This window comes from Crinia signifera, chromosome 4 (assembly GCF_055691185.1).
Source record: "Crinia signifera chromosome 4, ASM5569118v1, whole genome shotgun sequence".
NCBI classification, from domain to species: domain Eukaryota; kingdom Metazoa; phylum Chordata; class Amphibia; order Anura; family Myobatrachidae; genus Crinia; species Crinia signifera.
In genome coordinates this window covers 325524435-325596523 of record NC_139220.1, presented here as the reverse complement: position 1 = coordinate 325596523, position 72089 = coordinate 325524435, and the positions used below count along the sequence as shown (strand labels likewise).

The 72089-nt window shown below is 42.2% G+C and overlaps 4 protein-coding genes across 4 annotated transcripts in view; 2 read left to right on the top strand and 2 right to left on the bottom strand.

Moving 5' to 3' along the window:
* The first annotated feature begins 1099 nt into the window (after positions 1-1099).
* LOC146073434 (olfactory receptor 11L1-like) lies at positions 1100-2011 on the top strand. Its single transcript, XM_083180613.1, has one exon. It carries the CDS (start codon positions 1100-1102, stop codon positions 2009-2011), a length of 912 nt encoding a protein of 303 aa, XP_083036739.1.
* Positions 2012-36924: 34913 nt separating this feature from the next.
* Positions 36925-37836, top strand: LOC146073433 (olfactory receptor 11L1-like). The gene has a single exon (XM_083180612.1). The coding sequence runs from the start codon at positions 36925-36927 to the stop codon at positions 37834-37836; it is 912 nt and encodes a 303-aa protein (XP_083036738.1).
* An 870-nt stretch (positions 37837-38706) lies between these two features.
* On the bottom strand, positions 38707-52823 carry LOC146073432 (olfactory receptor 1468-like). Its single transcript, XM_083180610.1, has 4 exons — positions 52380-52823; positions 48805-49723; positions 40127-40176; positions 38707-38748 (listed from the first exon to the last, which is right to left on the bottom strand). The coding sequence occupies exons 1-4, from the start codon at positions 52821-52823 to the stop codon at positions 38707-38709; spliced, it is 1455 nt and encodes a 484-aa protein (XP_083036736.1).
* An 18331-nt stretch (positions 52824-71154) lies between these two features.
* Positions 71155-72089, bottom strand: part of LOC146073431 (olfactory receptor 10A7-like) — a 6430-nt gene continuing 5495 nt past the window's right edge. Inside the window, exon 2 of the mRNA XM_083180609.1 lies at positions 71155-72087. Coding sequence (XP_083036735.1) covers positions 71155-72087 — 933 coding nt within the window. The remainder of the gene's footprint in view (positions 72088-72089) is intronic.

Below are 72089 nucleotides of genomic sequence, written 5' to 3'. Positions count from 1 at the left end.
AGAGCATCTACTGTGTCTCTTGTTTTTAACCCTTTGAGTGGCAATGTTGCTGTGAGAGATTTGCAAAAAAATCAGCTAAAAATGCCAGGGCCGTAGTCAAGGAATATGAATCGCTTTAGTTAAAAGCCGGCAAATGATCAGAAGTCAATTCAATAAAGTTGAGTTAAATAGTGCAAATACCCCCCTCCCCTCATAGTCAAGGAATATGAATCACTTTAGTTGTTGCCCACTGCTCAGACTTAATGTTAAGGTTTAATGTTTAGTGTCCTTCTCGTACAGCATCAAATTTAGCCATTTTATTCAGAATGGGGCAAAAGGGAGACAAGGTTACATTGGAGTTGAGGCGGCTAAGAGGAGATATGATTAATAGATTCAAATACTGTACATACAGGATCAATATAGCAAACTATTTACCAGAAGGACTGTCTACATGACACGTGGATACCCCCTAAGGCTAGAGGAGATGATGTTTCTCACCCAGGTTTTCTCTATAATAAGGGCAGGTAAGATATGGATTACTCTGCAAGAGAAGGTTGTGATGGCTGATACTATTGATGAACCATGAGTGAGACAAATGTTAAACAGGAAATAGTATCAAGGGTATAATAATTAATTATGATCCTACTATAGTGGACTCATATTGGACAGCTACTTTAGGTCATCAGAGACTCTGGTTTATAATGAATAGATGGTAACCTCACTTGGATCATTTACACCACAGGAGATCAGTTATACAGTAGGTTGACCTTGATGAACTAATGTCTATTTTCACTCTCTCAAACTATGTTACCATGTTACTTTTAAGATACCTCCATCTGCCATGTTAGTTAATCTGAATCATTTGCCGAATTTCACTGGCACTATTCTTATTCACACATGTCATGTAAGATATTTGGTAATATACTGTAGAAACACAGATTACTAAATGGAATCTCATATCAAAATATAACAATGTCTCTTACTTTCAGTGCAATGTCTCTCTAATTTACCGGGCCATCGTGCCCTGTTGCTCCAAACATTAGCTGTTTTTTTCTGAAGATGTGTAAATAAATAATAACTGCATTCTATGTTAAGATTTTGGAGTTTCATTTGACAGAAGATGCAAAATAATATCACCTTCGTTGTTCTCACTGGATTTCAAGGGCTTCATCATTTCAAGATGTTGCTGTTCTTATTTTTGCTTATTATTTATTGTGTGACCATCTGTGGAAATGTGCTAATCATTACATTAGTTTTATTAAGCAGAAACCTTCATTCTCCTATGTACATCTTCATCACACAAGTGTCTTTAGCTGACATCTTAATGACTACAGATATTCTTCCTAACATGCTCTCTATTGTTCTACACAACGGGAGCACAATGTCTTTGAATAGTTGCATTGCCCAATTTTTCTTCTTCGCCAATGTAGAAGTCTGGGAATGTCTTCTTCTGACAGTAATGTCCTATGATCGGTACCTGGCCATCTGCAAACCATTTCAATATAATGTAACAGTCAATTACTTGTTTTGTATTAAAGCTATTATGTCCACTTGGCTCTTGAGTTGTTTCATGATTTTGCTCAATGCCATCGCAACTTGTAAATTAACATTCTGTGGTGCAAACATTATTGACCATTTCTTCTGCGATCTTTCTCCTCTACTCCAGCTTGCTTGTTCAGATGTTTCCATAGTCTACATACAGACTATCTTTATTACTTTTTTGGCAATAATTTGCCCATTTCTAATAATTGTTGTATCATATGTCTCTATTGTATTAGCCATCTTACGGATCCAATCCATCACCAAGAGGAAGAAAGCTTTCTCAACCTGTAGCTCTCACCTGACCGTGGTGGCCATATTGTATGGGACACTTATGTCTGTTTACATTGTTCCACCTAGAGGACAGTTACTAACTGTGAACAAGATCCTTTCTTTTTTTTACACTGTTTTAACACCAATGCTTAACCCAATAATATACACATTCCGGAACAAAGACTTCAAGGAAGCTTTAAGAAAATGGTTATACAACTAAAATATCAACATTTAATTACTATATATATATATATATATATATATATATCACATACTCTGTAATTACCAGATATACAGTATTATAGCCAGATTAATCAAATTAAGATTTAAAGTTAATTTTTACTTACCGTAAGTTCGTAGTCCAAGAATTCATATTTATTTTGTACATAATACCAATTAACTATTCATACGGGGTATAACTGTTTTTTTTAACAGGTATTGCAGTTTTAAGCATTATTTCTTTGTTACATTGTCTGTTGCATTAGTTGTCAAGGTCTATGTTGTTGACTATGACAGTAGGAAGTAAAAAAATTGCTTTTATGAAATAGTACAGTACATGAGGGATATGGTCTGTAGATCACACTGTGTTTAAATCTGGTAAATAGATTTCAAACACTGTAAAGATAAAAATTATATATGGTCATTATACAAGAAATGAGAATATTAATACTATAGATGATATAAAGAAATAAAAAATAGATGATATAGAAAAAAAATAGGAACGTCACTTAAAGTCAATTTAAAAAGTAAAAAAAGAAACGTTTAATTAAAATTCACAATAAAGACCCCTGGGAACTAGAGTGCCCAAATGTTGACTCCACCTCATTTCAGTTAGAGATGATCTCCTCTATATATCGCAGGTCCGCCACTTTGGAAAAATCTTTTCTACTCCCCAAAAATTAGTGAGGAAGCATTCTGTAGCCTCATGCACTACTCGAAAATGCTCAGAAACCGTGTTTGTCATTAGGTTTTTTTTGAATGTCATAAACATGTTCTGCCATGTGGACCTGGTCAACTGTCTAGATATGTCCCCAACAAAAGGTAGTCTGCATAAGCATTGCAACACATAAATAACATTCTTAGCAGTGGCGAAACAATAGCTCCATAGAACCCACAGATGCAGGGAGATGCTGAGTAAGTGTGGGCGCCGGAGGTTTGTGGGGCTAATGCAGGGTTGGGGGAGGGGGAACTGATTTTACTGGGGGGGGTGGCAGCATTTCTGAAACTTCTGGCAGGAGTGCACAAATTTTATAGTTATGCCAATGATTCTAAGAATGTTATGTTAGAAATTGCTTTATGGGAAAGTTTTTATTATGCAAATTCAACACATTTTCTTCCCATCATTTTGACTTTTTGCACATAAGACAGGATCCACAGTGGTATAACCCTTTTGTCCCAAAACTCTGTATTACTCCATACCAATTGATCCCTAAGTGAAGGTACTTCCCCTCTCTCTCTCTATATGTATGTATATTTATATATATATATATATATATATATATATATATATATATATATATATATATATATATATATATATATATATATATATATATATATATATATATATATATAAATTGGTTTGGCGGCCTGGCACTCACCCAACGGGGTACAGCTGCCTGGGTGCCTTCCGGGTACAGTGAATAATAGAAAAAACTCACAACAGCGGCACTCAGCAGGAACTTTTCAGCGTGTATATTCAAAACCAATATCCAACGTTTCGGGGACCGTAGTGCCCCTTTGTCAAGGTGTGGGTAACAATAAAATACAAAACAAGTCTTACCTATATAGCAGGTGAAAAGTGGGTGAACAAGGATCAGCTGCACGATGGCGCCGCGTCCAGCGCCGGTGGAAGTGGTCATAGCCGGAAATGCTATGGACAGGAAAACGGAGTGGAACGCAACCATCCGGGTTGCTTGGTACGCAAGCTGCCGGGGTTGCCATGGTGAGGGGACGGCTGTGAAGACGCGGCGCGCTCGTGTCACTGAAAAATCAACAAAGTGGGGACATGTCAGTTTACACAACAGTGACGGGGTAAAATACACAATTGTGAGACATTTTCAATAAATGCTCTGGTGTAATGGGAGACCGGTCTGGCCGGAGCGATACGTGAGGTGTGCAAACATGGATAGTGTCCACATTTAAGAAAATAGTAAAGGAATATTAAAATATTAGCCTAGCCCTCCTCCACAGCGGGTCCAGTGGTATTCTGCCTATGAGATGCAAATACTGGGTACCTGGTGTGGTGAATCTATTTCTAGAGATGATTACGGGTATCCCCACTCTGTTCCAAATTGGAGACCTGCAGGGAGCATTGTATGGTTAATCTGGACAGAAGGCATGGAAAGCACCTCTGAAGCTGTAATGAGAGATCATTGGTGATCGGAGAGAGGAAGAACAAGGTTCCTCTATCAGTTGTGCCCATAATGAGAGGATTTACAGGAGAATGGGGATAGGGTGGTCTCAAGTCAGTGGGTATAATAAATGTGTCAATGACAACTGACCGCTGAGGACAAATGATGCAGGCCCCTGTGTACGATGTCAGTCACATATTAATAACAAGGAAAAATTTAAAGGGATAGCAAGAATATAAGCAGAGAGAAGAAAAAGCACACAATGGAGGACTGTAATCCCCAGTATCACTGGGTGAAGTGTCAAGTCCCCATGTTAGGGGCATATACACCATTTGCTGCCTCAGTGGTGCTACACATTATTTACACTGGAAAATACATGAAAGGGATAGAAAGATGAAGCGGAGAAGAAGAAAAAGCACACATAATAGCCATTATTAAAGCTGCATTTTTAGATATAGCATGTAGGCCCCTGTGTTCGAAATCAGTCACGTATTGATAGCAAGGAAAACTTCAAAGGGATAGCAAGAATCTAAGCAGAGAGAAGAAAAAGCACACAATGGAGGACTATGTTCCCTAGTATCACTGGGTAGAGTGTCAAGTCCCTATGTTGGGGGCATATACACCATTTGCTGCCTCAGTGGTGCTACACGTTATTTACACTGGAAAATACATGAAAGGGATAGAAAAATGAAGCGGAGAAGAAGAAAAAGCACACATAATAGCCACTATTAAAGCTGCATTTTTTAGATATGGCATAATCATAACTATTGGAAAAATAAAAAGGGATAGCGAGAGTATGAGTGGAGGGAAGAAAAAGCACACAAAAGTACGGTTTCAGAATCATCTGTAGACGGATATGGTGTCAAGTCCCTTCTCAGGGCATATACACCACTATTCAGTCTCAGGTGTGATCCCACCGATGCCAATGGTGGACCTAGAGAAACAAATTCAGAGAAAGTTTTTCATTAAGTCCATGTGGGCTCATGGAGTTCAACCGATGGATCCACAAGACTTTGCGTTTCAATAGTTTGCCATCTCTATCGCCTCCTCTCAAACTCTCGGGTATGTGATCAATGATCATGTGCCTTAAGCTAGCCAACGAGTGACCTTTTTCGGCGAAGTGTCTGGCCACCGGTTGGTCATTGTCCTTGTTCTTACCCAGAAGGGCTTTGGAGATGGCAGATCTGTGGAGGGCCATTCTGACCCTTAATGTACGAATAATTTTACCTACATATAGAAGCTGGCAAGGGCACTGTATCACATAGATAACATGTGTGACTGTACAGGTCAGTACGTGCTTGATGGGGAATTTCAAATTGTTGCCTGGATGTTGGAATATAGTGCCAGTGATCATGTGCTGGCACGTAGTGCACTTAATGCACTTGTAGCATCCGTTCGGTCTCCCTAAGAACCCTTTAGACTTATGTACTGTAGAGGAGAACCCCGTGATGTCGTTGTGGACGATGTGGTCTCTTATATTGCGGCCTCTTGTGTGGCAAATCAACGGGGTCTTGTTTGTGAAGCATGGCAGACTCTTATCTGACTTCACAATCGGCCACAATGCCCTTGAAGCCCTGGGTAGTACATTGCTGGAAATGTTGAATTTGGTGACAAAAGGTAGTGAGTTGGCTTTCTTGGGGTCACCCCGAATATCCTTGGGTTTCAACAGTGTTTCTCTGGGTATCCTCAGGACTTCCTCCTTTTGCTTCAGTAGAAGATCTCTTTTGTAGCCCATTTGAAGGAATTTCTCCATCATACTGTCCAGGACCACAGGGAGGGCAGAGGGTTCAATCACAATTCTCGCCGCTCTGGTCATTTGGGACTTTGGGAGAGCTTTCTTGAGAGAAATGGGATGAAAACTGTTGGCTTTAAGCACCTTGTTTTTGTCGGTCGGCTTGGTATAAAGCTGGGTGCTGATTTTACCATATTCCAATTTCACCTGGACATCCAGGTAGCTGATACTTTGAGTTGAGGTCTGGAAAGTAAACTGTATGGGCCCGTCTTCATGATTGATGTGCAGCATGGTCTCCTCAAATTCTTCCGCAGAGCCTTTCCAGATCACAAACAAATCATCTATATAGCGTGTGAACACTCTGATGTTCTTCTTGATGTTGGGGTTGTCAAAGAACATCCTTTTTTCCTCTTTAAACATATAGATGTTGGCAAAGGAAGGGGAGACATTGCTGCCCATCGAACAACCGGACAGTTGTCTATAAAATTTTCCATTAAAAAGGAAGTAATTTTTGGTTAGAGTCAGCCGCAGTAAATCGATGAAGAGGTCTATATCAAGGGACATTGATTTGTTAATTTCCAGAAAATCTCTCATGGCTGTGAGGCCACCCTCGTGAGGGATGGAGGTGTAAAGGCTTTTTACGTCCATTACACACAGTAGGGAGTTTTGGGGGAGAGTCTCCACTTGTGCCAGGATGTTCAAGAAGTCTGTTGTGTCCTTGATATAGGTCGGCTGTATTTTTATCAGTGGTTGTAGGATGCCATCAAGAAATTGGGAGATGGGTTGATATAGCGAGTTTTGGGCGGCAATGATGGGGCGTCCAGGCGGGTGCGTTTGATCTTTGTGGATCTTAGGTAGCGTGAAAAATATGGGGACCACAGGGTTTTCCTGGGTCAATGCTAGCCGTAGATTCTCCGAAATCTGTCCCTTGTTCCGTGCGATCAGGAGTATGTTGCTTAACTCCTTCTTGTAGGTCCCAGTCGGGTCCTTCAGTAATAATTCATACACGGCGGGGTCAGACAGCTGGCGGTCACATTCCATGGTATAGTCTGCAAGATTTTGTATGACCAGCCCGCCGCCTTTATCGGCTGCCCTAAAAATGACGTCCCGGTACTTGCTAAGTTTTGCAAGTGCATTCTGTTGACTCAGTGTTAAGTTCTGATGATTGGGATGGGGTGCTCCCATATACCTATTCACTGATGAATCCAATAGCCGGGAATAGGTGGAGATCAAGGCATTAAGTGAAGGGGGATCAAATGTGGATTTCTTTTTGCTTTTAATGAATAGATGATGTGGTTCCTCCACAGGTAGGCTACTTGGGCGATGCTGGAAGTGTTCCTTGAGCCTAAGGTTTCTGTTGTGTCTGTGGAGGTCGATTTTCCAAGACAACTCGTCGTAGACCTGCAGGTCTCCAATTTGGAACAGAGTGGGGATACCCGTAATCATCTCTATAAATAGATTCACCACACCAGGTACCCAGTATTTGCATCTCATAGGCAGAATACCACTGGACCCGATGTGGAGGAGGGCTAGGCCAATATTTTAATATTCTATTTTCTTAAATGTGGACACTATCCATGTTTGCACACCTCACGTATCGCTCCGGCCAGACCGGTCTCCCATTACACCAGAGCATTTATTGAAAATGTTGTCTCACAATTGTGTATTTTACCCTGTCACTGTTGTGTAAACTGACATGTCCCCACTTTGTTGATTTTTCAGTGTCACCATGGCAACCCCGGCAGCTTGCGTACCAAGCAACCCGGATGGTTGCGTTCCACTCCGTTTTCCGGTCCATAGCATTTCCGGCTATGACCACTTCCACCGGCGCTGGACGCGGCGCCATCGTGCAGCTGATCCTTGTTCACCCACTTTTCACCTGCTATATAGGTAAGACTTGTTTTGTATTTTATTGTTACCCACACCTTGACAAAGGGGCACTACGGTCCCCGAAACGTTGGATATTGGTTTTGAATATACACGCTGAAAAGTTCCTGCTGAGTGCCGCTGTTGTGATTTTTTTCTATTATATATATATATATATATATATATATATATATATATATATATATATATAGAGGACCAGGGGGGGGAAAGCAGCACTCCAGGCGTCTTAGTAATAAAACACACTTTTAGGCCATCCTTACGGACAACGTTTCATTGCTTTTTAATAAGCAATTTCTTCAGGTCATGGCATCAACAATATATATATATATATAGAGCAGAAATGCCCGGCACTCCACTTGGTTGTCCAACTTCTGCGGTGCTCTGTTTCCCATACAGGATATGCAGACGAATATTCAGATACAGGCACTCACAACTTGCAGCGAATTGCAATATGAAATAAATGCTCCCACACGGGCATGCTTTAGCCAAAAAATAAGAAAGAAGGGGTTATCGGAGAGCGCTGGACTTGGTACCACTCAGTCCTTAGGGAGATTGTAACCACATGATGTCCCGATCACACGTCATATAGCAGTTCTCTGTCATTTTTTCTGAAATAAAATGTAGGCTTCATTGAATAAAAAGTTAATTATTGAAACCCAACGTGTTTTGTCAGAACGACTTCTTCAGGGGTTAGACAAAGACTTTATAATTAAATCTGCTCAGCAAATGGTATTCCTTAAGGAAAGGTAAAATCTAAGTAGGTAGGTTTTTAAGGAAACCTGATATGGCCTATTCGGCCTGCTTTTTTGGAACGGATTCTTAGATCCCTGAATTATATAGGTCATATAAAACCACTTAATTGTATGCACCTTTTTAAAATATTCGGTAAGGTGTTTTCCCGGCAGTGAAAGTTTTCTCCCAAATGAAAAAAAAAACAATCTCCACAGTGTAGCAAAACGAATGGTTCCTTCACTGGCAGATAGTTCCTTCACTGGACTATCTGCCAGTGAAGGAACCATTCATTTTGCTACACTGTGGAGATTGTTCTTTTGGGGTGGCGCTACAGGAGATCCCATTGCACAGCCATTCAATTGTATATAGAAGGAACCATTGAACATAAAATAATTATGTTTTAGTGTGAATTCAAGTAACATCAAAAATAATGAAACATCTGGCCCTCTGTATAGAGCATTCCCCACTATGAGACATTTGACCAGGGGGCCTCTGTGTGTCCTTATGAAGTTTAGGTATTGTATAAAAAACTGGCACAATTGGGTACTCTGCAAACAATTTACTAGACGAATCTTGTGAAATGACACCATCCGTAACAGCCTGTTCTGGGATCCTGTGTATATATAATATATATATATATATATATATATATATATAAGAAGAGGGCACTCACCATTTGTTGAATAAACGTATAGAAAAGTTTTAATGTTGCTCACATGACACGGCTAATGTTTCGGACTTATCAAAGACCTTTGTCAAAGCCAAGCAGTACAGAGAAGAGGTCCTTCCACCATGAACTCTCAATTCACACTGGCCCCTGGAGGGGTATAAGTACCTGTCCCACATCACGTGGTATACCAATAGACCAAATCGCAGTCATAAGTGGCAAAAATCACATATACATACATCAAACATATTTAACTATACAGAATTATACACAGATACACGGCAATAAGGATAACTTGTGTACTGACAAAATATTGTAAGGCTCAGAAAGCATAAACAACCTTTTGCGGCCGCTCAATCCGGAAGAACTGGAAGTGCCGTGCGTTCCACACTGCTGGAACGCACGCCAGATACCAGAAGTATTGTTACTTCCTAGACACTTAGGTTGCTGTCGGCTCTCCTCATGAGAGCTCAAGACGGACCTCAAAGCGCTCAATTGCGTCATAAATGTGCGGCGCCCCGGAGCACCATAATAACTCTGATAGCAAAAACATGCGCAAAAGACTCATATCGTCTAAATGTTAATACTAAGAGCCACCAATGTCATGTATATCGTCACATATAATTATATTTCCACCAATAAACAGTAGTTACTAACCTGATATCTCTATTGCTGATGAGAAGATGGCAATCACTCCTACCTCTCAAGCTCGCTGCCTAGGTGTTCAATCTGTCTCAAAATCATGCCACATGCACCTTAAAAAACATATTTAAAATTCACCCTTACCTTACACAAGACACTGCAAAAACTAATCCATGCTCTCTTCATCTCACGCATTGATTATTGCAAAAGTCTCCTTATTGGCCTTCCCCAATACAGACTCTCACCACTACAGTCCATTATGAATGCAGCTGCAAGGCTAATCTTCCTAGCCAGACATTCATTATCTGCAAAGCTACTCTGTAAGTCACTTCATTGGTTACCTGTATTCTACCGTATTCAATACAAACTTATTTTACTTACTCACAAAGCCACAAACCAAACTACACCAACATACATATCTTCTCTTATCTCAAAATATCATCAAACACGACCTCTACGCTCCTCCCAAGATCTGCGTCTCTCATCCACACTCATTACCCGCTCCCATTCCCGACTGCAGGACTTTCTACGGGCTGCACCCACTCTGTGGAATGCCCTCCCAAGCACAATAAGACTCTCCTCCAGTCTCCAAACCTATAAGCGTTCCCTAAAAACTCATCTCTTCAGGCAAGTTTATCAAATTCCAGAACCATAGTCATAGAACCTTGCATTCTGGTGGAATCGATGCAATAAAGAATACAGTATCTATCCTTATGTATCAATGCCTATTTCCCTATAGATTGTAAGCTTGCGAGCAGGGCCCTCCTACATTTTGACTGTCTGTAAATAAAGCGCAACGGAATATGCTGCGCTATATAAGAAACTGTTAATAAATAATAAATAAATATAACGAGCATCAGTAATCCAGGCAATCATATTAATAAAGAAAAATTGTACTCCCTATAAAGAATAAAATATCAAAGATATACTAACGGTATCAATCATTATGGTACCTATAATGAGAGCCTGCATCACAACAGCCTCATTGCAGTGTCTCTATGTTACTCTTATTTGAATGTACAGAGGTGTATGAATCGTATTATCTATAGTACTTTGTAACCCACTCACAGGTGGACCAGCAGATCCTCAGTGGTAATATAGTGTGAATATAATGTGAAAACATACCAATATTACATACAGAACAAGACATACTGTACAACAAATACATATAGTTTAAAAAAATGTTTTGGGGTTCGAAGAGGTGGGGACGGAATTACATAGTTACATAGTTACATAGTAGGTAAGGCTGAAAAAAGACTTGCGTCCATCTAGTTCAACCTGGTATAGATTATCCATTACTGTTTTGGTATCCATTGCTGATTTGGTTCAGTAGGTTCTGATATTTTACAGACAGATTATATTTCTTATTTGTACCAATGGACGTTTTTATCCAGTAAATGTCCAACTTAGCATTGAATGCATTTAATGAGCCAGCCGTTACCACCTCTCTGGGAAGAGAGTTCCAGAGTTTGACTGTTCTGACCGTAAAGAAATTCTTTCTACTAGCTGAATGAAATATTTTTTCTTCTAATCTATACCCATGCCTTCATGTCCTAGATTCCTTTCTAGTAGAAAAGAGGGTGCGTGACAGTTCCTTATATTGGCCCTTGATATACTTGTACATGTTGAGCATGTCCCCCCTTAAACGTCCCTTTTCCAATGTAAATAGTCCCAAATTAGCAAAGGTCCACCTTGAAATTACAGAGTTCAACAAGCTACACCTAGGGCATGTTAATTATCATACAGGATTATCTAATTTAGTGATATCCATTATTATATTTAATACACAATGAATTGCTGCTTTGTCATATGGTTAATCTTTAAGCGCTATCTTCATTGTACACTTTCTTTATATCTGGTTCTGTGTATGGGTATTTTGGAAGTTATACTCTGTGTACTCTGTAAACAGCTGCATGAAGTTTTAATTGTGCAATTCTATACAAATAATTGCCCACTGCATATCCTACCTCTACATCTATTTGGGTTCAATTGCTGCAACCATGTTTTCCTTTAGAAACACTAGAATCGAACTTATTAAGAATACTTTCTCACCTCAAGAAGATGGTATTGATATAGCAGATGAAGATCCGGGTAATCTTTTTCTAAATAGTATTACAGTATATAGAGCCCACACTCTAAAAATTCTTTAGTAAATTGTCTTTCCACAAATCATACGAAAGTAAATTTAAAACATTTATTAAAACACAAAATAATAAAAACATGTTTATCACAATGATTCCTTGGAATTGGAGTATTTTCTTTCAGTTCATATTGGAGAACATGTACCCAACGTGTTTTGTCTCGCAGGGAGATTTCATCAGGTGTGTTGGTTTTTATACATAAAAATCTCACAGATCCTTAATTGAAATCTCACTAATCATAAAATGGGATGCAGTTGATTTGCCGGCGGTCGGGATCCCGGCGGTCGGAATCCCGACACTGGAATCCCGACCGCCGAAATCCCGAAACTTTCTCCCTCCGTGGGTGTCCACGACACCCATAGAGGGAGAATAAAATAGCGTGCAAGCGTAGCGAGGCACCGGGCCCGCTGCGTGGTGAGCGCAGCGAGCCCGCAAGGGGGGGCGATCCATGTCCCCCCCTTGTCGGGATTTCGGCGGTCGTGATTCCAGTGTCGGGATTCCGACCGCCGGGATCCCGACCGCCGGGAAATCGTATCGGATCCCATAAAATGAGTGGAGCCTCAAAGGCTATGCGTAATATTTCATATAATAGAAATTATCTGGATAAATTGAAGGTTTCTCAGGTGTTATCAAAAATTTCCCCTCCACCTAGGGTTAGTTCGATTTTTTCGGTATGCAGGTACTAATTATGTACCTATTTTTTGGAGGATCTATACTAATAGTAATATTTTTAACCACAGAGCTTCTACAGGTGAAATGCACTTTTATGGTAGGCCAATTACCTCAAAATGGTGGGTCTCCCAATTTCCTGGGTGAAATTTATACAGCAAAATAGGTAACCATTCCTGGCTATAAGTGCATGAGTGCTCCTCTGTGTCCAAACTGCAAGAAAAAGCACTGTTAAAGGAAAATAGAATTTGGTAGGAGTATAACATCACCACTATAAGTATCCCTAAAGGTTTGAAAATGTCTAAAATACCCTCCTTTAAATCTTCAGTTGAGGTTTTTAAGTGTGAGTGGAATAACTTTCTAGACAATTGCTCATTCAGATTAATGGTAATCTGATAATTAAGGAGGGCACCAATACTCTAGGGCAGGTATTCCCAACCACGGCCCGCAAGGCACACCAACCGTGCAGGTTTTAGTGATATCCAGGCTTGAGCACAGGTGACTTAATTAGTACCTGAGTGATTCTGATTAAACCATCTGTGCTGAAGCCTGGATATCACTAAAACCTGCACTGTTGGTGTGCCTTGAGGACCGTGGTTGGGAAAGCCTGCTCTAGGGGAATTATATAAGGAAATGAGATGCCTTCAAACGATTACTAAACATTGAAAGACAGGATGATTTTTTGAAAAATGAAAAATCTTTATTGCAAAAAAAATCACCAAAAATACTAGAACTTAGAGCTAAAAAATATAAAATATATCTAAAGGACACCTCAAATGATTAAGGCTGATGAGGTTGAGTAAGGAATTAATTCCACTCCAAGCCTTGTCACCATACAGAAACTACGTTCTGAAAAAACCGCCATTCTACATTAGCGGATAAAGGGGATGTACTGACCCGATATACCGCACCACTGAATAGATCCAGCATTTCTCATCACCATTAGTTACCATGTCAGCTGGTAAGCTCTGCAGCAAGTGATTTCCCTTTGGCTGCCACAGTGACACTTGGCTGCAGTGTTTGTGTGCAAATGGCGCAACCTGAGTAACGCTCCCTGCCTGGTGTGCAGCATCTGTGTGAATAAGGCACAGCCCAACTGGCGGTCTCTGCCTGACAGTCTGTTATGGAGGCGGCATTGGGATTGCTACCCTAGCCACAAAGGGAGGAAGAAAAATGGACCCCAGGCGGCTGCTCAGATTGTGGGTGCGATCTAAGCCACAAATAAGCCCAAATTACATGTCATATCTCTGATCATACAGAGAGTATGCAGTGATAACTCTATGCTACCAATGCTTACACATATCTGGATATACAATTATACCTGGATGCCTTCCATCTGGATCCACTGATTGGTTAATCATTTCATAGCCGGATATAAATGATATGGTTCAAGACATTTACTATCCATTTATTTTACCAACATACGGATCCACTGCTTCTCCTCTGGAGGAAGGATGTTAGCAGTTTTTGGTATCTAAGGATTTTGGTGACTGATCAATTATAATACATTTAAAAGTGTGCATAGATTCAGGTCACAAGGATCATTTTATTATATGCTAAATAGCAGGTGACATCAGAGGTTGTTACTTATTAAGATGCTTCTTATCTTATGTATTACTGTTATTAAAAGTATTTTGTACATTTTTATCAAAGCGCTCTCTTTGCTTAATTAAATTGTCTTCTCTCCAGGCAGCAGGTCTGTGTGGTCACAGCTTCTGGGGAGCCGCGTGCCTCTGCTCTCCTGCCATCCTCTGTCAATCACTGCCATGGCAGCTTCAGAGATCTCACTCCAGCTGTGTTGTGTACGTTCACTCTCGCCAGTGCCATCAGTGGCTTAACAGGTCAGTTGCACCCCGGATCTCTCACCCTGCTCTGGGCTGCCTCCTCATGCCGCACCAGCCTCCATCCTCCTTGCTTCACCCCTTCACTCAGTACTCCTCTTCCACACCCTCAGGTCAACCCCTTCTCCTCTTTGCACCCACTGACCACCAATTTCTGGGCACCCTTTTATTCCTGCTTTTCAGAGATCCTTTAAATGCCAGCAAACGCAACACTGTGGTCGGGTTCCCAAAATCACTACAAATGTTAGAATCCTAACAGCTAGCATCCCAGTTAGTATACCTCAGGCATTTAGGTGATTAGGTTTATACACTGGGGTATTAGGGTAATGGGGGAGCATTATGATTTATTATGCATGCGAGAGGTTAAAAATCCAAGTAAAAATGTGGGTGATTTGCTCAGAACATTCTTTGATAACCTTCCCCTTCATCCCATTTGGACACGGTTTGGCATTGGAAAAATGTCTACTGACAGACAATTTGTCCAACACCAAAACCCTTACATTCTCAGAGATTTCAACCCAAGTTAACAGGGAATCATTCCTGTCTAAATTGTAGTAAAATGTAACTATGTTTCACCAAAGGAACTCTCTACTCTGCTCAAAAGATTACTTTATGTCATTAGTATCCTGGATACCTCTCCACATACTTCTCACATCTCATTTACTATTAAACTTATATGGTGTGCCCAAATGAAAAGGAGAAATGCGCATGGGCAAACAATGACCATTGGGGCTGGGGCGGAATACAGATCACACTGAGTGTTTTTGAATCAGCCCATAAATGTGGATCCCTACAATAATATTCTTTGATTGCCTTTCTGATGAAACAGCTTTGAGTAAATACAAGGACACTTTTAAAAAAGACAAGTGGACAAGTTGCCCAAAATAAGCCACCAGATTCTATCATTTTTCTAACACATTGTATAAATTGAGAACTTCGTTGAATATAATGGACAATGCCTACAGGGAGCCTCTTTAGAAAGTTTTATAAATATCCTCAGAAAGTTATTGTGGCATAAACTCAGCAATTGAATATCAACTTGATCATACCTGGTGATTTCTTGGAAACCATTTCTATAGAACAAAATTGCTAGAGAACACATTTTTGTGGACAGTTTTCCATAAAGCTTTCTTGATGTCCTTATTCCTCAGACTATATATAATGGGATTTAACAAAGGGGTCAGCACAGTATAAATGAACGATAAGATTTTACTTAGGCCAAGTGATTGTCCCTTTGTTGGTAGAGTGTAAACCCCAAACAAGGTCCAATAAAATATGGACACCACGGTCAGATGAGAGCTACAAGTGGAGAAGGCTTTCTGTCTGACAGTATTAGATGGAGTTGTTAAGACAGTATAAAGGATATTACTATAAGATACTATAATGATTATGATTGGGATTAGAAGCAGAGGTGCACTTAATAAAGAGACTTCTAATTGTACAATTTTAGTGTCTGAACATCTATAGTAGAGGAACAAGATCACAGAAGAAATGATCAATAATGTTCGGTCCACAAAACTGTAGCATTGCTGTTGTAATAGTGTTGATCAAAATAACAGAAAAACTCAACGTCCAAGTCAAGATGGCCAACTTCATGCAGTGTGCACTGTTCATTATAGAAATATAATGGAGGGTTTTGCAAATAGCCAAATATCTGTCATAAGCCATCACTGTGAGAATCAAACAATCAGATGTTTCTGTGGAACTGAAGAAATATAATCGTGTGATGTAACCAACAAAACTAATGTTTCCCTGGCCAGGGAACAACGTCTGTGGTTATGATAAGATCACTTATAGACAGCTGTGTGAAGAAGAAGTACATGGGAGAATGGAGGTTCTTATCATAGGACACCAATGTGATGATTAGTAAGTTCCCAAATATGGTCATACATTAAATCACAAGGAAGAGTATAAACATTAAAATCCTTATGACAATAGAACTGTGAAATCCAAGGAGGATGAATGTGGTGAACGTACTTTGGTTGCCCCCTGTGAATAAATCTGAATGTTCTTTATGAAGATATAAAAATGTTTTATATGTACATACAGTATACACGTCTCTTCAAAAATTAAAATGGACTCTGAATCCACTTCTTTAGCAAAGCCTCCAAGATCGCATCCGAACCATTGCTCCTTCCATCCCTTTATCCTGTAAGCTGTCATGGTCTGAGCCTTCTTCCCTCATGTGCTTTTGCTTCCCTCCAACTACAGTATATAAACTTCTTCTTGCCAAGGTCTACAAAAGCACTTAACCATTTAATGACCAACCAACAGTTAAGATTGAACCATACCTCTTATTAGGAATGTATTGGTAGGCAATTGTTATCAGCACATTTCAGCACATTTCAATATTTAAAAAACTTTGAACTATATTATCTATTTATATAATACACTACAAGTGGATCACAGTGCTGACATACAGTATGGCACACATTAGAACAATTCAGGGTACACACACAAGTTACTATTAAAGTAACTGAAAAACTAGGAGGCAACAGGGCCCTGATCCAAGGTGCTTACAATATACAGGTTAGAGGGAGACAGAGTGTACAAATTACTAGAAGGACTGTTTAATGCACAATGAGGCTAAATTTATGTGGACACATCTGTATGTGCACTGACACAGCCATGGTGGGAGATGTGGTGTTTTTTTTAAGGGAGTGCTCCCCCCAAAAAAACTTGCTCAGTGGGGAGCACTCCCTAAGAAAAACCCCACCAATTAAGGAGTTAAAAATCAACATTTGTCGATGGGAAGAAACGGTACTTGTGAGTTATCCGGGCTGCCGATTTTGTCCTTAAGTTTAGTTAACTTAAGGACACCCGACCGACGCGATGCCCGCGATTTAGCCCCAAATCGGGGGCATCGCGTCGGTCGTGGCCGTTATAAGGAACCGCGACGCGATGCCCGCGATTTCCCATAGACAGTAATGTTAAAAGACACGATGGACCCGATTTCCGACCCGATTTCCCATAGACAGTAATGTTAAAAGACGCGATGGACCCGATTTCCCATAGACAGCAATGTTAAAATAAAATGACAATGTGAAATTGGCCAATATGGCCATTTCACATTGGATATGTTTTAAAAAAAAATGTTTCATGGCCCCCCACCACCGTTAACGCCACCCCGCTATTGACGCCAACCCGAAGCGTGGCGAGCGCAGCGAGCCCGCGAGGGGCGGCGGTACGCGTCCTCCGACCTTTTCATACCCCTACTATCCACTAGGGCATGGAGTGAGAATAGAATAGTGTGGCGAGCGCAGCGAGCCACCGAGCCCGAAGCATGGCGAGCGCAGCGAGCCCCGCGAGGGGACGCGGATACCTTCACAGGTATCCGCGTGCCCTTGCGGGCTTCACAGGTGTCCGCGTCCCCTCGCGGGGCTCGCTGCGCTCGCCACGCTTCGGGCTCGGTGGCTCGCTTCGCTCGCCACACTATTCTATTCTCACTCCACGCCCTAGTGGATAGTAGGGGTATGAAAAGGTCGGAGGACGCGTACCGCCGCCCCTCGCGGGCTCGCTGCGCTCGCCACGCTTCGGGTTGGCGTCAATAGCGGGGTGGCGTTAACGGTGGTGGGGGGCCATGAAACATTTTTTTTTAAAACATATCCAATGTGAAATGCCCATATTGGCCAATTTCCCATTGTCATTTTATTTTAACATTGTTGTCTATGGGAAATCGGGTCCATCGCGTCTTTTAACATTACTGTCTATGGGAAATCGGGTCGGAAATCGGGTCCATCATGTCTTTTAACATTACTGTCTATGGGAAATCGCGGGCATCGCGTCGCGGCCCCTTATAACGGCCACGACCGACGCGATGCCCACGATTTCGGGCGCGATGAAAAAATCGGCAGCCCGGATAACTCACAAGTACCGGAGAAACTTTACTTTAAACGAGATATCCTAGACCTAATACACCTGATCCATATTTTAGATGGAAGGAAGGAAAATATATTATGTAATGGATGACTACAATCCTGAACAATGCTGTTTCCTCTTTCAATAACAGTTCCTAATAAAATTGTCCTCAATTGATGACAAATCACTGCCAATAATACCAGCAGCGGTGTGTACCACATGCTCCAATTTCTTAAAAACTCCCTTGGTACTATTCACAAACGAGACAATAATGCAATATGATAAGATGCTTTCTATGACACATTATTAAACCTACTCAAGTTCTCCTGAGAGAATTTTGCTGCATCACCCTCCAAATCTCTAAAATGTGCATTATGTATTGCACACATTGTTTGCAACGAAATTCCAACCATGACCGCTTCATCTCACAAAACTTTAACCATCTTACTATAGCACACAGGTTATCAAACTCAGTCCTCAGAACCCCACACATTGAATGTTTTCACTATTGAAAGTCGAAAATCTGAACATATCTCAATGAAGTTGATCAAACTCCATTTTGACTTAGATGTCAACCTCTCTAAATTTACAAGCCACCTATAAAACTAATAATGACTTCTTTGCACTTAATAATAGCAAAAAATGGGGATGGTTGTAAAACAACACAAAGGATCCTTTGATAAAGCTACTCTTATGTAGCGAAACATGTCAGGAGTTACTACACCAGCCTACCACCTGCCATCTACTGCCTACCTACCAATTTGGACCCAGACCAGCCGCCACCGGAGTACTATTTCAAACTACTATTATCCGCTTGTTTGGAAATCTTGGGGAATCCCCCCTCACCAAGTGATGGACTTTGCAGAACGCAATCCTGAAAGGAATAATACCTCATTTGGACGAACATTGCGGTAAATATATCCAACACTACTCTATAAAGAGACATAGGGCCTTATTCTGGTTGGTGCGTATATTTCCGAATACTTTCTGATGGCGTTTTTTAGCCATCTGCGCATGCGTGGGGAACGCTATGTGCATGTGCCACGCATGGTCTACGTACTTGTTCTCAATAATCCCGTACAGAAATGTGCACCGCAATCACTCGGGAAATATGGGCGTATTATGGGCGTCATTCGGAACTACACAGGGGCGTACTTTCAAAGTGGGCTAAACTGGGCGGAAACATGGGCGGACACGGGGGAGTGCACTTATTTTGGTAGGCGTGCATTCGGATAGCACACCGAATGCACGCGAACAAAAAGGCTAGAAATATGCAGTGTCCATAAGCAAGTATTGCTTTGCAGACACCACTCGTTCATGAGCTAGGCAATCGGAACGCCTAATCACTACAATCAATGTCAGCTGAACACAATACAATCCACTCCTTTACTCATTACTCATTAATTACACGCTTCTCACTGCTTCAATTGGAACCATTGCAGCTTAAATGGACCATTACTAAACACACACATATATGCTGCACTTTTCACACACTTTTACACTGCAAATAATGGACACAACTTAATATTAATAATAGAAATACACATGTCACTTCTACATGTATCAATTAAACCACACATTTGAGGGCAATAAAAAACATTTATTACCAGAACTTATAAAATAAAATGGAAACCGTAACAAATTAAAAGGTACCATGCCAGGAATAACATTTAAAAAAATATAATAAAGACATGATTTTTTGACATACATAGCCACAGCAGAATCATTAGGAACACATCAGGTGGCTTCACAACAAAAGTATAGCACCAACACTTCAAGTACAGCACACAGTAATGGTAGCCGAAAGAGGCCAACAGGGGAACCAAAAATGACATTCGAAACGAGGGCAAATGTGGGTACCCTCTGCACGGAATTGGACACAGGAAGCTGACACACACAGCTCAATGAAAGATTTGGGAAGACATAAGGGTGGAGATTAATGCGGACACAAGTTCATCTGCGGGCACGTTTGCCCTTGGCAGGCTCCTTGCCAAGTGCAGCAGCTCTTCGGCCACGGCCACGTTCAGATGATGGCCCAGGTGGAGCAGATGCTGGTGAGGGGGGGGATGGTGTTCCCCCTCTGCCAGCAGGGAGTGCTGATGGTGGGAATGCACCAGAAACAGATGACAATAGGACCCTATTGCTGGCAACTAGCTCCACCATAAGCTCATTATGGTGGAGGAGGAGGTCATTTTGCCGCAGGGCTTGATCAGCCAGCACCTGCAGGCTAGCAGCAATTGATTGCTGGGTGGCAGCCATAGCCTGCAGGCTCCCAGCGATAGTGTGCTGGCTGCTGACCAAACCCTGCAAGACCTCCTCGGTCCTACGCACCTGCTCTGATGCCGACTCTCCCTGCTGCTGAATATGGGAAAGCACCTGCACCCACCTGTCCAATTCAGCCTCGGTCAGTGGCTGCTGCTGCTGCACGGGCCTGGTACTGGTGGCAGGTGGCACAGACTCCTCAACCTCAAGAGATTCTGGCCCAAGCGGTGGGGATGCTGGTGAAAGAGAACATTACAATTACAACACATTCCATGCAAAATTAGGACCAGCTACTTATGGCATGGCAAATAATTACCTTCAAGCAAAAAAGCCATGACTTCCGCTGGGGCCTCGCTGTCGACGTTGCTCACCCCCGGACCTCCTCTACTGCAATGCAGCACTGTGCCATCTCCTCCAGGGGGGTGAGCTTCAGCTTTGATGGCATGGGGCCAGCCCCAGAGGTGTGGCTGTGTTCCCACCGCTGGGTCAATTTCTTCTTGAGGTTGGTTTTGAAGTCGTGCCACCTGCAATCAAAGTGTACATATTACTACATGTCACTCCTCATGTTTGCTGTAGCACATATTGCGATCTGCAACAGATGACAACATGTGCTTCATTACACACAACTTACATTCAATGAAAATATAAAAACAACCCTTAGAAGATACATTCACACTCACCCTACAATAACTATCGATTAAATGACATGGCAATCATGTTTGTGGCTCCAAGCAACGTGACCGGCCATTTACCAACTCCATCTAATATCTAATGAAAACATTAGTGGTCTTGTACTGCTCAAATGTAACACACATGAACTTTCCTCTTCTTAACGTGCTCCGTCTCACGAACTTGTGGAGCCACCGCATTAATCTCCGCCGTTATGTCCTCCCAGATCTTCCATCTCCTTGTGTGTGTCAACCTGTCCTGTGGACACTCGATCCAATCCCGTGCGCGGGGCACCAGGATAGCAAGCTCCTGCGCTTCGAATGCCATGTTTCTGCTGCTTGGTTCCTCTGTTGCCCTATTTCGGCCACGCCCACGGCCACTGGCACGGCCACCTGTCGCTGTACTCGAAGTGCTGGAATGGCTACTCTGTTGGGAAGCCACCTGTTGTGTTCCCAATGATTCTGCTGAGGCTGAAGATGGGCCAGCTGCCGATTGGCCTGATGTGGATGGCCCATCTGGCTGCTCTTTTCCCACTGGCTGGTCTGTGTTAAGGGGGACATAGGAGGTGCTGGAGTCCATGTGGGAAAACAGGTCCTGCAACACCTGGTCTTCCTCAGATTCTGAGCCAGCCATGTTTGCAACAACATTGCAGTTTTCAAACACACCTTTATATCCTATTTCTGTAATTGGCGTACATCAGCGACACCCTGCGTTCCGTACGGCTGCGTTCCGTACGGCAGCGTAGACCGTGCGGCGCATAGGCCACGCCCATACCTGCAAAAAAAAAAAAAAAAAACCTTGCAAAGTTAGTAAGTCTGATTTAGTAGCTAATTGCAGATTGGTACTGCAATGACCAACTTAAAATGTGTTCAGCCATGACATGTATATGTGAATGTACATCTGTACTGAGCACTTGTTTGGTATGTAGTACAAATGACACTAACCATTCCATATGTAAATCCAGTCCACCACTTAGGCAATAGTAATCAGTGCTAGCATCCAAATCACATGTGAAAGGTGTCCAAATTCTGGCTTGATGCTAGCTACATTGCATTCCACATCTCTAGTGTGGGCCAGTAGAAGGTAAGTGTACACATGGCACCATGGCCTAATTTTTGGAAAAGGTCTGGCACTATTTGCTATGTTTCTGCTGTATATCTTTCACTATAATAAAGCTGTTTAGTACCTTGTAGAGTTAGGTGTAACTGGCTAGTGATGCAGACTATTTCACCTGTTGCTTTAACCCATGTTTGGTGAATGTAATAGATTATATATAATGGGTTCCCAACTTATTTGACACGGTCTAATTAGGAGATAGTAAGTAATGGCATGGTCTGCTCAACTATGCAAAGGTACAGCAAGTGTGGGTTTGCGATGCAATGGGTTAGCCGTCTGTTGTGGCGCATACACGCTGTTACTGTCAAAATGAACAATAAAGTTAATACCAAATATCACTCTGATCAACCAATGACAGGACATGATTGCTTAAATTGTGCCATTGCTAAGATGGCGGCCTATGGGAGAGCAGCCCCATTCTCTCCAGCGGAGCTGAGGACACTGGTCTCCGTTATGGAGTCCAGGCTGGGGCGGGCGGGCCCATTTATTACCAACCGCCAGAAGCGGAATGCTTATGCGGTGGCCCCCCGCCGCATATTCGCACGCACACAGGTGCGGAGGACCATCGCACAGCTGGAGCGGCGATGGTCAGACCTGAGGCGTCGGCAGCCGGATTTGCTCCAGCAAATCAGGGCCAGGATTGTGCGATGTGAGTGTTTACACATTAAATGGCCATTTGTACATGATTGCTTACATAACCTTATTTAAGGCAATAAGGTAACCAGCCTGATCATGAGTTAAACATGGCATACACTATATGTGTGCTACTTCCTGTTTGACACCCTGTAATGGTGATAAAATATGTAATTGTGTAGGATTATTGTTTGTGATGCTTACAATGGCCCAAATGTCACATCATAACTGCCATGTTACAGGCTGTGTTTTATAAAAGCCAGTAAGGAGCTGATTGGCTGTACATGTATCTCTACTTATAACCTTTGGATTTATAGCTTGTTAAGGCTTAATACATCTGTCCAAATGACCCCTAATTGGCACTTTTTTTTCTCAAACACAGCACGGGATCGAGCAAGACAGGCCCGGGAGGAGGCAGAGGCGGCCCAGGAGGAGGTCGCAGAAGCGAGGGACGAGGAGGTGGTGTTGGAGGAAGGGATGGCGGAGGAAGTGGAGGCGGAGGAGGTGGCAGAGGAAAGGGAGGAAGTGGAGGAGGAGGTGTGGGCAGTGGAGGTGGAGGTGGTGCCAGTGGAGGAGGAAGTGCCAGCTGAGGAGGCCCCAGAAGAAGAGGCGAATGAGGAGGCCTGTGAGGTGGTGCAGGCGCCCGAAATTGGTATGTACAGTATATATAAGGAATAATTATTCCTTTTCTCATCTACTATTTGCCATGTAGCACTGGTGATTCAATTGTGTTTTTAAAAACTATAAATTCATATAACAAACAGGGTAGCAACAGACACACTTAGATAGGGTGGCCAAACCATCCCTTTCATCCTGGACACATATTAATGACACAGGTTGTGAGGATGGCTTTCAGTTCGATTTTAAGTGCCACTGAACCTGTGTAGTTAATCTGTATCCTGGAAGAAAGGGATGACTTGCTCATGTAAGGGTTACATGTCCCTGCTGCAAGCATACAATTTGTAGCCTCATATAGGTGAGTAGAGTTTACTGGTGATTGATCTTTCTAAACTAGATTAAGTATGGCATAAATGGAGTATGGACAGGCGTGGCTTAGAATGGAGTAACAAGTGGTCAGTGCCCCTGTGCCCTCCTCTAGCTAACCCCCACCCTGCGGTCTGCATGTATTGTTGGCACCATAATTGTGTGTTGATTTGGTCTTAGTAATGATTTTGTGCATGGGAGTGGGTTAGTGCTGCAGCTTCACCTAACTGGCATTATGACAATGATTTATGGAGCAGACCATCAGCAGGCAAGCCATGCTTGATTGCACAAATGTACTGTGCATTCCTGAGAGTTGACTAAGTCCCATGCCACGCTCCATCATATAACAGACACTGAGCGCTTTTTGATGAGTTGGTATTGGTGCAGCTCATGACATGCTTCTCAGAGCTTAGTCATGGGCGGGTTTGGATTCAGAAGGAGCACTATGACTGTGAGGTGTTCTACAGAGTAAAGGGTAGAGGGAAAAAAACAGGCTTTCCATCTAGGATGTATGCATGTATGTATAGCTGTATGTGTCATATATGTCTCTCTCTCTCTCTCTATATATATATATATATATATATATACACACACACACACACACACACACACACACCTGTCACCTTGCATTTATAAAATTTAAGTATGACTATGTTAAATGTATGCATGAATATCATTAGTAATTTGACCCTTTTTAATATGTCCACAGATGAGCCAGCCCAAGCAGAAGAGGGTCTACGTGGGGCCCTCTTGAGAATGAGGGAGCACATGCGGCTGGTCATGGCCGAGTTGGATCAGCTGATCGACGTTACTTTATAATTATTATTTTTTTCATTACAAATTTGTTAATTTAATAAATAGTTTATTACAGTTCGAAGTTGTCTGTGTGTTTTGTTTACATGAAACAGTATATGTGTAACTTGTTTATACTCTTTTAAATTAGCAAAATGTACATACTGTATATAGATGTATGTTATGTTCACATGATGTAAGGGTTAATGTCTATAATGAATGTAGTAGTAATGTGTTTTAGTATGTATTAGGATTTAATTGATTCCAATAGAAAACAAACACTTTTTAATGAGGTTGCCTAATTGCATAAGTGGGTCATGTGATCGATTTCTGTGTTCAGATAAATAGTGTTGAATTGTGCGTAAATACTCCGCATCGGTGCGTACGGCCAGGTTCCCGTCCGTTCTGACGCGGTAAGACCGTGCAAACGCTGTAAGACCGTGCAGAATCTGTGCGTGTCCACCGCACACGCAAGGTTTATATGTCGTCCGTACACACGCCCTGTTAAAGAGTGAGTCCGTCCGAATGCGGAGGCTCGGTGGGCGTTTCTACGGACGATGTCCACACAGCGTGGCGTGCGGACCGCTCCGTAAGAATTCGGGAATGTACGCATCGATCAGAATAAGGGCCTTTGTTTGCCCTCTCTGGATAGAATTTGGCGGCATACTAGGAATGGATCCAATATAAGCATTTTACTTATTGCAGATGCTGGTGCTCATGCTGATTATTAATACTACTGTTGACCATTATAATTGTCCTATTGTGTACCTTTTTATTGTCATTACATTTTTTATATTTTAATTGCTAGCGCTACTATTTTGTATATCACTTAATAATAGCTGCTGGTTTTATCGTACTGCACCGGACACTGCCTATGAAACATTTTTCCAAACGCTCATCTCTGCTCAAGCTTCTGACCCCAAGAGACATTTTCATAAATTGAAATCACTTCTTAACCCTCCCTCACCAAACCCACCATTTACTATGAGTGCACAAGCTCTAACTTCCTTTTTCAAGGACAAGGCTATAATATCCTAAAATAAAATATATGCTCTTCCAAATATATCCATTATCCCTCTATTTACTGGTATCTTTCAATGACTGTTCAAGCATGATTACTCTCCTTCTTAAACAAAAAAATTCCATAGGCTCATTTCTTATTCTTCTAGATCTATCTGCTGCTTTTGACACCGTTGACCACTATCTTCTCATACAAACACTACAATTACCAGGACTTCAGGACACAGTCATTTCTTGGTTCCCATTCTACCTATCTAATTTGTGTTTAGTGTTTGTTTCTCTGTTTTCCCTCCTCTTCTCTGCCTTCTCTACCTAGTTTGAGTTCCAAAAGGCTCAGTCTAGAAACTCTATTTTTCTTAACCCTTTGAGTGCCAACATCCGTGTGAACGATGTGCAAAATGTCCGCTAAAAATGCCAGCATCGCTCTAATATAAAATGTTGTGTAATAAATTGTATGTGTATGGGTTTCACCAAACTGTAGATTTTTTAACCAAATCCAAGCCTCCACATGACTTGTGTTGCTTGGAAATTCACCAGCCAATCAGGGAGCACTAGACTAGCCCTCCAAACTCCACTGTACCACATATATATGAACAATAGCTATTTTCTATTTATGGATGGGGTTTTTGGCTGGGCTGAGTTGTTGTTGCCCCATGCCCCCGAACTAGTGAATAGATGTAACAATGCTAGCACCTTTTCTCCCAACATTGGAACTATGCTGAATCAGGACAGATGTGAGGTAGTTGTGTGTTTGTTTATGTTTAGTTGTTTGAGTGTGTGTATGTGTTTATATGTTATTACTTGCAATTACAAACAAAAAAATGAATTGAAATTAAAAAAAAAATATTTAAATAATTTAATTGAAGAACAAAGTTTCTCCATATGGAAAGAAGACGACACAAAATACTTAGTAATAAATAGCAGGTATACCATATATTGTAGGTAAGCCATAACCGGTATTAATTAAACTGTAAAACATAATTATACATTTTGTGTAATATAGGTTGAGTATCCCATATCCGAATATCCGTTATCTGAATGATTCCGAATACCATACATTCCAGAAAGTGAAAAAAAAAAGTATTTTTTGCTAAAAACTCACTGGGGACATTTGTAACATCACTACTGAGGACATGATATGTAACTGGCACTACTGAGGACATGATATGTAACTGGCACTACTGAGGACATGATATGTAACTGGCACTACTGAGGACATGATATGTAACAGCACTACTGAGGACATGATATGTAACTGCACTACTGAGGACATGATATGTAACTGGCACTACTGAGGACATGATATGTAACTGGCTTTACTGAGGACATGATATGTAACTGGCACTACTGAGGACATGATATGTAACTGGCACTACTGAGGACATGATATGTAACTGGCACTACTGAGGACATGATATGTAACTGGCACTACTGAGGACATGATATGTAACTGCACTACTGAGGACATGATATGTAACAGCACTACTGAGGACATGATATGTAACTGCACTACTGAGGACATGATATGTAACTGGCACTACTGAGGACATGATATGTAACTGGCACTACTGGGGACATGATATGTAACTGGCACTACTGGGGACATTTGTAACAGCACTACTGAGGACATGATATGTAACTGGCACTACTGAGGACATGATATGTAACTGGCACTACTGAGGACATGATATGTAACTGGCACTACTGAGGACATGATATGTAACTGGCACTACTGAGGACATGATATGTAACAGCACAACTGAGGACATGATATGTAACTGCACTACTGAGGACATGATATGTAATTGGCACTACTGAGGACATGATATGTAACTGGCACTACTGAGGACATGATATGTAACTGGCACTACTGAGGACATGATATGTAACTGGCACTACTGAGGACATGATATGTAACAGCACTACTGAGGACATGATATGTAACTGCACTACTGAGGACATGATATGTAACTGGCACTACTGGGGACATGATATGTAACTGGCACTACTGAGGGACATGATATGTAACAGCACTACTGAGGACATGATATGTAACAGCACTACTGAGGACATGATATGTAACTGGCACTACTGAGGACATGATATGTAACTGGCACTACTGAGGACATTTGTAACAGCACTACTGAGGACATGATATGTAACAGCACTACTGAGGACATGATATGTAACAGCACTACTGAGGACATGATATGTAACAGCACTACTAAGGACATGATATGTAACAGCACTACTGAGGACATGATATGTAACAGCACTACTGAGGACATGATATGTAACTGGCACTATGGGCCTTATTTTGGTTCATTCTTTCTGACAAAATCCTTCTTAGATGGACAAAACCATGTGCACTGCAGGGGGGCAGATGTAACATGTGCAGAGAGAATTAGATTTGGGTGAGTTATTTTGTTTCTGTGCAGGGTAAATACTGACTGCTTTATTTTTACACTGCAATATAGATCTCACTTTGAAGTAAAACCCCACCCAAATCTAATTCTCTCTGCACAAGTAACACCTGCCCCCCTGCAGTGCACATGGTTTTGCCCATCTCAGAAGGATTTTGTCAGAAAGAATGAACCAAAATAAGGCCCTATATATGTACAAGAAAATGGTTGCTTGGCATTTAAATTCATTATCTGAGATAGTAAACAAATTTTGTTTCATATTTTGAAACATTGTTTTTTGAACAAATAAAATATATTTGTGTGTATTGCATGTGTTTGATGTGTTTATACAGCATAAATGCAAGATACTTCCAAATATATCATTGAAATATTAAAATATTCTGAAATACGGAATAATCTGTTATCCAAAATTCTCCTGGTCCCGAGCATTTTGGATACGGGATACTCAACCTGTACTGTTTTTCCTACTACATTAAATATATACTATAACTAGGGCAGCCGAGAGGAATGCCGGGCCCTGGTAAAAATGTTGGGGCGTGGCCTAAGTGTGGGCACCTCCCACACGTAGGCCACGCCCCTAAAATGTTTAGAGGAGGGTGGAAGAAAACTCTTAAAACTGTAATCTCAGCAGCACACACCTACAGCATGTGCTGTGCTGACAGCAGGCTCAGCATGACCTCTCGCGCTGACAGTGAGACTAATGCTGAGCCTGCTGTCAGCACAGCACATGCTGTAGAAGTGTGTGCTGCTGTTGCTACCCGGGAGGGATGGAGGGGAAAGGGAGGGAGGGGTCCGACCAGGGCCCCTGTGGGGCCCCTCCATCAAGCCTGGGCCCAGGTAATTAGTACCCCCCCCCCCCCTCGGCTGCCCTGACTATAAAGAGAGTGTATTCTAGCATATATATATATATATATATATATATATATATATATATATAGCAAAGGAAGAAAGACTAGCACTCGTAGGTCTTTTCTCAGAAAACTGTATTCAGCAAACAGTGGAACAAACCAACGTTTCGGGGCAGCGCCCCTTTGTCAAGGTGTGTGAGAACAAAGTAAAACAAAATAGTGCTTACCTTAAATAAGGGTGAGTGGGTGGGCGGCGGCGCGTCGTGCTGGGCCTGGCGTGCTCCGTTGGAGGGTCGCGGTGACGTTGACATGTCTTCACGCAGGCTACGCGTTATGCTGGAGCCTAGAGCCGCCCACTGGATCTGATTGGAGTTCCTTAGTAACCATGGCTGCCTGTCAGCGTGCGTTCCAACTGCCCCGCTGCGTCACTTCCGGCGCTACCAGAGCCTGAACATCCTATCCCCTTTGATGTGGCTCAGACATCACTTCCGGTGCGACGTCACCGCGACCCTCCAACGGAGCAGGCCAGGCCCAGCACGACGCGCCGCCACCCACCCACTCACCCTTATTTAAGGTAAGCACTATTTTGTTTTACTTTGTTCTCACACACCTTGACAAAGGGGCGCTGCCCCGAAACGTTGGTTTGTTCCACTGTTTGCTGAATACAGTTTTCTGAGAAAAGACCTACGAGTGCTAGTCTTTCTTCCTTTGCTACACTGTCTACTGAGACAGGCACCGGGGCAATCAACCCTTCAGAGGGAGTGCCGGACCGTACTGTAACTATATATATATATATATATATATATATATATACAGTATATATATATATAAATATATATAATAGGTGCCATGTGTTTTGCTTCATATGGGTCCCTCGGCTTAAAGGGACCTATACCACACACCCTGCATCCATGGTGTGTGGTATTGGTTCCAGATGGTCACAGAAAATGTCAAGGTAGACAGTAAATTTGTCAACACCAAAAAGTTGACATTGACCATGAAAAGGTGAACAAGAGATTTTCATGATATTCCTTTTTTGTAGATTTTTTCAGCCATGTGGACTCAGATTGGGAATGTTATAGAGGCCCAAAGCCTGGAGAGTGCAGCAAGCCCTGCTAAGGTACGCCTTACTCAAGTTGGGGGTCCACATGCAGACGTTGACTACAAAAAAGAACCTTAAAAACCTCATGTCAACCTTTTCATGTGTCAACCTTTTAGTGTAGACCTATTGAATGTCTATCCAGACATTGTCTGTGAGCTAATCAACACCCATACATAAGAGTAGTGTCTGATCGTCATGTGTAGCTGAACCAATAGCCATGCACTTAGGCCATGGCCTTAGCCGTTCCTTGCCACTCCGTGTCGTAAATGGCATATTGCCAAGTTTACGTTTCTCTTCCAACTATATAAATTTATTTTTTCAAGTCCTTTTACCGAACTTTGAGTTCGATTTTACACAACCTCTACTTTGACACTGGGCATCGGCCTTGGCAGACGACGTTGATGGCATTTCATCGTCTATGTCGTCATGACAAGTGGCAGCAGCTTCAGCACTATGAGGAAGCGGCTCTTCATCTTTCCCTATTTTTTTATCTTCCATATTTTGAATCTCCATTATTTTTGTGAAGTTATGCCACAGGACAGCACCACTGGAGTGCAATAATATATTATATATGTCAGGAGTAGGTAGGCCCCAGCCGACTGGAATTATAAAATACTGCGTTAGATACTGGTCGCCAGCGGCAACAGCCGACTGGAATTATAAACTGCGTTAGGTACTGGTAGCCAGCGGCAACAGCCGACTGGAATTATAAACTGCGTTAGGTACTGGTAGCCAGCGGCAACAGCAAACTGGAATTATATACTGCGATAGGTACTGGTAGCCAGCGGCAACAGTAAACTGGAATTATATACTGCAATAGGTACTGGTAGCCAGGGGCAATAGCCGACTGGAATTATATACTGCGATAGGTACTTGTAGCCAGCGGCAACAGCAAACTGGAATTATATACTGTGATAGGTACTGGTCGCCAGGGGCGACAGCACACTGGAATTATATACTGTGATAGGTACTGGTAGCCAGGGGCAACAGCAAACTGGAATTATATACTGTGATAGGTACTGGTCGCCAGGGGCAACAGCACACTGGAATTATATACTGTGATAGGTACTGGTCGCCAGGGGCAACAGCACACTGGAATTATATACTGTGATAGGTACTGGTCGCCAGGGGCGACAGCACACTGGAATTATATACTGTGATAGGTACTGGTAGACAGCGGCAACAGCAAACTGGAATTATATACTGTGATAGGTACTGGTAGACAGCAGCAACAGCAAACTGGAATTATATACTGCGATAGGTACTGGTAGCCAGGGGCGACAGCAAACTGGAATTATATACTTTGATAGGTACTGGTCGCCAGGAGCAACAGCAAACTGGAATTATATATTGCGATAGGTGCTGGTCGCCAGGGGCGACAGCACACTGGAATTATATACTGTGATAGGTACTGGTCGCCAGGGGCGACAGCACACTGGAATTATATACTGTGATAGGTACTGGTAGCCAGGGGCAACAGCACACTGGAATTATATACTGTGATAGGTACTGGTAGACAGCGGCAACAGCAAACTGGAATTATATACTGTGATAGGTACTGGTAGACAGCGGCAACAGCAAACTGGAATTATATACTTTGATAGGTACTGGTCGCCAGGAGCAACAGCAAACTGGAATTATATACTGTGATAGGTACTGGTCACCAGGGGCGCGGGGTTGCGGAATTTAAGGGTTCTTTGATCTCACGAGAATCCGATGCCGGGCGATGGCATTTTGCCCGCGCGTCCGGATGCGGGTCAGACGGGAAGCTCCGAGCGCCACTCGGATCCGGGCTCGGATTGCTACCATTCGTGCGACCTCGGATCTGGGAAATCCAAACCCGCACATATCTAGTTATAATGTAAGAATATTTGGTTTGGACACTTTCTTTCTAGAATAATTTATTTCTTTGAAGTTTCCCTGGTACTTGTTTCCTATCTGGGCGCCCAGGTTTTCTACGTACGGCACCGTAATGAAATCTGATCGCATCGCATCGTACACATACACGATATTGAACGATGCGATGCGATGCGATTCGATTTCCCATACGAAACAATGTGAAATGGCTCAATTTAGCCAAATTATCATAGGAACAATAGTAAATGGGCCAAAAACACCCCTGAACATTGAAATGTCCCCCCAAAAGTAGTTGACGCCACCCCGCCATCAACGTGAACCCGAAGCGTGGCGAGCGCAGCGAGCCCGCGAGGGGCGGCACGCGTCCTCCGACCTTTTCATGCCCTACTATCCACTAGGGCATGGAGTGAGAATAGAATAGTGTGGCGAGCGCAGCGAGCCACCGAGCCCGAAGCGTGGCGAGCGCAGCGAGCCCCGCGAGGGGACGCGGATACCTTCACAGTTATACGCATCCCCTCGTGGGCTTCCCAGGTGTCCATGGCGACGCGGACACCTGGGAAGCCCGCGAAGGGACGCGTTTACCTGTGAAGGTATCCGCGTCCCCGCGCGGGGCTCGCTGCGCTCGCCACGCTTCGGGCTCGGTGGCTCGCTGAGCTCGCCACACTATTCTATTCTCACTACACGCCCTAGTGGATAGTAGGGCATGAAAAGGTCGGAGGACGCGTACCGCCGCCCCTCGCGGGCTCGCTGCGCTCGCCACGCTTCGGGTTCACGTTGATGGCGGGGTGGCGTCAACTACTTTTGGGGGGACATTCCACTGCTCTGTGGGTTTTTTTGGGGTTTCTGGCCCATTTACCATTCTTCCCTATGCTGATTTGGGTAAATTGATCCATTTAACATTGTTTCCTATGGGAAATCGAATCGGATCGCATCGCATCGCATCACATCGTTCAATATCGTGTATGTGTACGATGAGATGCGATCAGATTTCTCTACGGAGAATAGCATGGTGCGCAATTAACTTAGCAGGCGCCCAGATAGGAAACAAGTACCGTTTCCCTTGTTAGAACTTGTGAAACTGACTGTTCTACTCCTAGGAATAATCTTAATCAAACACTAGAGATTTTCAGTCTGTATGGAGTAGAACGTCATAGGGTGGCTTGGTGCCAGTGACAGTAGCACAGGATTATATATTCTTGGTAAAGTATATCTGTTGTAATCTGACCTACAGTTGGCACGTATCATCGTACTATCATGGACAGAGAAATATGATCCGTAAGTAATAACTTTGCTTTGTTTAGGTCTATTACCAGTTGCTTAGTTTATTTAATACTGCAGAAATATTTATTAATCAAATGTAAATGGGCTAATGATGTATACTGAATATTCTTTATAACTTAAACTGTACAATATATAATATTTTTTCTGTGGATGCAAACTGTGTCTATTAGCATAATATACCTCTGGTGTGGTTATGCACGTATTATATACCTTTAATAAAGTGTATTCAACTGTTTATACTATTGTAGAGTGGCCCTAGGCACAAAAACAGATTTAATCAACATAGGGAAGATGTAACAACAAATATAGTTATTTACAATACGACAATTTATAACAAAAAGATAATTATACCGATCTAGATAGCGTTACAGCAAAGAGATACTTATAATAACAGTCTATTGCATTACAGCAGATGAATATAATACCCCTTTCACACTGCACTTGATAAACGGTATATTGCAGTTTTTTTCCCATTTTAAAACGTTTAAGGCTGCAGTGGGAAAGCGCCAGAGTTCATTTACCGGTTAAAGTCCGACACATTTCAGAGCCATTTTTTATGCAGTGAGAATGGCTCTGAAACGGTATTTAGTAAAAACAACAGATTACAGACCTGTGATAGGCTGTCCCCTGCATTCTGCCTTGAAACGTGTTCAGGGGATTAAACAGGTTGACTGATGTGAATGGTATTTATACGGTATTTAAAACGGTAATCTAGTGCAATGTCAAGGCTCAGACCCGTTTTAAATACCGTTTCAAAATACCGGTTTTTAAAACGTTTAGGCAGTGTAAAAGTGGTATAACATAGGTGGGAATTCCAGAGATGGAAATTACAGCCAACACATTCTGGATCCAGGCGATATCTGTCGTCAAGCAAAATACATCATAAAAGTGTGTGGGTGGGTGTGTGTATGTGAGTGTTCTGATTATGAGACTGATGCCTGCTATTTTATGTACTGTATACAATGAAATGAATAGTATACAATGCATCTCATTTCATTGGTCTGAGAGACACACACCCTTCAAGTCATCAATTACCCACACACTGGCTTTGTTTAGTATGTAGTTTCAGGGTTCCACCTTACAACTAGCATAACTGTTGTACATACAATGGCATAATGTTATATACCTTTTTTTAAATACTATGAATTCGACAATACAAACGTGCATATGAAGTATTCTCCCAGCGGCCTTTACGCCTCACTGGATGGATGAGCTTGGCTATGTCTTTAATTTAACATGACATTATTTTTTACAATTTGCCCTGTGTGTAAGTAAACAAATTCCTAATTGCATGTACTGTAGTTACATTTTTATATTCACATTGATAATAATTAAAATAATATATTCATTTCACAGGTTTCTCAATGATTTCCTCCTGTATAACACAACTATTTTTAATTCAGGTTATCTAGTACAGTCATTTATAATAGTGGATCAGTCATTATAAAACCTAATACAAAAAACACTGTAGACCATAGACAATAGACCATCTGCCCTGTCTTCCCCTCCAGTGTCACCCCTGTCTGTCTGCCCCCCCTCTTTAGAATGTAAGCTCTCACGAGCAGGGACCTCTTACCTCATGTGCTTATCCTTTCTTACTTCAGCAGGCTTTGACTGCACCAAAGCCGTCTGTTTGCTGCCACCTGGATACTTATGTTGCAGTAATCGGCTGATGTTCCTATAATCTACTGTAGCATCTGTTGCTCTTACCCCTTTGAGTGCCAATGTTGGTGTGAGAGATGAGCAAAATATCTGCTAAATATGCCAGGGCCGTAGTCGAGGAATATGAACCACTTTAGTTATTGACGGCAAATGATCAGAAGTCAATTTATTGAAGTTTAGTTAAATATTGTGCCCCCAATAAAACAGTCAATGTAATTGAGGCTGGCATTTTTATCTCTCACATCAACGTTGGCACTCAAAGAGTTAAAATTCTTAATTCTCCATAACCCACAGTTATAGACTGAATGCATACTTGCACAGGCTTAAAGTTAAGGTCTAATGTTGAGAGTCCTACTCGAACTGTAACAAATTAAGCCATTTTATACTGCATGTTGCAAAAGGGATAGGTATTGTGGATAAATCTGTTTAATGAGGTCATTTTGCAGTGCTTTCAAATCCCCTCCTGAGTTTATTTCCTTACTCAGTTTTGTGTCATCTGCGAATGTTGCAATTTTACTTTCTAGGGCAGTGGTTCTCAAACTGTGGGTCCCGACCTTCTCATCATGGGGTCATGACTCAATGTTGCTGACCATCTTCCTGATAACTTTTCCAAGCTTAGTCATTGATTTAAGGAGTCTGTTACTTCAGACTCCTCCCATTATTTTGTTTCTCCACAATGCTGCCATGTATGTGCTGTCTGCTGACTACACGTGTGATGTGTGGGGTTATGGTATATTAGACTCCTCCCATCACTCTGTGCCTCCGCAATGCTGCCATGTATGTGCTGTCTGCTGACTACACGTGTGATGTGATGGGTTATGGTATATTAGACTCCTCCCATCACTCTGTGCCTCCACAATGCTGCCATGTATGTGCTGTCTGCTGACTACACGTGTGATGTGATGGGTTATGGTATATTAGACTCCTACCATCACTCTGTGCCTCCACAATGCTGCCATGTCTTTGCTGTCTGCTGATTACACGTGTGATGTGATGGGTTATGGTATATTAGACTCCTCCCATCACTCTGTGCCTCCACAAGGCTGCCATGTATGTGCTGTCTGCTGATTACACGTGTGATGTGATGACCTTCTGCAGTAACTTGCTGGGGTCCTCTAATTATTTTTATTGTCTGATGGGGTCCCAGAGCAAAATAGTTTGAGGACCCCTGTTCTAGGCCATTACCTATATCTTTTACGAATATATGAAACAAGTTGGGACTCAGCTGGAGTGTTTACCATTTTCCACCACTTTCTATTCACAATTATATAACCAATTTTTTTATCCAAGTACAAATGTTTTCCGCTACTCCTAGGTTATCAAATTTTCCTAACAACCTTTTCTTTTGCACAATGTCAAATGTTTTTGCAAAATCAAGAAAAATTACGTGATTTCCCTAAGTCCATGTTCCTGCTGACTTCTTCGTAGAAACTAATTAAGTTTGCAGGGGAGTTGCAAGAGCTGTGGGGAGACCAGCAGAGGGCTGCTACAGCCTCTGGCACAATGAGGCATGTGAGCATCTTGTGCGAGCACACCCTCTTCTATTGGTGGATGGCAGACAGCGATTAGTGAGAGAAATGCCAGGAGCAACTGGAATGAGAACTGCTTCATCTGCATTTTTAACGAACCCATGTTGAGCCTTGCTAATCACCTTGTCATGTTCTAAGAAATCTTGGTGCTATCTCTCATTATCCCCTCTAATATTTTCCTCACAATGGATGTTAGGCTGAACGGTCTATAATTTTCAAAGTTTTGGTCACTACCCTTTTCAATATTTGCACTACATTGAAACACATACTGCATTACTAAATGGACTGTCATTTCAAAAGATTACAATGTCTCTTCCTTTCAGTGAAATGTCTGTCTGATATACCGGCCCATCGTGTCATGTGACTACTGAAGATGTGTAATTTATTAAATAAATAATAATATTAAGATTTTGGAGTTTAATATGACAGAAGATGCAAAACAATATCACCTCCGTTGTTCTCACTGGATTTCCAGGGCTTCATCACTTCAAGATTTTGCTGTTCTTCTTTTTGCTTATTACTTATTGTGTGACCATCTGTGGAAATGTGCTAATCATTACATTAGTTTTATTAAGCAGAAACCTTCATTCTCCTATGTACATCTTCATCACACAAGTGTCTTTAGCTGACATCTTAATGACTACAGATATTCTTCCTAACATGCTCTCTATTGTTCTACACGATGGGAGTACAATGTCTTTGAATAGTTGCATTGCCCAATTTTTCTTCTTCGCCAATGTAGAAATCTCAGAATGTCTTCTTCTGACAGTAATGTCCTATGATCGGTACCTGGCCATCTGCAAACCATTTCAATATAATGTAACAGTCAATAGCATGTTTTGTATTAAAGCTATCCTGTTAATTTGGCTCTTGAGTTGTTTCATGACTTTGATCAATGGCATCGCAACTTGTAAATTAACATTCTGTGGTGCAAACATTATTGACCATTTCTTCTGTGATCTTACTCCTCTACTCAAGCTTGCTTGTTCAGATGTCTCCATTGTCTACATACAGACTATCTTTATTACTTTTTTTGCAAGCATTTGCCCATTCCTATTAATTGTTGTATCATATGTCTATATTCTATTAACCATCTTACGGATCCAATCCATCACCAAGAGGAAGAAAGCCTTCTCCACCTGCAGCTCTCACCTGACCGTGGTGGCCATATTGTATGGGACACTTGTGTCCGTTTACAGTGTTCCACCCAGAGGACAGTTGTTAACTGTGAACAAGATCCTTTCTTTTTTTTACACTGTTTTAACACCAATGCTTAACCCAATAATATACACATTCAGGAACAAAGACTTTGAGGAAGCTTTAAGAAAATGGTTATACAATTGAAATATCAACATTTAATTACTATATAACATCATGTACTCTGCAGTTGCCATATACAGTATATGATACCTGAACTGATCAAATTGAGACTTTCTACTTAATCAGTGTTTTTTTTTTTTTTTTATTATTTAACAGGAACTGCAAACCACATTTATTTAAATATTATTCCTTTGTTAAAGTTTTTATTGTATTAGTTTTGAAGGTCTATGTTGTTGACCATTACATTAGGCAGTAAAGTAATTGTTTTTATGAAATACCGATGTTGCCAAGCTCATCCAGCAAGGCCTCGGCACGCCATTTGTCATTACCCATGAGTGAATGTTGCATGCTTGTGTCTAAGATGCTGGTGCACCCCATTCCCGGCAATGGACGTACGAGTGTGTGAGGTGCTCATGAGTCCACATACGCTGGTGCGCCGGAGCACCAGCAACCAGTACTGAACTGTACAGAACTGTATCGCTGGTGCTGCCGATAACAATGGCTGTGTCTGTAGAACAGTGCATGACCAGTCATATCTCATGTCTTAAAATAGGATACGTACCATTATTGGCCATATGATCAAGGCTATGTGTCAGCAAAATGGGTTGGAGGGAGGTCCTGTGTACTTGTTGTCCATACTTTCAGATTACCAGGTGTTGGGATCATGTAGTCAAATAGTGGTATACCAGATCCCCCGATGCATTTCAACCAATGACTAGTTTTCCTCAGGGTGTCACACAAGGCCAATCAAGGTACTTATCCTATTTTAAGTTTTTTTTTTATTAGATTTTAATAAAATAATACATATTACCCTATGTGGAGCATCTGTTGATGTCTTTGAGGTATACCATACACCGAATTCAGGCTCCCTATGGAGGATTTCTAAGTACACACCTATGTCTTGTAGCCAGAAGGCGAGTGTGCCTTCTGGTGCTGCTGATTCAGACAAATGAAACATAGAATTTGACGGCAGATAAGAACCATTTGGCCCATCTAGTCTGCCCCTTTTTTATCCTTCAGGTAATCTCCACCCTTTTTAATCCTTATTTCTTCGTAAGGATATTCATATGCCTATCCCAAGCATGTTTAAATTGTTCTACTGTCTTAGCCTCTACCACCTCTGATGGGAGGCTACTCCACTTATCTACTACCCTTTCTGTGAAGTAATTCTTTCTAACATTTCCCCCTGAACCTACCTCCCTCCAGTTTCAGTGCATGCCCTCATGTTTTATTACTTCTTTTCCTTTAAAGAAAATTTCCTTCCTGTACTATGTTAAAACCCTTGATATATTTGAAGATTTCTATCATGTCCCCCCTTTCCCTTCTCTTCTCCAAACTATATATGTTAAGATCTTTTAGTCTTTCCTGGTAAGTTTTATGATGGAGGCCATGCACCATTTTAGTTGCCCTTCTTTGTACACTCTCCAATGTATTTATATCCTTCTGATTCTGAAGATATGGCCTCCAGAACTGGACACAGTATTCCAGATGAGGCCATACCAATGACCTATAAAGTGGCATTATTACGTCTTTTTTACTGCTACTGATTCCTCTCCCTATGCAATCAAGCATCTGACTAGCCTTCTTCATTGCTTTGCTACATTGCTTTCCTGCCTTTAAGTCACTTGACATAGTGACTCCTAGATCCATTTCCTCCTCAGTAGTTTCCATTATAGTACCCTTGATACTATATTGAGCCTTTGGGTTTTTGAGTCCCAAGTGCATAATTTTGCATTTTTTAGCATTAAACTGTAGTTGCCATGCTTGTGGACAATTCTCAAGTTTACTTAGATCATCAGTCATTTGATTTACCGCTCCTGGTATGTCTGTTGCATATCTTTGTGTCATCTGCAAAAAGGCCTACTTTCCCTTCAATACCATTTGCAATGTCACTAACAAAGATATTAAAGAGCACTGGTCCAAGTACAGATCCCTGGGGTACTCCACTGGTAACATGTCCCTCCATAGAATGCAGTCCATTTACTACAACTGTCTGTTTCCTATCCTGCAACCAGGTTCTTATCCATTTGATTGTTTTATAATCCAATCCCACACTTTAAAGTTTATTTAGTAGCCTGCGATATGGGACAGTCAAATGCCTTACTAAAGTCTAGATATGCCACATCTAAAGCCCCCCTTCATCTAGTATTTTGGTCACGGAGTCAAAAAAGTCAATAAGATTTGTTTGGCATGATCTCCCTGCAGTAATACCATGCTGTTTTGGATCCTGTAAGTTGTTTAATTTAAGATATTCCACTATTCTTTATTTTAATAGTGTTTCCATTAATTTCCCTACTACTGATGTAAGGCTCACTGGTCTGTAGTTACTTGCCTCTTCTTTGCTTCCGCTTTTGTGTAGTGGAACTACATTTGTAGCAAACAAATTAACCCTCTGCGATTCGATACAATGCCGCTACATTAAAAGTCTAATTTTCATTTGGGCACACCATATAAGTTTATTAGCAAATGAGATGTAAAAAGTATGTGGAGAGGTATCCAGGATACTACTGATCATTTTTTTAAATCAATTTTTATTGAGTTTTTCATTAAACAAAAACAAAACACTTACTATTCTTATCTGATATATGAATAGGACCATAAAGTACATAAACTGATGTCAATGAGCAGTGGTAATTTGGCGGGGGAGTGTCAACCACCCAGGAGAGGCAGAAGAAGGGGCAAGTATACTTATTTAAGTAGTGACACTGGTAATAATTCCCAGAATGAATGGAAAAACAGAAGTACTAAGCAATGATATGTTATGCTTAATTACAGTAACAAGTTTTTTCAGGAGGACAAAGGGGAAAGGGAGGGAGGGGGGTGGGGAGGTTGTGGAGGATGTTAGAGGGGATAGGGGGGAGGGATCAGTTGAGGAGGGGTTGGCACAAATGATTGTAGGGACTGGGGAGAAGGGTATAGAGATGGGAAGAGATTGAGAAACTAGGCTGGCTATATCTGAGTGTTCATACATGCACAAGACTGCAGAGAGGATTATCAAATGAGAATATTAGTGCTATAGGGGGATATCATAGAGGAAAAACCCCATATCTATCAGTTCGCCTCAGAAATCCTCATACAAAAAATACAATATATAAATATAGTATATAATACTGCAACCAGTAGAATACAATTCGAGTATAAGTAAATCAATTTATACTAGATATGAACCACAAAGTTTTCCGCAATGGTTTTAAAACATTGTCTTTAGTATTGGGGGGCAGAGCCGAGATGAATGGTTGCCATACGTCATAAAATTTCCTAGATCTCTCTTCATTGTGGGCAATAGATCATCTTTCTAGATATTACAAGTGGAGGAGTTTTTGTTGAAGTTCGTTAAGGTTGGGAGGAGTTTTGGAAGTCCAATGTATTAGAATGAGTTTCTTGGATATAGTTAGTATCTTAACCAGTAGAGGGATGGATGTTGAGAAACGTTGTAATAAGTTCAAGAAGCCAAAGTGGAGGAATATAAATGTAAGGAGGTCTGGTGTTAGATGAATGAAGAAGAGTTTGTTGATGTACAAGCTAACTTTGTACCAGAATTGCTTTATTTTGCCGCAATCCCAGATGCAATGTTGAAACAAAGCTGAGGAGTGGTGGTATTTTTGGCAAGCACTTGTCTCCTCTCTTACCCAATGTTTCCTTTGTGCGGGTGAGATGTAAGCTGTATGGAGGAAGAGAAAATTAACCTCTTGAAGATAGGCTGATTTAATTTGTTTGAATGCTGCGGAGTAAGATTTGTGTAGATTTGCGACTTCGATGATATATGGTATGAATGGAGTCCATGGACCAATGATGGTGGACCAATTAGTAGAGGAATTTGGTGTAATCAGTTGACAGTATAAGTCTTTAGTATGGTAAGGTTTGATAAGAAGTTGCCAGAATAATATATTAAGGGTGTCTGGAGAGTTTGGGGTATAGTATAATTTCTTTAAAGATAAAATATAATGTCGAACTTGCAAGTACATAAAAAGTTGTTGAGAAGGTACAACATATCTTTCCTGGAGAGCAGAGAATGGACATAGCTGACCCCCATGTTCAAAGACCTTTGAGATATTTGAAAGACCTTTTTCTTTCCAGCAGGAGAAGAGGGAGTTTTCTAATGAGGGTGGGAAAGCCGAGTTACCCCAGATCGGAGCATAAGGGGAACTCTTGTAATCTCTATGTATTTTTTTATTCAAGGATAACCATGTGATGTATGTATCGTGAAATATAATATTATGAAATATTTCTGGAGGAATGTCTTTAACTTTAGAGTGGAGAAGGCCAGCTGGGGAAAATGGATGTAGAAGGGCATGATCAATTTGAGGGCAAGTGTATTTATTGGAGCCTAGGAGCCAATCATTTTTATAACAGAAAAAAAACTGATAGAATAGAATCAACTTTATCTATAGGACTATCTATAGGAGTCCATATAGATAATAAGCTGGGGTGCAGTGTTCAATGTCACATTGCAACAAAAAAGGCCAACAGAATTCTAGCATGTATTAAAAGGGGCATGGAAACTAGGGACTCAAAAGTAATTATGCCACTGTACAAGGCATTGGTTAGACTACACCTTGAATATGGAGTACAGTTCTGGGCCCCACACTACAGATGTAGCGGGATTCATCTTTGCAGGTGATGGCGATGGCGTCGCCATCGCCATCCCCTGCCCTGCCGCCATCTGTATGCCGGAAAAGGACGCAGGCGCACGAGGTGGGCGTGCGTCCCCTTCCGATGGTGCTGCACTCTGTCGCCTGGTGCCCACACCGGGCGACCGCACCCCCCGCAGCCTCCTCGGGTCCCCCCCAGCCCCCTCGAGCGGGAGGCGGACAGTATTGCGTCCGCCTCGCCGCCCCGCTGCCCGGATACTGAGACGCGCGTACGTGGGGGACGCACGCGCGTCTCAGTCAGATGGAGCTCCGTGTTGCTGGCGGTTCGCCAGCAAAGATAAAACCGGCTACATCTGTATAAAAAGGACATCATGGAATTGGAAAAATCCCAAAGAAGAGCAACAAAGCTTATTAGGGGAATGGAGAATTTAAGCTATGAGGAGAGATTAAGCAAGCTAGGACTTTTTACACTTGAGAAGAGACGTTTAAGGGGGGACATGCTCAACATGTACAAATATATCAGGGGCAAATATAAGGAACTCTCAAGCACCCTTTTTACTGCAAGAAAGGAATCTAGGACACGAGGGCACAAATTTAGATTAGAGGAAAGAAAATTTCGTTCCCTCAAAAGAAAAAAATTCTTTACGGTCAGAGCAGTCAAACTTTGGAACTCTCTTCCTGGAGAGGTGGTGTTGGCAGATACAATAAATACATTCAAAATAAGGTTGGACAAGCATTTATTGGATAAAAATATCCAGGGGTACTAATAAGAACCATATTCTGTCTTTTACAAGGGATAAGCTATTAAAACGTAGGTTGAACTAGATGGACTCAAGTCTTTATTCAGCCTTATCTACTATGTAACTATGTAACTATGTAACTATTGTACACATTACATTGAGAGCATTTAGACATCACTTGCGGGGATCACATGCCCGCGAGCTGCAAAGCGCCTAGGCAGCCATCAGCGGCGCCACTGGTTGTTGCAGCAGCCAGGTAGGTAGCAATATAAGCAGGGACAATACAGTTAAACAGGGACAGTACAATTAAACAGGGACAGTACAGTTAACACATGATACATATGCACAGTTCCTAGGCAGCCATTTGCGGCGCCATCTTGAATCTTCCTGTGGGAGAGACGTGGGTGGTGGTGGTGGTGATGGGGGGAGGGGGTAGAGTCAGTGAGGCCAGGGAAGAGTCGGTGGAGGGTGCGGAGCTGCCGCAGGGTTACCTGGGGCTGGTGCGGCCTGTTGGAGTGGGGGGGATCCTACCGATCTCTGGATGTATTGCCGGGGTCCCCCTGGCTGATCTGCCTCCTGTCCTCTGCGTCCATAGGACAGTGAAGGTGGTCCTAGGGTGTGTGTGTCCCCGACCGGTGGTGTTGCCGGGGGCATCCACTCACTTCTCAGCCATGATGTGCCGACTGCATCACCGTGATGCAAGGGCCGTGTCAGAGCAGGCAGGAGAGGCCGCGGCTGCAACAAGTCTCGTAAAATGATGACATTATTTTAGCTATCTGTTCAGAGTCATTTGTGATAGTGCTGTTATTAGATTTTAGAGGTTGGACCAACATAGGGGGCCGGGGGCCTCTAAGTAAATTTGTCAATAACTTCCTAGTCATATTACCAAATTTGTGGAATTGGTAATCTACTGAGAATAAATGTTTATCGCTTAATGTCTGAACCAGATCATCAAATTTAGTTTTTGCCGTAAGATATAACTCCTTATTGCTTGGTGAGGGGTCTTGTTTAAAGGCTGTGAAAGCTTTAGTCAAAGCCCTTTGTAAAGTGATATAAGACTGAGCGTGAGAACATTTTGAGGAAGAAGCGTAAGAGCTTATAAACCCCCTTAGGACTGCTTTGGCAGCCTGCCAGAATAGTACCGGGTCTGAATTAGAGTGGTGCTGGTTGTTTGATTCAAATTCTAGCCAAGCTGTGGTTAGTTTTGTGCAGAATTGGGAAGATGTGGCAAGGTGAGCGGGAAAACACCATCATTTGGTGGAATTTGGGTTGGACAATTGTGTATTAATGGAAAACCAGATCAGCGCATGGTCAGATATTGCTATGGTTTCAATATCTGTGTCATCAACTCTTGAGAAGAGGTGATTAGAGATTAAAATATAATCTATTCTGGATAGTGTGGAATGGGCCGCTGAAAGACAAGTATATTCCCTGCCTGTGGGATGCAGAGTTCTCCATATGTTGATTATCTGGAGTTGAGATGATAAAGCGGGTGCTCCGAATGCAGGTAGGGTCATAGATCTGTTAGGAGATTGTGATCGGTCAAGAAATATTGAAATCCCCACATAAAATAAGAGAACAATTAACGTGTGGCAATAGTAATTGTCTAAAGAATGATTTTTATATAAATGTTTGGGGCGTATATACTACAGATTTTAAAGGCCTGGTCTGATAATTTTCCTGATATCATTATATACCTTCATTCTGGGTCAGTATGTATATCGGAGGCAGTTAATTGTAATGATTTCCTTGCTATGATAGCTACAGTACGCCTCTAGATTTGGAGTTGTATGGCGAAGCAGCAAGGAAATTTTAATGGCTCCGTTTGGGTTAGGTGAATTTCCTGGAGGCAGACTATGTCCAATCTCTGCTTTTGTAGGTATTGCAAAACTTTACATCTCTTTGCCAGCGAGTGGAACCCACCAACATTGAGAGACCCTATTCGGTAAGCTAAGGGGCCATAATAATTGTAGGTCAAGAAGAGTATTCCTGAGATATACCAGCCTAATAAAGAACCAACTGAGGTACCAAAAGTTTGGTACTGAGTATATAGCGGAGATTCTAGGGAGGGGGTGAGAATACCAATCTGGTGCTTGGAGTGGGTAAATTAACAAATTGAGGGATAGGATAATAATTAGTAAACAGGACTGCAGAAAGCAGTCCAACGAGAGGTTAACCAAGGAAGGCATAACTTCCAAGGGGTTTTCCAGCTGATGGGATCAGCTGGGGTTAGGTGATATGAAGAAGGAATGGGAGAGTGGGATATAACCAATAGATGTGAGGGATGGGAGGAGTGGAGCTCCTTAGAGGGACCCTTATAATTATAGATAGTATAAACCTGAATAAAAGAGAAATGTAACACACAATGCAAACTATAAAACATAAACAACCTAACTATGCTATTCAGTAGTGGTCAAAGTGATGGGGTCATCACTGATTATAATGTCATCTAATAACATACATTGTTATAATTAAATGAGCACAAAAAAAAATATTTGTGAGCTTAAATAAGCCAAGAAAGAGACAAGTACCTAAACATTCAATTGAGATCTAACAAACCTGAATTATGCATTAAACTTTAAGTAACTGAGCAGTAAATTAGAAAACCAAATCCCTAAACTAGGGGTCAGCAATATTTGGGGAGTCTTCTCCACATTTTTCTTTCAGGTATGCTTCTGTGTCCCGCGGGTCTGTGAAATCATGAAAAGTGTCGCCTTCATATATGCGCAGTCTCGCAGGGTATAGTAAAGCAAATTTATTTTTCTCTTGCACCAATTTAGTGCACATTGGTGAAAAGGCCTTTCTGGCTCTGGTGAGTTCTACTGAGAAATCTTGGAACAGTAGGAGCTTGTTATTTTCCCACAGGATAGGATGGGTTTTTCTGGACGTGGTCCGGAATGCCAGTTTATGTAGATAATTTAAACATTTGGAAATCACTACCTTAGGGCATTTATCATGAGGTTTGATGGGGCCGATTCTGTGAATTATTTCTATTACAAGGCCTGCGCACTGCTCTGAGATACCCAGTATGTTTGGTAATGTGACCATGGCAAATTGCATAAGGTCTCGATCTTTAAGTGATTCTGGGATTCCATCTACTAAAATATTGTTTCTGCGGGATTTATTTTCAATATTATCTAAAGTATTCATCAGTATGTAGTTCTCTTTTTGTAGCTTAATTATGTCAGCTTGAAATTTTGCTAGATCATGAGAGATGCCACCAATCTGCTGCTCCATTACGGTCACTCCGTGAGTGAGTTGTTGTAATTGAGCAAAGATATTTAAGACAGCTTGAGAAATAAGTGGACCTACTGTGGATTTCATGGCATCCACCATTGTGGCGTAGGTGAGAGGGGGTTCAAGTGCTATGCATACCTGTGAGGTCTCGCTGTGCTTTCAGCTGGCCGCAGCCTTCTTAGATGAGATGCTGGTGATGCAGGTGTGGTATCAGCACCGGGCGCCATGTTGATGTCTGCGCGTCTCTTCTCCTGTCTCGAGTTGGGCATCTTTGCAGGGGTTGCCGGTGAAATGAATCGCTCTATATATTGCACCAAAAGTATTGGAAGACTTAATAAACAGAGAGAAAAAAGCTACAGAGGTTTTGTAATGCTGTGCTGAAAAGGGTCACCCCTGGAGCTCCACGGTGAAGCCGTTCACCACATGAATCCCGAACCAGGAGTCATATTAGCATTAATGAAAATATGAGAGGGAGTCAGGCCAGTGCCCATGGTACTCACCCATCAGATGGGTGGTTCCAATGTGGACCTTGCGATTCAGTAAAATTATCCACTGGAGTATGAGAATAGTGGCTGCTGGAGTCTGGTGGTGAGTGGAACTAATCAGAGGTCCCAGTCCTGAACCAACCTAAGTCTGGGACACTGATGTTGGATACAACACCTCCTGAAGCTGTGCTCCCAGCTCCAAGATGGCCACCGTCTGTGAGAGGTCTCTGATAGAAGAGCTGTTGCTGGGCTCTTTCCCTTTATGTGGGGGCTATAAATCTGTGTATGGTGGTCCCTCAGGCACTGGTAGACCCCAGGGAAGCCACCCTATAGAGGTAGGCTGGTTAGGCTGGTAGGCTGATTCCCGTGATCCTGGAACGACGGCCCAGGTATGCCGCGAAATCTAGCCCCCGGCTTCTGGTGAAAGAGTAGGCCGCAATCTGCAGGAGCCTCCGGCTTGGCTCCCTGATTCCACAGACCTTACCCTTCTATGCCCGCCATATACTGAGGCTAGGAGGAGGCTACAGGGGTGGATGAAAGTGGAGGATTGAGGTTTGCAGGGTTATTTCTTTTGCAGGGAGTAGAGCTCCTGCAATGCACATCTTCTCCCCTTCACAGCCAGGCCACGCCCCCTCCATAAAGTAATATTTTGAGTAGAGTAAAGAGAAACATAGCTACATTTTACTACTATTTTTACAGGACTGATTCCCCGTTAACTTGGGTGGGAAGCTCGGAGAATGTTAGGCTTCACATGCCCAATAAACCCTAACACTTCCCCATTACCCTAAAACCCCAGTGTCTCAACCTAACCACCTATGGATTAACACAAAGTTAGCATCCCAATTGAAAGTATCCCACACACTGTTAGCGTTAGGATTCTAGCATTGGTAGTGATGTTGGGAACTCGGCCAGAGTGTTGTGACTACTTGCCGGGATTCTGGTACCCAGACTTTGATTGCTGGCATGATAAATGCAATCATGTTATACTCCCTGTTTACTTATTTCTGTGTAATGGATATTTTTTACATTTGTGGGGTATTAACATAACAAATAAAAATTTTAAAGTTATAAAGTAGAGGATTCTTTTTATGGAAAAATTGTGCTTTGAAGGTGTGAATGATAATTTGATCATATCATATAATAGTGGAAAGGAAATGAATAGGAAGTAATAGCGCTCAGTGGTAACTATTTGTCAAGGTGATTAGACCTTGCATAAACAGAGTTAAAATATATAATCAAAACGAGGTACAACTTGCCACGGGTTCACAGGTATATTGTATATAATGAAAGTTCAAGATTATCCAATCTTTTTCCAATGCTCCCCTATTAAACACACACGTGAGACATAATAGAAAACAACATAGTGCAGATCAATAAAATCAAACATGTTTTTAATATGCCAATTGCACTTACAATAAAGTGACTTGTAATAAGGCTTAAACAATGTGGTCCTAGGCAAAGCAGCAGGCAAATTATGTTTTTGGGGATCCTCCCTCAGTCTGGGTCCCTTGATCCGGAAACAAGGGGGGCTCAGTTCAGGATTCACGCCGCACAGTTTGTCCCACAGGTCCACATGTCAAGATGGTGGTAAAGTCACGCTTTAACGCGTTTTCGGAACTTGTCCTTCATCAGAAGCGTGAGATAAACATTGATTGCCCTTCTGTGATGAAACAGCTTTGAGCAAATACTTTTAAAGAAGATGTGGACAACCTGCCCATAACAAGCCACCAGGTTGTAGCTGCCATTTCTAGTACATTCAGTAAATTGAGAATCTCGTTGGATACTTTAGACAATGCCTCCAGGTAACCTCTTTAGACAATTTTATACATATCTTCAGAAGGGTATTTGTGGCATAAATACAGCAATTTAATATCAACTCGATTACTCATAGTGATTTCCCGTAAACCATTTCTATAGAGCAAGATGGCTAGCAAACACATTTTTTGTTGACTGTTTTCCATAAAGCTTTCTTGATGTCCTTATTCCTCAGACTGTATATAATGGGATTTAACAAAGGGGTCAGCACAGTATAAATGAGTGATAAGCTTTTACTTATGGTCAATGAGAGTCCTTTTGTTGGTAGGCCATAAACACCAAACAAGGTCCAATAAAATATGGACACCACGGTCAGATGAGAGCTACAAGTGGAGAAGGCTTTCCGTCTGACAGTATTAGATGGAGTTGTTAAGACAGTATAAAGGATATTACTATAAGATACTATAACAATTATGATTGGTATTATAATCACAGGAGCACTGATTAAAGAGACTTCTAATTGCACAATTCTAGAATCTGAACAAGAAAGTTCCAGTAAGGGAACAAGATCACAGAAGAAATGATCAATAATGTTCGGTCCACAAAACTGTAGCATTGCTGTTGTAATAGTGTTGATCAATATAACAGAAAAACTCAACGTCCAAGTCAAGATGGCCAACTTCAGGCAGTGTGCACTGTTCATTATAGAAATATAATGGAGGGGTTTGCAAATAGCCAAATATCTGTCATAAGCCATCACTGTGAGAATCAGGCAATCATATGTTTCGGTGGCACTAAAGAAATATAATTGTGTGATGCAGCCAACAAAACTGATGTTTCCCTGGCCATTCAGTAATATATGAAGCATGTAGGGAACAATGTCTGTAGCTATGATGAGGTCACTCACAGACAGTTGTGAGAGGAAGAAGTACATGGGAGATTGGAGGCTGTTGTTGTAGGACACCAATGTGATGATCAGTAGATTCCCATATATGGTCATACAATAAATCACAAGGAAGAATATAAACAGTAAGATCCTTATGTTTGTGGAACCCTGAAATCCCAGAAGGATGAAGGTATTGACTGTGGTCTGGTTGCTTCTCTGTAAGGAATTATGAATGTAAGAAGAATTGATGGTCATTCAATATTTATATATACATCTCTTTACAAAACTACAATTGGGACCTCAAGATCCACCTCTTTATCACAACCTAACAGCTCTCATCCTAGCCTACTGCTCCATGCTTTTTATTCACTGTTTATCTCCTCTGTGTCAGTCTTGTCTGTCGTAAGGAACAGTCGACACTGTTCCTTACAAATATTGGGTTGTTGCAAATTCACATATGGATATCTGTGCTGAGCTGTATTTTAGGATTGTCAGATGCAAACCAAAGAGGTATGGAGTATAACATGCCATTGGTCTTCACTGGTGACCCCTGAAAGGAGATTTAGGGTTTGCTGTGCTCAACAAGAAGATTACAGCCTTGTGTCTAAGGGCCTTATTCTGGTTCACTCCTTCTGGCAAATTCCTTCTTAGATGGACAAAACCATGTGCACTGCAGGTGGGGTAGATGTTACTTGTGCAGAGAGAATTAGATTTAGGTGGGGTTTTACTTCAAAGTGAGATGTATATTGCAGTGTAAAAATAAAGCAGCCAGTATTTTCCCTGCACAGAAACAAAATAACTCACCCAAATCCAATTCTCAATGCACATGTTACATCTGCCCCCCTGCAGTGCACATGGTTTTGCCCATCTAAGAAGGAATTTGCCAGAAGGAGTGAACCAGAATAAGGCCCTAAGTTCCTAAGTACAGAGGCTTGTAGATGCTAGAGCTGGAACTAATTATTCTTTATGAAACATACAGTAAAGTAGTATGTTCTTCAGACTGGGTCAGTCTGAATGGGACATCAAGGTTATTGGGAAAGGGCCAGTCAGAGAACAGGTCACAAGAGTGTCAGGAATTATGTATTGCAATTTACAAAGAAAATGTTAAAGGGCATAGACACTGGAATATGGGTTGGCAGTTTAAACTCAGTACTCTCAGGCTCCTTTTCATAGGGAGAAGTATAATTTTGAACAACACACATGGTACAAAGCACAAAAAATTGTAAACAATTCAACAGACGAAATCCTCTGGGAGCCATTCTGTATCAGGTGGGTATGGAAACTGACCTATGCCCACAATGATACAACAGTCACACTGATAAACTGACTGACCCATGTTCAACTGCTGTTCACATTGAACTCAGGATGACAATCCTGGGGCATTTTTTCAATCCTGAGATTCAGGACTGGAAAATGCCTAAGCCTGGGATTCCCGGGATACCTGGGTTGAATTTTTGGTACTTGTGAGTTATCCGGGCGCCCGATTTTTTGGTCGTATACGGATCGCGTCGCATCGCATGGCATCGTATGCTATTTGGTTAACATACGATGCGACGCGACGAGATCACCACCCGAACCCGATTTCGCATCGCGTCGCATCGTATGTTAACCAAATAGCATACGATGCGACGCGACGAGATCACCACCCAAACCCGATTTTACATCGGGTACCATGTAAAGTGATCACGTCGCATCGCATGTTAACCACATGGCATACGATGCGATGCGATGCGACGGCACCCGATGTTAGCAGGGCAAAACCCCCAGAAAGTGTCACAAAAAGTGACACAATGTCAGTCCCATCCCCATTGTCAACGCCACTCCACTATCAACGTGAACCCGAAGCGTGGCGAGCGCAGCGAGCCCGCGAGGGGCGGCGGTACGCGTCCTCCGACCTTTTCATGCCCTACTATCCACTAGGGCGTGGAGTGAGAATAGAATAGTGTGGCGAGCGCAGCGAGCCACCGAGCCCGAAGTGTGGCGAGCGCAGCGAGCCCCGCGAGGGGACGCGGATACCTTCACAGGGAAGCGCGTCCCTTTGCGGGCTTCCCAGGTGTCCGCGTCGCCAAAGGGACGTGCTTCCCTGTGAAGGTATCCGCGTCCCCTCGCGGGGCTCGCTGCGCTCGCCACGCTTCGGGCTCGGTGGCTCGCTGCGCTCGCCACACTATTCTATTCTCACTCCACGCCCTAGTGGATAGTAGGGCATGAAAAGGTCGGAGGACGCGTACCGCCGCCCCTCGCGGGCTCGCTGCGCTCGCCACGCTTCGGGTTCACGTTGATAGTGGAGTGGCTGTAAGCATCCAATACCATTCATCAATATCATTCATATCTGACACATTAAGGACAACTGAATTTAAGGGAATAACTGTGTAATTAACATATTACAGAAATAAATTATAATAAAACAATCAATCACAAAGCACACAATAATCAATCACCATCATTATTTATCGAGCAAAGTTAGCGCATGTAGAATGCGGGCAAATGCGTTGTCTCCTGCCAGGCACTTTCGCCACACAAACTCCTGCATGTAGGAATCAAGGTGATGGCGGGCTGTCCCCCGCTGGCGTTTGTTGCGCCATTTTGCACAACCCCATAGTCTCTCAATGTTCTGGGTGTGTGCACCAGTCTCTGGGTCTACAAAATTGTACCGATGATTCACCCTCAAGTGGGTGAAACCAGCCCGCTCCAGTTCAGGAGTTTTGTAGGCGCGCCAGCAATTGCTCACAATCGTGGTGCCAGGTGCCACATGCTCCACAATGGCACTGAGGAGAGTTGGTGCATCTCGCTTGGCAACTGCTAACATGAAACAGTCCCCTGTCTCCCGGCACACTCCTCCGAACACCCACTGCTGTGGGAGAACTCTGCCAACATTGGCTTGGCGTTTCACAAACAGTGTTTCATCTACCTCCACTATTTGCCCTGGTCCTCCAATCTGGCGTGTAGGCTGTGACATCAAGTCACATTGGCATGCTTCCCGCATCAATGCGTTGTAAAATATGGTGCTTTTGTTGCATATTTTTAAGTTCTTACTACAGAACTCTATTGAAGTTAGTTCATCACACCAGCAGTAGATGAATTGCAGGATTTTCATGAATGGCAGCCTGCACCCAGGGTAGAACAGTGAGGCCCGCAGACTCTGCCTTTTGTTGCAACTTTTAATGTAGCACCGCCATCTGCGCTCCTTTATAGCCAGGCGCATAGGGTGGCCATTTGGACAAGTGGCTGTAGACGGAAGAAGCCCTTTGTCCTGTAGGAATACCACTGTCTCTTCCTCAGTTTTAGGGAGGCTGAAAATACCATCCACTAAAGCCATTTTGGGTAATATGGTATAAGGGCCAAAATGGGGCAGGTGTAAGGGGCCAAATGGGGCAAAATTGGGGCAAATGTCCAAAAATTCACCTCAGAAATACACCAATACTGTAAATCACTTGCTCTCTCTATAAATCACTTGCTCTCTCCTCTGGAAACTACCTCACACTGATTTTCTTCCAGATGTGCCAGAGGGCGGGTTTAAAAATGGGCGGGAAGTGTAAACATCGCGTCGCGTCGCATCGCATCCCATCGTATACCATACAATAAGCATACGATGCGACGAGATACGACGCGATGGTTAATCGCGTCGCATCGCGTCGCATCGTATGCTTATTATAATGGCATACGATGACCACATCGGGCGCCCGGATAACTCACAAGTACCAAATTTTTCAATATAATGATGAACTGTGTTCCCTTCCTATCATCCTCAAACCAGTGTCTTAGCCAGGCTGTCATTGGGAGGCAGGTGGTGGGGTAGCCCGGTCGATGTGGCAGTGTGGTGGTCATGATCCCAGTGGCAGTGCAGTTGTCATGAGCTCGGAAGTGTTTGGATGCCTGGTGGTAATGCAGCAGTTGGGGGCTGGGTGGTGATGCGGAGGTCAGGTGCCGGTTGGGGGTATGGTGGTCGGTTCTGGGCATTGATTCTGGTCAGGAGCCAGTTGGTGATGTATTGGGTGGGCACAGAGCAGTGGGTGCCCTGCGTAATGTGACCTCTGACATCAGGTCACACTGTTCACACCATGGTGAGGAGCAGCCAGGCAGCATCTGAGCAGGTTCCCAGCGCTGCCCGGCATTAGATTTGCACATGTGCAGGATAATCCCAGATTGGTGTAGATGGATTAGCCTATTGTGACTACAGTGAGCTTTGATTTAATTGCACTGTGACATTGATATCATTACTATCGATGCCATGTCCAAAATCATTTATGTTCTGTACTGTAAGTACATTTTTTATTGTTTTGTTCCCAATATATCTGTTTATGTATCTTGCAAAGTGCCGCAGAACTCCGGTTGTGCATATAAATAATAATAATAATAATAATAATAATAATAATAATAATAATAATAATAAATCCATCTATATACTTTAGATTGGTTATTATTATTATTATTATTACTATTATTATTATTATTATTATTATTATTATTATTTTATTTATAAGGCGCCACAAGTGTTTGGCAGCGCCGTACAAAGGAACAGTACAGGAAGATAAAACTTGGCATAACATTGAATAAATAACAAAAATACAGTACAAATAAAGAGCGCCACAGTACAATACACATTACAGCTTATATATAAGTAGTGAGGACTCAATCAACATACAACTAGAGGCTTGAGGCCAATGATGGAGATGAGTATGCAGACGAAGATGGTCACTGAGTGTTTGAGTAAGGGAGAGCTGTGAGTGAAATGTGAAGAGAGGAGGGAAGAGGGCCCTGCTCGGAGAAGCTTACAATCTAGAATGAAGGGAAGACAGACATATTACAAGAGGTGCAAGCAAGTGGGTGGTGGCTAGATAGCAGGATGTAAACAGGCAAGGGGTCGGAGAACCAGCTGGTTTATGCAGGACTAGTTTATGCAGTGGAAGGGTACGCTTTGATGAATACAGTAGGTGCGTTTTCAGTGCCCGATTGAAGCTTTGCAAGGTCGGGGAGAGTCTAATGGAGCGAGGGAGTGCGTTCCACTGAAGGGGTTCAGCACGGGCAAAGTATGTGAGTGTGGGGTGGTTATTTTTAAGACCATTTTTTTGGTACTGTTTTTTATTTAATGTTTTAAAACAGAGAAACCTCAACATGAGGAGAAATATGGATGTACAGTATAATCAATAATGCAAAATGCAGAATATTAGAAGTGACTGCAAGTTATAGAGTCAATGTATAGAGTACAGGGCACAAGTAACAGATTGGCTACAGTAAGAGATGTAGCAGAAAGCTATACTCCACATACTTTACACCATATGTACACCTGACCATTAGACCAGCAGGGACTGTAATGACATTGTATACAAATACATATACTGTAATATGGAGTTAGTCCCCCTTATGCAGCCACTCTTCTATTAGAAGGCTTTCCACAAGATTTTGGAGTGTTTCTGTGGGAATTTGTGCCCATTCAACTCCAGGGGTTTGTCACTACACAAAACAAGTTCCTATTGCTCCGCAGTTCAGTGTCGCTGCTTTACACCGCTATGTCCAACTCTTGGCATTGGACTTGGGGATGTGAGGCTTGCATGCAGCTGCTTGACCAATGAAACCCATTCCATTAAGCTTCCACCGCACAGTTTGGTGCTTGAATTAATGCCAGTGGAATTTCTGAACTCTTCCCCTTTAGACCACCATGTACCAAACAAAGGTGGCATCCTATAAAGTACCTCACAGAAGTCCTATCACAGTAACATGCTTGTAGTCACTGAGCTCTTCAGAACGACCCATTTTGTATCACAGCTTTTGGCTGGTGCCTGATTTCATACACCTTTGGCAAAAGGTCTGATCGAAACATCTGAATTATCAGGTGTGGCCAAATACTTCTGTCCAAATAGTGTATTTTCATAAGCACACACAGATATCAGGATGAGCATGTCCTGTGATATACTTCTTGCTCTAGACTGCCGACAATCTTTAATATTTAGAAAATATACCTTCCAATAATATATTTGCCATCTTGTTTTTCTTGCACCCAGGTTTTCCTCGGTACCATATTATTGTTTTGCCTGGGTCTCTGATACCCCTTTCACATCGCACTTTTAAAACGGTATATTGCCGTTTTTTTTTCCATTTTAAAACGTTTAAGACTGCAATGTGAAAGTGCCAGAGTTGATTTACCGGTTAAAGTTAACCGGTATTTCAACACGGTTAAAAAGCAGAGTCCTACACGTTTTAAAGCCATTTTTTGGCAGTTTGAACAGCTCTATTTCAATGGCTTGAAACGTGTCCCTTGGGGTTAAACGGGTTGAATGTTTGAATGGTATTAAATGATTTTTAAAACGGTTTTCACCTGCAATGTGAAAGGTCTCAAGGCTCAGACCCGTTTCAAAGTCATATTTAAGAATACCATGTCATTACCCATTTCTGCAATGTGAAAGCAGTATTACAGTGTAGCACTGCAACACATGCAAGCATAACAGTGTTTATTTTCAGTTATAGAACACTACAACGAGGCAAAAGTGCATTTTCTTTTCTAAAATTGTAATTTTCACATTAATAGTTTTCATTCAGGATTACTGGAGTTATAGAGTGTTTAAAATACTGACCACAACTGAACAACTGTCAAAATACTGACACTTTCAAAATGCCAACATTCATTATACCGAAATAATCAACATGCCGACATGGTCTAAATGCCAACATTTAAACTGTGTACAGGACTTAAAGTCAATACGATTTTTTTTTTTTTGGTGTCTATGTCAACATAGACTGACACGAACACCCTATAAGTGTACCGCATCCCCTCACATTTTTCGCTGTGCTCAACATGCTACAGAAATGGTGCCTTGCTAAGCTTGGCACACTATTAGGGGGAAATTTACTAAAGCCGTGTACACACGGCAGCGATATGGGCTATAATCGCTGGTAATATGGTCGCTGGCGACCATATAGCTAGTGATGGGAGTTTGCCCCCGCGATAAATCGCCGGGTGCGCGCTCCCATTTTCAGCCCCATTCTAATCGCTGGTTGCAGGAGCTTGCTTACTCCTGCGATCAGCTGATTACCTCTGCGGCTACCCCGGCAGAGGTTCCTTTTCATCAGCGACCATCTCTGGTCACTGATGAAAAGGAGACACTGAGCAATATATCTCCCCCCGTGTGTGCACAGCTTAACACGGAAGTTCTATTTCAAATGAGATGTTGCTATGGACAAACCAATTAGAATTGTATTTATTTAGCACATTCTAAAAGATAATAGATAGATAAGTGGCATAAATAAACTGGAAAGGTGGGTGGAAAGGTGGAAAATGCAGTTTAACTTTGGAAAATGTAAAGTAATTCATTATGGGAACAAAAATGAACAAGCTACTTATAGGCTAAATGGAGTTATTATAAGGAATTCTGCTGTAGAGAAGGACTTGGGGGTCAACATAGATGATAAATTGGGTAACAGCGCACACTGCTCAAATGCAGCAGCAAAAGAAAACTGGACACTGGCATGCATTAAAAGGGGTATAGACTCAATGGATGCCAATGTGACAGTGCCTCTTTACAAGGCATTAGTGAGACTACACTTGGAATATTGTGGTCAGTTCTGGGCACTGCACCTTAAAAAGGACATCAATGAATTGGAACAGGTACAGAGAAGGGCGACTAAGCTAGTAAAAGGTCTGGAATCACTAGAATACAAAGATAGGTTAACCAGGCTGACTATGTTTTCACTGGAGAAACGGAGGTTGAGAGGTGATATGATTAGTATGCAGTGGCGTAAGTTTGTCACAGTTGCCCGGAGGCAAGATATACCGGTATATTGGAGCCCCCCCCCCACACACACACACAACCTTATATAATATAATATGTGTTTGTTTTGAAATATACACACACACACACACATATATATATATATATATATATATATATATATATATATATATATACAGGTTGAGTATCCCGTATCCAAAATGCTCGGGACCAGGAGAATTTTGGATAACGGATTATTCCGTATTTCGGAATATTTTAATATTTCAATTATGTATTTTGAAGTATCTTGCATGTATGCTGTATAAACACATAAAATACACACAAATATATTTTATTACCACATAATATACACACAAATATATTTTATTACCACATAAAATACACACAAATATATTTTATTTGTTCAAAAAACAAGGTTTCAAAACATGAAACAAAATTTGTGTACTATCTCAGATATTGAATTTGAATGCCAAGCAATCATTTTCTTGCACATATATAGTGCCAGTTACATATCATGTCACAAGTAGTGCTGTTACAAATGTCCCCAGTGAGTTTTTAGCAAAAAAAAAAAAATTTTCTCACTTTCTGGAATGTATGGTTTTCGGAATAATTCGGATAACGGATACTCGGATACGGGATACTCAACCTGTAGTGTGGTTGTATCAGGGTACAAGCAAACAGCGTCACTCCGTGGGTTTTCAAAAACTATATTCAGTAAATCTCCACCGTTTCGGGGACTAGCCCCTTTGTCAAGGTGCACCTTGACAAAGGGGCTAGTCCCCGAAACGTTGGAGATTTACTGAATACAGTTTTTGAAAACCCACTGAGTGCCGCTGTTTGCTTGTACCCTGATACAACCACACTATCCATCGGACCCTGAAGGCACCTGGGAATTTGTTATTGAGAGCTGGAGTGCCAAGCCGCAATACAGAATTATATATATATATATATATATATATATATAGAGAGAGAGAGAGAGAGAGAGAGAGAGAGAGAGAGAGAGAGAACACATACTGTATATTTCAGAACTCAGCTACAGAAGGGATATCATTGGCTTTAAATTAACTGATTTGAACCAGCTGGGGAGGAGAGGTGCCCCCTTGGGAGCAGGAGCCCGGCGGCAGATGACTCCACTGCCTCCCAGAGTTCTGCCCCTGTTAGTATGTACAAATCCAGGGCCGCTCCTGATCAACATCTCCAAGTCCTCCCCACCATCTGCTACATTGGAGACATCCATCACGCCTCACCAGGACCTGGGGGTCCCTTTGGACCACTCACAGATCCCAGTCCGTTAATACCACCTCCACTGGTTCCATTTGGATTACAAATTCCTACAGTAAGGTAGAGGTAGAGGACCCATCCCGCTCCAGTCCATCCAGCGGAGGGAGTCGGCAATCTGTGTCAACTTAAGCCGCTCCTTATTCTTACATCTGGTCCTCCCTCCCTACTGCTCCAATTGGGCACATTATTGCAGCTCCATACAGGACGATTCACACCTCAGCCATATACAGGACTCTTGGGACTCTCCGGGCCACACATTTTCCCCAGTTTGGTTGGTGAGATATGAATTTTATGTGATTTTAGAAAATTATCAATGTATTCTGGCTATATGTATTTTAGACATTAAAATTTATTTGTACTAGATCAACCAATCCCTCATTTTTTACCCAACTTTACAGGCTTCATTACCTCATTTTTATAAAGTTTATCAAGCGCAGCTCAACACCCTCTTCTTTTCTTGTATATTCAGTACAGGACTAACTATCCTGTCTCAGAGCAGCAGCTAGGGAAACACAGCTCCAGCCAGGCGCACCTGCACCCAGACCCACTTAGTGTGGTCAGGGTACCACCATCTTTTTTTAGTATGTACAAATACAGGATTGGGAATCATATGGAACTGGAAGATGATTGGTCACTAACAGGCCTATATTAGGACACGCGGCCATGTACTGAGGCTCGAGGGAAAGATATTCTGTACTGAATTAAGAAGAGGATTCTTCACCATTAGAGCAGTAACATTCTGGAACTACTGTTAGTGAATTTAAATCAAAACTGGATGCATGTTAGTCCACTAAGGGAATCCTATAGATATAACTTACACAAGTCAGTAGTTACAATTAGATAGGTTGAACTCCATGGACTAACTTCTTTTCTCAGCCTTAATTACTATGTTACTATGTATCTGATTTGGTGCCCATAGCAACAATCCTTGTAAAATAGAACATACTTAATTTACCCCTTAAACTCTAATAACTATGGGGTTTATTCTAGTTCATTTCTGACAAAATCCTTCTTAGATGGACAAAACCATATGCACTGCAGGGGAGCAGATGTAACATGTGCAGAGAGAATTAGATTTGGGTGAGTTATTTTGTTTCTGTGCAGGGGAAATACTGACTGCATGATTTTACGCTGCAATATAGATCTCACTTTGAAGAAAAACCCCACCCAAATCTAATTCTCTCTGCACAAGTAACATCTGCCCCACCCGCAGTGCACATGGTTTTGTCCATCTAAGAAGGATTTTGTCAGAAAGAATGAACTAGAATAACCCCCTATATGTCCACTTGGATCGTGAATTAAGAACAAGCCGGTTTCAAAGAAAAAATCCTGAAAAAAATCATGTTGAGTTCTAAAATGTTGGCATTTTTTTTTTTTTTTTACAAACATATAGATGTAATATTTTGTTGTACAATACCATGTATTTGTGGAGTTATTATTATTATTATTATTATTATTATTATTTAAAGTTGCCATAATTGTATGCATATTTTGTTACTGTTTTTCTAATTAAAGAAATATTTTAAGAAACATTTGTTTATAAAATATTTTTTGTACATTCATACAATGATGGTAAATGGATTTGTGGTCTTGACTGAATCAAAGTAAAGGTGCCCAAATAAAGAAATATGATAACATAAAATGCTTTGTGACCTACCATAAATGTTACTGAATCTCCAAAATTAAATGTTGTCATTCTGATAAAAAAAAAATGTATTACATTTTTGTTTCTTCAGCCTAGTAAATAAACTAAATTTATGGAGAATGTAAATCAATGTAAATCAGGAACTCAAATATGGAATAGATCATGCTTGCGTGTAGTTTTGTTGTCCTTTCTAATGCAACACAAGAGGGAACATTGAAGTAACTGCCTTTATATATACTGCTTTAAATAATTCATTTACATTAATTTGGTAGAACAAGTAAACATTTCGAGTGTTCTGTAATTTCCCATGAGTGGGATCTTAATATATTGTTGGGAGAGCAAGAATACTGTTAGGAATAAATCGAAAATATCAAGAGCCTGTGTGACCTCATTAAAACAAAAATAATAATGCATTGTTTGCCTTCAATGATCTCTAACATTGAGAGATAAGAATCTTTGAAATATAAAATACAGGTTGGTATACCTTATCCGGATATGCAAAAACCAAAATATTCCAAAAACCATAGGTTTTCAGAATATTTTTTTTTAAAATGAATTAATAATTAATTTTATGTTAAACCTAACCCTTTATTAAAAAAATATTGTAAAAGGAGGTTTTTGAACTGTATGTAATAGACTACAGGTTCTCAAACTCGGTTCTCTGGACCACACACAGTTTTCTAGGACACCAGTGGATTTTTAAAATGTGACCTGGTACTCATCTTCTTGAGACTATACTGTTACATCTCTTCTTGAGACTATACTCTCACAATAATTAAATCTTTATCTCCTGTCATCATCTCAACCTTGACTAACATCTGTAATATCTCTTTATCTCTCTACTGGTATTTTTCCTTCAATGTTTAAGCATCCAATGATTACTCCCATTCTAGGAAAAACTAAATTCTGACCCTAACACTCTCTGAAACTACCATTCCGTCTCTCAACTGCCATGCTTCACCAAGCTACTTGAGAGACTTGACTACATGCACCTCACACACTTTCTTAATTCCCAAAAATTGCTGGACCCACTTCAATAAAGTTTTTGTTCCCAACACTCCATAGAGACAGCACTGACTAATATAGTGAATTATCTAGTCACTGCGTAGTCCAAGGACATTACTCAATTCTTATTCTTCTAGATATCCCTGCTGCTTTTAACACTGTTGACAATTCTCTACTCATACAAACACTACAACCACTAGGTCTTCAAGACACTGTCCTCTCTTGGTTTCTATCCTGCCTATCTAATCACTCCTACAGTGTCCGCTTATCTGAATCTACCTCCTCTTCTCTACCACTGTCAGTTATAGTAGGACTTGGTCTTAGGTCCTCTCATCTCTTGGTAAACTAATCGAACATCTTTTTGTTTTCTATTCTGTTCCTTTTACCCATTTCTCCTGCAGTATTTTCACCTACATTGGGCCATTTGCAGGAGCTGAATACTATATTCTTCCCTGTGTGCCCATTATCTGGCCAGTAGCCTTTGTACCTTGCACCAAACCCTCTTGTGTCTCCTGCACACTGCACAAAGCCTCTCTGCATGCCATGGCCTTTCACTGTCCTTGCACCCTAGAGACAGACTTCCTGTGTTCCATGCTCCCTGTATAATGCATTTTTTATCCATATGCCTGATGGAAATCCTTGCCTTGGCCCCTGCACCCTATACATTTCTACACTGACCCCCTGACCTTCTTACTGCAACTGATGTGCCCCATTCACAGCCTATTTGTGGTCCCTTCACAATAAGGAAAAACTTTGGGACTTACCAAGAGCCTTACTTTGCCCCATGTCCTGTATAGAGCCTCTGGTGATCCCTTTACACCTCTAGCTATACACAATGTGCAGTAACATTTGCAGAGGTATTGTTTTGCATTGTAGTATTGCAATATTGTAGTAACCCCTCCACCTTACAGAGAGATTTCCAGTGACCCCAACAGCCTACTGAGGTCCATCCAGTGCCCTAATATGACTAATTCAATTGGCTAATTTTGAAAGAACTCACGTCTCCCCTAATGCTTTCATAATAAATTGACTTACCATAATTTTAATATTTGTATATTTATTTGTTTATTTACTTACAGTTTCTTACATAGCGCAGCATATTCCATAGCTCTTTACAATTGGAAACAACAGTGATTAAACAAACTGCATAGATACAAACCAGCATGGAGGTAAGAGGGCCCTGCTCACAAGTTTACAATCTGTAGGGATAATAATAATAATTCCCTTCTTTACTAGGGTGTCCCCTCTTTTGCTCTATTCAATACATAGTAACATAGTGAAAAAGTTATAAAGGTAAATTCATTAGATGTGTCTGTGAACATTTTAAAAATACTTAGCAGCTAAACAGCTCTTCGAACAGACTAAGGAATGCCAATCCTGGGGCATTTTTTCAATCCCGGGATTCGGGATTGTCCTCCATGCACAATTACTCAGATTGTCGGGCAGTGGGGCTGGGGAGCTGGGCACGTGGTGCTGCCAGGCAATGGGGAAGGTAGTGCAGGGTGCCGCATTGAGCAAGAAAGCAGGCGGCAGCAGATGTGTGTGTGGGTGCTCATGCGTATGCGCAGTCGGTACTTGTTTCCTAGCACGGCCACAATCGCGGCCATCAGGGGTAATTTTTAGTGGCCTGCGACAAGACCGACGCGATGCCCCCGATTTTTCCATTGAAATGCATTGAAAACAGTGAAAATCGCGTCGGTCGGGTCGTATGCGGCCAAAAATGCTTAAATGGTCCACCCGCGATGGCCGTGATTTCCCCATAGGGAACAATGTTAAGTGCCTTAATTTACCCGCGATGACCGCGATTTCCCATAGGAAACAATGTTAAATGGGTCAATTTACCCAAATCATCATAGGGAAGAATGGTAAATGGGCCAGAAACCCAAAAAACCCCCCCTGAACATTGACATGTCCCCCCAAAAGTAGTTCGCCAACCCGCGATCAACGTGAAGCGCAGCGAGCCCGTGAGGGGCGGCGGTACGCGTCCTCCGACCTTTTCATACCCCCACTATCCATGTCGGCGTGGAGTTGAGAATAGAATAGTGTGGCGAGCGCAGCGAGCCACCGAGCCCGAAGCGTGGCGAGCGGACGCGGATACCTTCACAGGTAAACGCGTCCCTTCGCGGGCTTCACAGGTGTCCGCGTCGCCATGGACACCTGGGAAGCCCGCGAGGGGACGCGTATAACTGTGAAGGCATCCGGGTGCGCTCGCCACGCTTCGGGATCGGTGGCTCGCTGCGCTCGCCACACTATTCTATTCTCAACTCCACGCCGACGTGGATAGTGGGGGTATGAAAAGGTCGGAGGACGCGTACCGCCGCCCCTCGCGGGCTCGCTGCGCTCGCCACGCTTCGGGTTCACGTTGATCGCGGGGTGGCGTATAGTACTTTTGGGGGGCCATGTCAATGTTCAGGGTTTTTTTGGGGGGTTTCTGGCCCATTTACCATTCTTCCCTATGATGATTTGGGTAAATTGACCCATTTAACATTGTTTCCTATGGGAAATCGCGGTCATCGTGGGTAAATTGAGCCATTTAACATTGTTCTCTATGGGGAAATCGCGGGCATCGCGTCTGGCCCATCGCACCCGATTTTTTAGTGCATGCGATGCCCGCGATGGCCCCGATTTTACCCCCGATGACCGCGATCATGATCGTTGTGGCCGTGCTAGGAAACAAGTACCGCGCAGTCTAATCCCGAAATCACAAAATTGGAGACTCCAATTCCAGGAATGAAATCCCAGTGATTTTGGGGCCAACTGCTGGAATCCCGCTGATTCCAGTGCTGGGGTGCCACACTGAGCAAGCAGGCGGATGGCAGCAGAGCACGTGGCAGGCTGAATGGGGCTGCTGCCTGCGCATGTGCAGTCTAATCCCCAAATTTTGGGATTGGAAACTCCAATCCCAGGATTGAAATCCCTGCATTTTTGGGGCCAAATCCAGGCATTTGGCTGATCCCGATCCCGGGATTGGTTGCCCTACAACAGACCTATGAGGTGGCTGCCCAGTGTTGTTTCTTTGGTGGGTGTCATCAGCTTTCCTTTCAATTTATGTTTATGGACATTTCGAAATGGGTATAAAAGTTTTCCTTCGGTTTTCAGTGGTGCTATTCCAAGGCGTTGGGGTACACAACATTTTTTGTCTTCCCACCTCCACTTCTGTCATTTGTTTCAGGTAAATATTTTTTTTTTTTAGTTATTACAATTTTCATCAAAATGCATCCAGTGGAAGGCCCAGAAAAGGGTTGAGGTGTCAAAGCTCTGCCCTGCGTACATCTATGAGAGGTCTGACAGAGACCTCAGACCCCTAGTAGGTCTTCTGAGATCCAATATTACCATTTCATTAAGTATTCAAAAAGTTCTGCCCAGTGTACACAAGCAAAAGTCCAACCAGGACCATTAGCCCTCTAAAACCTGGCCAGAATCACTGAACCACATTGCACTGGTTTACTTCCAATCAATGTAGGGGTGTCTAAATACACAATGCCGATCAATTAATTTTACATACAGTAACAGATATTATTTTTAAATTACTAATAAAAAAGTGTGGTCCTTTTTATTTTATCATAAAAAAAACAATATTTGCGTAAAATTAAAGGACTTGCCTTGTTTTAAACTGAGGGGCTGATTTAGACCGGTTTGCAGAGTTCCGAATTTGGCCTCATCCCCGATGTCGGGTATGGAATTCAAATTATTTGCAAAGAAATACATTTTATAGTTGTCTGCATACAGATAGAGCCAGCCTCTTCATTTCAGTGGCTGGTGAAAGTATCGCCAGCCCCCACCAGAGGCCAGCTCCCACCAGGGGGTGCGCGCGCAGGAGATGCTTGTGCGCCCCATGGCAACGGAGTTTTCCCCGGGTCCCCACCGCCGGTCCCCCTCGCCGCCCCCCTAACCCTGCCCATCTCACTAAAACGGAGACGGGCAGGGACCTGCAGCACCGCCACCGAGAGACTGGGTGGCACATGTGTGTGAGACACAAGTGCGTCAAAGTTCAGTGTAGCCCCTGTCCGCGGGCGCTCGCCAGAGGGGAGGCTTTGGCAAGCCCCAGCCAAGGATGACAGGGGCTCCATCTGTATATTCTCCACTACGGCTGCTAATAGGCGCAATCAGTGTATACACAGTGAATACAGGAGAAACTTACCAGGCACAAAACAGAGTATTATCTACAATACACAAGGATATATTGAAACCCCTATCAGAAAAGGAATGCAACACCAATACTTGGTTTCTAATGCTGTGGTTCGAAGCAGCAACAAAGCTTATACTTAGGGAAAAGCAATATACAGTCAAGTACAAAGAAATAGCTACAACCAATATACATTAGTGATATGTCAACGCTCCTGGATCCAGGCCTCAGCCATCTTAGCAAGATAACCTCAGAGGAAGGTGTGTGTCTTTGGCCAGGAGCACAGCTCTTTTATACAATAGCTCAAAAGGTAATACAATAGGGAATGTATGCTCTTCTTCCATTGGTTCGGGAGTGGGACATATCCAGTACACTGGGGGTCATTGGTCGGCTCAAATGGTGGGCGATGCCTAAGTCCTGGGATGTGATTATAATTGTTTACTTCTGGGTTCCCCGCCCAAAACTAGTCAAACCAACCCCATTATCATATAGTAATATACATGAATCTGATAGTTAATAACTTGTCGCTGCAATATGTGACAATATCCTCACAACCACCAGATTACTGCTTATAAATGAATGAACATTTTGATCCCAAGAATGATGCTCTAATGCTCCCTTCCTCCCAGCATGTTCGGCTGGATAACTTGCTCCCCATGTATTGGAAGTGTATGAAACTCGCTGACCAGATGGGTGAAGTCTAAGGGGGAAATTTACTAAAGGAAATTTGTAAAAAATAGGTGTATTTGTACACTTATTTTTAACATTTACTATCCCGAAAATACGGCAATTCGTATTCGTATTGGTAGCACATCAATACGAATACGAATTGCAGTATTTTCGGGATAGTAAATGTCAAAAATAAGTGTATTTCTGGATACAAATACACCTACCTGTATTTTTTTACAAATTTCCTTTAGTAAATTTCCCCCCTATATGCAGGAAAAAATGTATTTTACACATTTAAAATATCACTATCAATACATATTCTCAATGTCTTATATCAATGTCTTATATCAATGTACATGTGGATGTCAGCTTCTGAAATCACTTAAAGGTCTATGCAGACATTCTAAATTGTTTGTTTGATTACACAATCAGGCATTTGCCTATTCTTGGATTTTTGTATGGTGTATTGTATTCTTAGTTTGTTCTGACCTATAGTGTATACAATGACAGACAAGTATCTTATTGGCATGGCAAACGAGTCTTGTTTGTCGTTACCAATAGAAGCATACAAAATCGTATGTTACCGTATTTACTCATACCACGTGCTAATACACAGGGCTTCACGAGCCAATGTACGCAGCGTCCGGATTTGTGCACGCACGGCTGGTACGCAACTGCACAGAGGCCACTCTGATACATGTAGCTAAAATATTTTCGACTTCCACACGCAATCTTTGAGCACTTGAATAGTGAACACTCATGATTACTAGGACAAAACAACATATTTATGTACTGTATATAAATAGCTCTAATACAGAGGGTCGCCTGCATATAGGGAGAACAGCAGTTTATCTTACAAATAAAACAAATCTTATATTGCACCAATTTCTGCAGAGAACTCATGGCGGCCATTTTATCAGTGATTTTTGCACTGTGCAGCCGGCGCTGGACCAGCAGAGAGGTGAGTATTGTTGAATGGGTGCAGGGTGTGTGGTATACCAGTGCCCTATACATTAGTAACATTTGCTAAACCAAGGGCACATAGTTTGACCTACCCACTAAGCATTCATTTGTAACTCATTGTCAAAGGCTAACTTGTCATACAGTATTGATAATGATTTATCTGAAATTTTTTGTTTTGATTTGTTATTTTGAATGTTGAAAGGGCCCTAAACGTTCCTGATTTGACAATATCCTTATCACTTATACCAAACATTCTGTTCTTATTTACCTTGGTCCAGGATTTTATATCTAGTTAGCCAATATTGTTGGGGAACCTTAAAAGGTCCTTTTTAACAACTATGTCCTCAGGTTCTAGATTCCATACATTGCTCATCATTTAGGGGCCAAGTCCAATTTGGCCCCAGCCCCGATAGTCGGGATTTGCGCATGCACATTTCTGCACGTGTGCAAATCCCGACACCAAACAGCTTTGGCGAGTTACACACTTAGTTATGGTGATGATGATGGAGGGCCGGGGGCAGACTGGGGCAAAAATAGGGCAGGACCATGAGATCACCCATCATTATATGGGCATCCCCAGGAAAACGTTCCCCTGGGATTGCAGATGCCTGCGGGGGGTGGGTTGAAGACGTCACATGACATCAGCGCCCATCCCCTCTTCGGTGGACACAGATGAGAAGGATTTCTCTCCCCTTCAGCTGCATGAGAGGGGATGTGTTCACCTACAACCCCATCGCATGGTACCGGGGGGGTTTGGCTGCAGGAAGTGGGACAGAAAGTCATCTGGGCAGCGTTTCAGACCTTGTTAAGCAGCAAATGATTGCTGCATAGCGAGCCCTGCTGAATCAGCCCCTGAGCTTTCTGATAAGACCCGTAAATGACTGCTATTGTTCACCAATGGATGAACCTTCTTCTATGAATGCCCAAGGATGACTTCTTTGGGCATTTTATGAGGATGCCCCATCGCCTCTTGGCCCTCCCACCCCACTGCAAATGGCCCAGTGAGTGTGTAACTTGCGGAAGCCATTCACTCATGGGGTTTGCACATGCACAGAAATGTGTATTTGCAAACCCTGACCATTGGGGCTGGGGCCCCATTCGGATAAAACCAAGTAATCCCGAATCGGGCCCTTAATGAGATTTCTGACAAGACCCATAAATGACTGCTGTTGTTCACCAATGGATGAACCTTCCTCTATGAATGCCAAGGGATGACTTCTTTCTGAAGTCTTTCTCTTGGACATCATTGAAAAATATATTCTGGTTCTGCACTAGGTATAACAAATGAAAATCGCGCCTATATTAAAAATATAAAAAAAGTTGTAATATTATGTAAAAATATATAGCACCTCACTAATTAACATATACATAGGACATATTATTGTTTTATATAGTTTCCAGGAGAGGTATTTCATTAATAAAAATTTCGGAATCGATCTACATGGTAGACAATGTCTAGGAAGAGGGCCAATAGGCTGACACCAAATAGTCAACATGCACAAGGTCAACATAGACAAAAGGCTGACACAATTGAAATGTCGACATTGAAATTGTCAACACAGGAAAAGGTCAACATGAGATTTTCAGGTACTCTTTACCTAGAACGGCGCCAGCGATTGAAATCGCGGTCGTCGTGGGTAAAAATCGCGGTCATCGCGGTCATCGCGGGCATCGCGGGTAAATCGGGATGGCCGCGATGCCCGCGATGACCGCGATCACCGCGATTTTCCCATAGGGAACAATGTTAAAACGGCAGATTGACCGCGATTTTACTGTTAAATGCCTCAATGGACCCGATTTGGGGCCAAATAGGCCAAATTAACCCCCCCAAATTTTTAACGCCACCCCACGATCCACGCCAACCCGAAGCGTGGCGAGCGCAGCGAGCCCACGAGGGGCGGCGGTACGCGTCCTCCGACCTTTTCATGCCCTACTATCCACTAGGGCGTGGTGTGAGAATATAATAGTGTGGCGAGCGCAGCGAGCCACCGAGCCCGAAGCGTGGCGAGCGCAGCGAGCCCCGCGAGGGGACGCGGATACCTTCACAGGTAGACGCGTCCCCTCGCGGGCTTCACAGGTGTCCGCCTCGCCACGGACACCTGTGAAGCCCGCGAGGGGACGCGCATAACTGTGAAGGTATCTGCGTCCCCTCGCGGGGCTCGCTGCGCTCGCCACGCTTCGGGCTCGGTGGCTCGCTGCGCTCGCCACACTATTATATTCTCACACCACGCCCTAGTGGATAGTAGGGCATGAAAAGGTCGGAGGACGCGTACCGCCGCCCCTCGCGGGCTCGCTGCGCTCGCCACGCTTCGGGTTGGCGTGGATCGGGGGGTGGCGTTAAAAATTTGGGGGGACATTTAAGGGTTAATGGGCTCTGTGGCCCATTTAACATTGATTCCTATGGCCAAATCGGGTGGATTGAGCCATTTAACAGTAAAATCGGGTCCATCGCGCCTTTTAACATTGATTCCTATGGGAAATCGGGAGCATCGCGTCGCGGGCATCGCGGGTACATTTATGGCCGGCCGCGACGCGACCGACACGATTTCCATGTTTAACATTGGTTTCAATGGGAAATCGCCCGCGACGGGCGCCGTTCTAGGTAAAGAGTACCGATTTTCATGTTTGTTTTGGTGTCAGTTTGTACATTTCATCCTGTTGACCCCAAATTAGTGAACCGCGTAACCTTGATTGGGGCATGGATGATATGATAACTTCCATCAATAAAAACTCATTTTGCGCATATCGACTTTTTGTCGACCATTTGGTTTTGACCTACTGAATGATGACTTAGACACTGTGGGGTAGATATATGAAGCAGTGATAAGGGAGAAGTGATAAAGTGCCTGGTACTTTATCACCGGCCAATCAATTCATGACAGTATAGTTACAGGCTGGGTTTAAAAAGAGAAAGTTAAGAGATAATTGGCCAGTGAAAGTTCCAGGCACTTTATCACTTCTCCTCCCTTATCACTGCTTCATACATCTACCCCTGTGTACCTATTGAACGCATACCATAAATTTCTAAGGAGGGCTTTATTGAGTCAGGATGAAAGTTAGGATATAAACAGTGGCATATTCAGTCAATCCTTTGTTTTCACTGGTTGCTTTTAATACACATAACATCCATGATAGTCAGGTATGTAACATCGGTTATAACCACTGTCAAGACGTGTGGGGAACCGAATATAAGGGAGTATACGGTATATAGCTTTATGGAAAATGTAGTTTGTTCTTATGTCTAAGGGGGTATTAAATCCCAGATTCTGACTGTCGGGACGTCCCGACAGTCGGAATCCAGGACATTTCTGACGGCTTCCAACAGTACACCAACAGACGGAATTCAAGGTACCGACTGTTGAGCATCGGAAAGTCCAAAATTTGTCTGAAATACCCATGCATTGTTGGAAACACTGTGAATTCGACAATCTGTGGCCGTTTCCGACAAAACAGATTTAACTTTAAAAAAAGCCAGATCTGAAAGCCTTCAATGATGTTTGTAATAGCTGCATTGAATAGGTGAATGACAATATTTCCCCTGTTGGGAAATATAGTCACAGATTGAATACCCCCTAAGTATGTGGAGACTATCCATGCAAGTTTAACCAATCATTTATTTATTTTTTATTGACTCAGTAATAAGAAAACATTATTTTCCCTTCTGTGATTAAAAAATCTTTAAGCAAATATAAAGAAAAATATTTATTAAACCTTCTGAACAGACAAAGCGGATGTGTTGGCCATAGCAGTGAAATAGATACCAGCCACCATATGTCTAGTCTATAAATTGAGAATCTGGTTGGATGTCATGAACAATGCCTTAAGGTATCCTCTTTAGAATGTTTTATAACATTTTTATTTATTATTTATTTATTTATCAACAGTTTCATATATAGCTCAGTATATTACATTGCGCTTTACAAAGGAGACAGTGATACAATGAACAGGGTATTTACAGACAGTCAAAAGGTAGGAGGGCCCTGCTCGCAAGCTTACAATTTATAGGGAAATAGGCATTGAGACATAAGGATAGATACTGTATTCTTTATTGCATCGATTCCACCAGAATGCAAGGTTCTGTGACTGGTTCTGGAATTTGATAAGCTTGCCTGAAGAGATGAGTTTTCAGGGAACGCTTATAGGTTTGGAGACTGGGGGAGAGTCTTATTGTGCTTGAAATTATTGCACACATTTAATCACACACAATTATTTGCCAGAAATTCTCTCATGATTGCTAAAAAAAAACCACGATTTTGGAAACTGTTTTCTCTAAAGCTTTCTTAATGTCCTTATTCCTGAGACTGTATATAATGGGATTTAACAAAGGGGTCAGTACAGTATAAACAAGCGATAAGCTTTTACTTATGGTCAGTGATTGTCCTTTTGCTGGTAGGCCATAAACACTAAACAAAGTCCAGTAAAATATGCACACAACGATCAGATGAGAGCTACAGGTGGAGAAGGCTTTCTGTCTGACAATATTAGATGATGTTGTTAAGACAGTATAAAGGATATTAATGTAAGATAATATAATTATAATGCTTGGGACAAGAAGCAGAGGAATACTTAGTAAAGAGACTTCTAATTGCACAATTCTAGTATCTGAACAAGCAAGTTCCTGTAGGGGAACAAGATCACAGAAGAAATGGTCAATAATGTTCGGTCCACAAAACTTTAGCATTGCTGTTGTTATAGTATCAATCAATACAATAGAAAAACTCATTATCCACGGCAGGATAGCCAACTTCAGGCAGTGTGCCCTGTTCATTATAGACACATAATGAAGGGGTTTGCAAATAGCCAAATATCTGTCATAAGCCATCACTGTGAGAATCAAACAATCAGATGATCCTGAGGCACAGAAGAAATATAATTGTGTGATGCAGCCAATAAAACTAATGTTTCCCTGGCCAGTCAGTAATATATGAAGCATGTAGGGAACAACGTCTGTGACTATGATGAGGTCGCTCATAGACAGCTGTGTGAGGAAGAAGTACATGGGAGAATGGAGGCTCTTGTCGTAGGACACCAATGAGATGATCAGTAGATTCCCACATACGGTCATGCAATAAATCACAAGGAAGAATATAAACAGCAAGATCCTCAGGTTTGTGGAACCCTGAAATCCCAGAAGGATGAAGGCAGTGACTGTGGTCTGGTTGCTCCCCT

Excerpts from the sequence above, each read along its gene's own strand:
- LOC146073434 (XM_083180613.1), top strand. The coding sequence starts at position 1,100 with ATGCAAAATAATATCACCTTCGTTGTTCTCACTGGATTTCAAGGGCTT.
- LOC146073433 (XM_083180612.1), top strand. The coding sequence starts at position 36,925 with ATGCAAAACAATATCACCTCCGTTGTTCTCACTGGATTTCCAGGGCTT.
- LOC146073432 (XM_083180610.1), bottom strand. The coding sequence starts at position 52,823 with ATGGCTTTAGTGGATGGTATTTTCAGCCTCCCTAAAACTGAGGAAGAG. Across the intron at positions 40,177-48,804 it reads GAAAACAGTCAACAAAAAAT|TTCCACTACACAAAAGCGGA; the intron begins GTGTTTGCTAGC and ends CTACAAATGTAG. Across the intron at positions 38,749-40,126 it reads AGGCAAGTAACTACAGACCA|CAGCACCAGAAGGCACACTC; the intron begins GTGAGCCTTACA and ends TGTCTGAATCAG.